At 32.7% G+C, this 72,089-nt stretch overlaps 3 protein-coding genes across 3 annotated transcripts; 2 read left to right on the top strand and 1 right to left on the bottom strand.

Moving 5' to 3' along the window:
- The first annotated feature begins 36,886 nt into the window (after positions 1-36,886).
- LOC139849775 (uncharacterized) lies at positions 36,887-38,711 on the top strand. The gene is made up of 4 exons (XM_071839399.1): positions 36,887-36,897; positions 36,981-37,056; positions 37,184-37,347; positions 37,718-38,711. Exons 1-4 carry the CDS (start codon positions 36,887-36,889, stop codon positions 38,709-38,711), a joined length of 1,245 nt encoding a protein of 414 aa, XP_071695500.1.
- Positions 38,712-40,922: 2,211 nt separating this feature from the next.
- LOC139849774 (uncharacterized) lies at positions 40,923-45,321 on the top strand. The gene is made up of 15 exons (XM_071839398.1): positions 40,923-41,028; positions 41,439-41,533; positions 41,630-41,743; positions 41,819-41,923; positions 42,204-42,275; positions 42,460-42,572; positions 42,705-42,851; positions 42,949-43,017; positions 43,094-43,181; positions 43,774-43,845; positions 43,992-44,092; positions 44,210-44,327; positions 44,840-44,899; positions 45,005-45,115; positions 45,214-45,321. Exons 1-15 carry the CDS (start codon positions 40,923-40,925, stop codon positions 45,319-45,321), a joined length of 1,479 nt encoding a protein of 492 aa, XP_071695499.1.
- A 1,099-nt stretch (positions 45,322-46,420) lies between these two features.
- On the bottom strand, positions 46,421-54,343 carry LOC139846971 (acetyl-coenzyme A synthetase, chloroplastic/glyoxysomal-like). The gene is made up of 18 exons (XM_071836558.1): positions 54,015-54,343; positions 52,824-52,967; positions 52,569-52,724; positions 52,352-52,474; positions 52,056-52,224; positions 50,959-51,041; positions 50,573-50,674; positions 50,258-50,346; positions 49,833-49,923; positions 49,593-49,706; positions 48,972-49,048; positions 48,798-48,876; positions 48,645-48,713; positions 48,370-48,545; positions 48,238-48,294; positions 47,646-47,736; positions 47,262-47,360; positions 46,421-46,643 (listed from the first exon to the last, which is right to left on the bottom strand). The coding sequence occupies exons 1-18, from the start codon at positions 54,210-54,212 to the stop codon at positions 46,458-46,460; spliced, it is 2,103 nt and encodes a 700-aa protein (XP_071692659.1). The 5' UTR covers positions 54,213-54,343; the 3' UTR covers positions 46,421-46,457.
- Positions 54,344-72,089: the final 17,746 nt, after the last annotated feature.

Genomic DNA, 72,089 nt, shown 5'->3' with positions numbered 1-72,089 from the left:
CATCAAACTTTTGAATGTTAAGGTCGTTTACAGTTTTTGCTGCTTCATCAGCATTGTTCCAATTTCAGAGAACTAGTTCATAGTTTGGGATGTTTTTCAGAAACTTCACATTCGAAGTATGTAAGTCTAGAAGATAATGTTATCTATATATAACTGTTGTCGTAGAAAATGCTGCGAGATTCAAAATACTGATTGCTAATTCCCGGTGGTTGGTATGGAAATTATTGTTACAAGATATGGATGAGTACATGATAGGGTTTCAATGAGTATAAGGATTTTTCGAAAGGTCAAGGATTAATAAAGTTGTTTGGTAAATTTACTGCTAATGTGGTGGAACATGAAAGGTTCTCCAGTAACAAAACGTATATATCAAGGTTACAATAAGGCTTAATCTGAAAAGTTGAAGTTAACTGGTTGGAAGTGTGATAAAACTGGATACTTTGAAAAGAAATTGCATGATTATTTTCGGTAATAACAATGCTAAAGGATCTTTCACCGTTTTGAAGTCAAAGTATAGCTTTGAAAGATGTAGAGATCTAAGAATGATGTCACTTGTTAAATCTTGACTTGGATTCTGCTCTGTCAATATCAAAATATGTAATTGAATTTGTATGGAAACGATTGTATATCGCTGTGAGCATAGTTAATAATTTTTGAATCAAAGTTGAAGAATGTACAATATAACATATTAATTGTGAACTTATATATTTTCCGGGTATTACCTACTCGTTAAAAATTTCACAATTAATACTTTGTACAAAAGAATTTTTATTACCGTCTTTATGAAAATATATGTATGTATATTTTCTTCAGATGTAACACAGATTTAATGAGTTAATATCATATTAAGCTCATTTAATTTTTGACTGGATTAGAAACTAATAATCTCTAAAACATTAAAGATTTCATAATCCTCGTGGAGTATTTTACTAATGTAATCAATACTTCATTTTTCATTCTTATTGATATTCCTTGGTGAAGGGTGTGGTGCTCGTGGAATTTTTGTGAACCTTACAAGGCACAGATGATGTTTTCTGGAAAGTTTCGAGTACATTGAAAATGAAAATGTAAAATCAATTATGTAATTGAATAATACACTTGGTTTATTATGAAATGGAATTCATTAAGTTGAAACAGAGATTGTAGTTAACAATGGTTAAGTTGTTAAGGAAGGATGTACATCATTGCATATTAGTAATATGAACTAACCGAGTAGTACCTACCAGTTAAGATTCACACGTAATAGCTTAGTACGAAAAGATTTATTTTGATTTCAAAATTCATATATATTAAATATACATAAAATTTCTTCGGGGAAAAATGAGTTAATACTTCATCGGTTATTGTTGCTGGTATTTCTTGGTAACTATGGTGCGTTTGACGTTGATGCTCGTAGAACAGATTGTGAAGTTGAGGTTTGCGATGCGGATGTTGTTGGTGGTGGTAATGGTACTGTTGGTGTTGTTGTCGGTGGTACTGTTGATGCCGGTGATGCTGTTGGTGCTTGTAACCTTTGCACCATATTCTCCAAAGCCACTACCCGAGCGCGAAGCTCGTTGACTTCTTCTACTACACCGGGATGATTGGCAGTTCAGACAAGTGGATGAATAAGATCCAGAATTTGAGATAATATATTATCGTGACGAGATACTCTGGAAATGAGAGAGAAAATGGTGTCTCAAACAGGTTCACCGGTAAGTGCTTCAGGTTCTTCGCCAAGAGGGAAATGTGGTGGATGGAAGGGATCACCTTCTTCTTGTCTCCAATGATTAAGTAGACTACGAACCTATCCCCAATTCATCCAGAATAGATGATGGCTAATTGATTGATCCATTCCGGTTACACTTTCTTCGGAATTTAGGTGAATATCCATATCGGAATAGCTGTCGGAGTTTATGGAATTTGAACTAGATACGGGATCCATCTTGTATAATTAGGGAGATGATTTTTGATATGAATTAGATTATAGAATTTAGTTTGGTATTCTTCAATACATATTTTACATTTGTATATATAATACCAAATTTCATAAATTACGGAGAAATTTTCGGAAGATGTCAGGAAAAGTTTACAGTAACAGATACGCTAAGATATAAATTTTTGTCTATACACTATTTATGCAATAAATGCAGGAAAACGTGTCTAGACTTAAGAATGATAAGCAGGTGATTTCCGACAAGAAATGATAAGCAAAACTTTTAACATGCAGACACGGTCGAAGTCCAGACTTACTAATGCATCCTAACAACTATCAGTTAGACACACTCATGCAAGACCTGGTTCACAAGGACCAATGCTCTGATACCAACTGTGACGATCGCTCCAAATCCATATGGACGAACACGTCATTCATTGATTTCATTGCGAGGTATTTGACCTCTATATGATACGTTTTGTAAACATTGAATTCTTTTCAAAAGATACACAATAAATGAATATCAATTTCTAAGGTTTTCAACGTTTGATGATTTCTACATATAGACAATCACCATAAATAATAGTTTACCATAATATATCCGTTGACAATAAAGTCAAAATAAGATACACGGTGATGATTTTGTGAATGCAAAGTTTTCTTGAATAAAGCATATATGACTCCATGCACATAGCTTGTATCACATATAAGCAAATAGCGGAAGACTTCTAGAAACCTGAGAATAAACATGCTTAAAAGTGTCAACACAAAGGTTGGTGAGTTCATAGTTTTAATGTATCGTATAATCTGTATATAAAGGTGGATCACAAGATTTCAGTTGTTTCATCCAGAAACGTTTATCAAAATTATTCTACAAGATTGAGCACCCTGGTAACTAAACTTAATGAATATATAATTTATACCCTTTGTATAATCATCTTAATAATACACGCAAACCAACGTGTACGCTTCTCAAATAGCATACGTCCGTTAAAAGGCTAGCGCTCTAGCTCGGACGGGGATATCAAGCCCTATGGATCCATATACTACTACTCGCGCCCACCAGTTCTTGTAACTGGCAGTTACTAGTTACCAAAGCTAAGGGATTTTCGGTTCAAACTCGGTGTAGAATATAGTATGTACTTGTATCAATTGCGTTTAAAATAAAGTGCATGTATTCTCAGCCCAAAAATATAGATTGCAAAAGCAATTAAAAAGAGAGCAAATGAAACTCACCTTAGCAGCATATAAAGTTGTTCACCAAAATGTGACCGAAACTCGGATTACCAATTAATCGTAGATCTCAACCTAGAGAACATATGTTGGTCAATAAATGTCTATCAAGCTAGGTCATATCATAGTGTATCACAATCCTAATGCTCGAGATCGACATATAATAGTTATCCAAAGTCGTTTCAAAAAGTCAATTTTGACAATAGTTCAACAAAACGAGACGTGCCTTATATAAGGATTCATTTACTCGGTTGGTAATATTTAAAAGTTCACTTTATCAATCTCGTAAACAAGTTGTTTAAATCTTAATTGCAGATTCAAAAGAAATTTCAATTAACGTCAATCATAATTCAGTTGATCATATCTTTTAATCCGTTCATTGAAACTATTCGATATCCAAATAAAAAGTTATTGATTTTTCGCCAGCTTTCCAAAAACATGTATATCATATACCTTTTACCAGTAATATATTTATTTAATTAGTGATTCATTATAAACTGTTTAACGACAAAATTTAGCATACAAGCATATATAAATATATATACTCGAGCACTAGACATGGATACATAATTAATATATAAAAGATAAGATATGAGTGCTTACGTATCAGTATTGAGATTCAATATTGTAGGAAAGTACGTAGACGTAACGGAGATGATAAACACTAGGTTTGATTCACAAATATACCCCCGAACATTATCCATAACCTCCTTGGCAATAACCCATAATTTCCTTAGCTCTATCCCGCTTGAAAACCATTTTGAAAGTGACACGCTCATAACCTCGTCGTAGTATTTTATGTATAATACTAATTAATAATATTAATAATAATAAGATTAATAATAATATTAATCTTAATAATAATAATAATAATAATAATAATAATAATAATAATAATAATAATAATAATAATAAATAAATAAATAAATAAATAAATACGGAGTAATATATGATTAGAGAAACTGAGCCAAAAGTTGAGCAATTTATAGAACCTTTTCTGAAAAAGTACCCCATGCAATCGCATGGGATTTGTGCTTCAAGGCCATGCGATCGCATGGCCCTCTGATCCAGCTCACAAAATTTTAACTTTTTGTTTGTCGACATAATTTTATATAATATATATAATATATTTAATTTATATAATTATTTATATATTATATTAAATTCACATGCATAGTTGACTTGTAATTTTTGTTCCGATAAGTCGTACGTCATCACTCGACTTATGTCCCGGTTCCGGTTTTTCAAATGTCCTTTCGTACGCTGAGAAAACTTGCATTTTACGTTTCGTGACACGTACCATTGTCAAAATATAGCCTTAAATTATCTCTAAACTATACCACTCAAAGTATATCTTAAACTTTCAAGTATTTTGGTCATTTACTTCTATAAATCATCGTCTCGTTATTTGTTAATATATATATATATATAATAACAATTTGTTTTTATGACCAAGTTAATATTATATTTTATCGTATTGTTAAATATATATTTTCAATATTAATAAACACGTTTTAAAATACATATCACAAGTTATTCATATATCTAATTCCAACTGTTAATATTCCTTATTATTGTATATGTCCAAATTACATTATTTAAACAAACACTTTACCATTTATTCCGAATACCGTTAAGAATGAATGATTTCCCAAATCAACGTGGACCTCACAACAGAGACCCGTAATAATATCATAATCCTTAAGGGACTCATTAAATATCTTTTAATTCAATCGTTTGGCATAATCTTTTAATTCCGTAGTTGAATATATCAATCAGATAATCAAACCAATAAGTTTAATGCACAGTATCATTTACTTAACATTTTGTTATGTTTTCAAATTATAGTATATGTACCTATTTACATATAATTGTTCGCGAATCTTTGAGAACAATCGAAGGGTAATTGAATAATTCAAAATTTTGAGATTCAACTTCATAGACTTTGCTTATCGTGTCGGAACCGTTAAATCATTTAAAGATAAAGTTTAAATTTGGTCAAAAATTTCCGGGTTGTCACAACTATGAACAACTTAAGAATCGATTTTGATTTTAAGGTCGTAATACAAGAAGATTTCTACATGAAATGGGTTTCAAATCAAACCTATAAACTTTCTGTAACCTTAATTGAATTTAAGACTTTGAATTGAAATCGAATTTCTTTCAAGAACACGACGTTGACCTTTGTAACATAATCTTTGACTCAAAAAATCCAGACTAGTTATTAGAATTTGGAAAACGAAACTTTCCAGATAGTTTGAAGGTTGGATTTACAACAGAACGGCATTAGTAGATTTTGAAATTAAAAAAAAATTCGAAGTTTTGGAAAAATGGAACCAAACATAGATATATCGTGCTGTTTAAAAAAAATTTGATTAATTCCTCATACAGCAGTGATCTATATTTGATAAGGTTGATATAGGAACGTCTAAATTTAGTCAATATAACAGACTTTAACAATTGTCATATAGGATTTAAAGTGTCGACAGGAAGATTTTCGAGTACAGAGAAATAAATTAAAAAAATAAAAAGGGATGGAGATGGCTAACAGACTTTGGATGTTATTGTGATCATATAGTCATGATTTTGTACTAACTTGAACAGAAAAGAATCATCCACTGGTTGATAGTGATTTATAACAGAATGCTTCTTTCTTTGTGAATCAATTTAGTATTCACAGTATTTATATATATATATATATATATATATATATATATATATATATATATATATATACCCGTATATAGTTATATAATTTATATATTTGTTTTATATAATTTGTATATATGAAGTCTGTATGTTCTTGTATGTCATATCTATATATTTGTTTAGTTAATTAAATCAGTATTTTACAGGAATTATATTATTATTTATAATACAAACTTTAATTTCTAATATTAATAATTAATAATAATAATAATAATAACAAAACTAGTAATAATAATAATTAATTAGAGAAAATAATAATATTAATGATATTAAGATCATAATAATACTAATAAGAATAATGACTATACTAAAATGACACTTTTAGTAATCAAGTTAAATAATACTTTTTATAACCTTAATAATAATCAAATTTATAATTATACTAGTAATGGTAACATTTATCTTTAATTATAATGAGAGTAATAATTTTAATAACTATATCGTTTCTTGTAACTACTTGTAATATGTTAATGTTACAATTTTATTATTTATGTAATGTTTACTAATTATATAATATATAATTGAATATTTACACACTTTATATATTACAATATATATTTACTTATATATATATAGAATCATATATATGTATATCTATGTATATATATATATGTGTATATATATATATATATATATATATATATTTCAACTACTACATATTTAATTGTGTTTTAAGTTTTCTTTCATAATATCTAATCACATAATAGTTTATTAATCTATTTTAATTTATTTCATAATTATTTACATGTATAGTTATTTATATATAAACATTTCTAATTACGATTAAAGGTTCGTGAATCGTTGGAAATAGTCAATGGGTAATTGATTACATGAATAAAATTCCAAAGTTTTTGAGATTCACATTACAGACTTTGCTTATTTTGTCGAAATCACTATAAGATTAAGTTTAAATTTAGTCGGAAATTCCCGGGTCATCACAGTACCTACCCATTAAAGAAATTTCGTCCCGAAATTTGAGTGAGGTGGTCATGGCTAACAATAAAAATGTTTTCATGACAAATATGAATTGATAAATATAGTTTTATCATCATTGAGTAATATGGATAAAACAATTCGATTATACGAAGAGTACGAATAAAGCTATCACAAAAGACTGAAATGAGAAAATAAAGATTCGCCTTAGCTTTTGACGTAGTCAGGTTGAATTCCGGAATTCAAGGGATATAAAGAAAATCTTAGAAATCTAAAAGATTTTATTTTTCGGCGAATAAGGAAATTAAGATCTCTATAATTAAATACGATGATCTGCCTCGTTTACTCTGTCTGGTATTTCCATTATAAATTAAACTCTTTCGTTCCATTATTCTCACCATTCCTATACTTTCTTTCTTAGTTCATACATCCGAAAGCTTGTGAAAATGCTTAATTCCGTTCTAATTCTTGATATTATTCTAATTATCATTTCTGTCATCCTTCTTTTCAATCTTCCACCAGAGAAATCTGTTTACTTCTACTATTACCTTAGGTGATACTATTCTTAATTATACCGTGTCTTTATATTGCTATTCGTATTAATATCCACGGTTTGTAACCTCTGTGTTATTATTGGGCTTTATATTTTCTCTTATATCTTGGAGTTCTTTGCCTTTTTATCCTCTTCTCGACCTCTATCAAAGCGAGTAACGGTCCAGAATTCGTAAGTATGGATTTTCGAATGAACTTAATGTTCTTAAACAAGAAAGAACGTAATAGCACGATTTGATTTGTCAAATTACCAGAGTCACTGAGAATAGAACTATCAAGAATATACTTTCTTGATATGTTCAAAAGTTAAGCAGAATGAAAGAGTTATGTAACATGGCACATGATGACGTTATGATCTTTGAATCACCACGTTCCATTTAAGAAAAAAAAAAAAAAACTCAGCATGACTTACTGTAGTATAATCACGTTGATCAAGTGTCATTATATTATACTAACTCATGCATCAGTTCCCAACATTACTTCAATACATTCATACTTTAAGTTTGAAAGTTTACAGAATATAGAAACTAACAGTTTCTATATGATGTAACACTGATAGCACTAAGAGATTAATGATTTCAGATAAGAATAGTTATAAAAATATCTTCAGAAATATGGAGGATATTTATAATGAAAGATACGATAATATCTTAGAATTTCTAAATCAAATTGTGATGAAGAAATTCATTCACGATGATTTAGAGCGATTAAGGAGCAAGGTATTCGTTAAAGATTTCATCAGAAACAGAATCATCAGGATTCTTTTATATACAAGTTTAGTCCTTGTTCAGGGTCTCTTTCATGATTTGCTCAATTCATTTTTCAGTATCAGAATCTTTGAGCTTTTCCAACACTTCATTCTTTATTATCAAACTTTTGACTGTTGAGGTCTTTCACAGTTTTTGTTGCTTCATTCAACTTTTCAAAATTCAGAGTATTAATTCGCAGACTGGGTGCATTTCAGAATTTTAGAATGGAAGATCATAGTTCTAAGAGATAAATGTTATATGGTTACATATAACTGTTGATGTGGAACGTTGCGAGACTCACAATACAGATTTGCTGATTCCCGGTAATTGGTATGGCAATTCTTGTTACAAGATGCGGATGAGTACATGATGAGACTTCAATAGATAAATATAGTGATTTGTCGGAGAGATTTAAACCAAGGAGAGACGAGGTTGCTGGTACATCTGCTGGTAATATGGTGGAATATAAAAGGTTCCCCGGCAACAATAAAAGAGCACGCATATATATCAAGGTTATAGTAAGGCTAGTCCGACTGAAAAATCTAAGTTGACTTGCTGGAGCTGTGACAAATTTGGCTAATTTGGAAAAGAATTGCAATGTTATTTTCGGTAATAACAACGCCAAAGGAGCTAACACAGGTATGTGTTAAATGTTTACTCAGGTTCTGAGAGTTTTTCAGGTGCATAACTATATGCATAAATCTTTCCTTTCGTAGATGAAGTGCGGTTGGTTCATCCTATCGATTGAGGTGTTTTCAAGAATCATGAAAGGTTTGAACGCAGATTGTAATCGTCAAGATACAAATGAAGTTTAGGATGAAATCAAGTGGCAAACTTGAAGAAATATTTAGTTTCATATGTTATAATCTATATTTTAATTCATTTTAATTATCCATTGTTATTAGTCCACAGTCGATAGTCCACAGTTAACAGTCCAATAGTTCATATATTGTTTAATATATAACATTCGAATTAATTAGTACGTATCGTGACCTGTGTACATGTCTCAGACTCGATCACAACTCAAACTATATATATTATTGTAGAATCAACCTCAACCCTGTATAGCTAACTCCAGCATTACTGCATATAGAGTGTCTATGGTTATTCCAAATAATATATATAGATGCGTCGATATGATATGTCAAAACCTTGTATACGTGTCCCGATATTTAAAGTGCGTAAAATAAATAACAGAAATTAAATGACGATAAATAAAATTGCGAGAATTTAAATTGCGATAAATAAATTGTGATAAATAAATTGCGATAAATAAAATGTAATACGGAATTAATTAGTTAGCTAGGAACAGTTAGCTAGGATTTTGTTAGCGTGGATTCTTAACAGAATTTCTCATAGTTAATTTGTTTGTTTCTAACAAATTTTATTTTGTCAAATGTTTTCTTCATTATGCCACTTGTTGGATTCCGATAGGCCAAAATCTAAATATAAAATTTGAATGAAAATGGTTATTCTGTGGTGAACGAATACGTATGTCTGTGGATGTAAGTAGGATAGTAAATGATCGTTGAATCAGATTCAAAGAATGTACAGTGTAACTTATTAATGTGGAATCTAAATATTCCTCAGGTATTACCTACCCGTTAAAATATTTTTACCATTAACAGTTTGTACAATAAAACTTTTAATTACAATCTTTATGAAAACATATATACATATATATTTTCTTCAGACGTAATCATGAATTTAATGAGTCAATGTGATATTAAACTCATCAGATTTATGGCTAGAACTAGAGTGCATAATCTCTAAAACATTAGAGATTACATAATCGCCATGAAGGATGACGATAGTTTATGTAGAACGATTCGTAGAACGATGATTATGCTTGAGGTATAGATTGCGAGGTTGAGACGTGTGATGATGTTGTTGTTGTTGTTGGTACTGGTTATGTTGCTGGTGCTGCTGATGGTGGTACTGTTGATGTCGGTGCTACAAGTGTTGTTGGTGCTGAGGTTGGTGATGATGTTGGTGTAGTAAGTATAGTTTGTAGATCACGCACCATTCTTATCAGGGTTTCTATCCTACCCTCTATCATTTCTATCCATCCACTCATCTGATTCGATAAATCTTGATTATCAATTCGAAGTTCCCTAACTTCTTCTAATATTCCCCTTCGATTGGTATTCGGAAGTAGAGCTTGAATATTTTCTGAGATTGCAGTAATGCGACCTTCGAGGTGGAAAACTTTAGCAAGAAGGGTGAATATAGTGTTGCGCATAGGTTCACCGGTGAGTACATCGTTTTTTCCGATGTTAGGAGGTAAGTTTGGTTCGCGGTAGGGCTCGCCTTCTTCATTTCTCCATCGAGTGAGTAAGTCTCGGACCCACCCCCATCTCCTCCAGAAAGAAAAATAGCTAAACGGTGGAGATACTTCAGGTTCATTGACTTCGGAGTCTACTTCAATACGCATCTCGAAATTGCTTCCGGAACTAATGGAATCCAAGCTAGGTGTAGGATCCATCTCTTATGATCAGTTAGAGGATTTTCGATATGAAATGATTTTCGGTTATCGAATAATATTCTAATTATATAGAATATCTAATATAGTACAGAAGATCCCGTAAATTACGGAGAAAATTAAGGAAAATGTGTCAGATAAAGTCTACAGTAACAGATACGCTAAGATATGAATTTATCTATACACTGTTTATGCAATAGAGGCAGTAAGACGTGTCTAGACTTTAAGGATGATAAACAAATAATTTTCGACACTAAATGATAAGCAAAACTTTTGACATGCTTACACGGTCGAAGTCCAGACTCACTAATGCATCCTAACGACTTATCAGTTAGACACACTAATGCAGATCTGGTTCGCTAAGACCACCGCTCTGATACCAACTGTAGAGACCCGCCCTAATCCATCTGGACGAAGTCCATACCGATTATAAATGATTCACAACAGTTGATTACATCGCGAGGTATTTGACCTCTATATGATACATTTTACAAACATTGCATTCGTTTTTAAAAGACAAACTTCCTTTACATTGAAAGTTGACAAGCATGCATGCTATCTCATAATATATCCAAACTTTTTGTTTTACTAGTGACAATAGGTTTAGTAATAACAATTCTAATATCCATTAATAATACTAATGTTAATAATACTTATACTTATCCTAATAATAATAAAATAGTAAAAATCATATTTGTTAAGGATGTTAATAATATTAATAATAATTTTAGTTATAATCATATTAGTAATAATGAATGATACTTAATACTCAACTTAGCATTAATTAATAATAATAATACTCATATAATACTTGTAATAATAATAATAACATAACAATAACTATATCAATAACAATAACAATGACAATAATAATAATAATAATAATAATAATAATAATAATAATAATAATAATAATAATAATAATAATAATAATAATAATAATAATAATAATAATAATAACAATAATAGTAATAATTTTATTAAATTATACCTTTGTAGCATTAAAAAGAATTAAACTGCCCGAGACGGGACTCGAACCCGCGACCTCCCGCTTATATGCAACACCCTAAACCACAACTCCCTTTCTGTTTTTCTGTGTTTATTACTAACTTATTTTTATTTAAACCGAATAGTTTTTGTTTCCCTCTTCCTCCTTTATCTTCAGATCGACAGGGCCAACCATACCCATACAACACAGCTTCGAATTGTTTTAGGATTTATGAACAAAATAAATTCGTCATTGAGGTGGTTTTATTAAATAGAGAAAAGGAATATATATATATATATATATATATATATATATATATATATATATATATATATATATATATATATATATATATATATATATATATAAACAGTCGCTGAACACTATGAACAACTTAAGAATCGATTTTGATTTTAAGGTCGTAATACAAGAAGATTTCTACACGAAATTGGTTTCAAATCAAACCTATAAACTTTCTGTAACCTTAATTGAATTCAAGACTTTGAATTGAAATCGAATTTCTTTCAAGAACACGACGTTGACCTTTGTAACATAATCTTTGACTCGGAAAATTCAGACTAGTTATTAGAATTTGGAAAGCGAAACTTTCCAGATAGTTTGAATGATGGATTTACAACAGAACGGCATTAGTAGATTTTGAAATTAAAAAAAATTCGAAGTTTTGGAAAAATGGAACAAAACAGAGATATATCGTGCTGTTTAAAAAATTTTTTTGATTAATTCCTCATACTGCAGTGATCTATATTTGATAAGGTTGATATAGGAACGTCTAAATTTAGTCAATATAACAGACTTTAACAATTGTCATATAGGATTTAAAGTGTCGACAGGAAGATTTTCGAGTACAGAGAAATAAATTAAAAAAATAAAAAGGGATGGAGATGGCTAACAGACTTTAGATGTTATTGTGATCATATAGTCATGATTTTGTACTAACTTGAACAGAAAAGAATCATCCACTGGTTGATAGTGATTTAAAACAGAATGCTTCTTTCTTTGTGCATCAATTTAGTATTCACAGTATTTATATATATATATATATATATATATATATATATATATATATATATATATATATATATATATATACCCGCATATAGTTATATAATTTATATATTTGTTTTATATAATTTGTATATATGAAGTCTGTATGTTCTTGTATGTCATATCTATATATTTGTTTAGTTAATTAAATCAGTATTTTACATTAATTATATTATTATTTATAATACAAATTTTAATTTCTAATATTAATAATTAATAATAATAATAATAACAAAACTAGTAATAATAATAATTAATTAGGGAAAATAATAATATTAATGATATTAAGATCATAATAATACTAATAAGAATAATGACTATACTAAAATGACACTTTTAGTAATCAAGTTAAATAATACTTTTTATAACCTTAATAATAATCAAATTTATAATGATACTAGTAATGGTAACATTTATCTTTAATTATAATGAGAGTAATAATTTTAATAACTATATTGTTTCTTGTAACTACTTGTAATATGTTAATGTTACAATTTTATTATTTATGTAATGTTTACTAATTATATAATATATAATTAAATATTTACACACTTTATATATTACAATATATATTTACTTATATATATAGAATCATATATATGTATATATGTGTGTGTATATATATATATATATATATATATATATATATATATATATATATATATATATATATTTCAACTACTACATATTTAATTGTGTTTTAAGTTTTCTTTCATAATATCTAATCACATAATAGTTTATTAATCTATTTTAATTTATTTCATAATTATTTACATGTATAGTTATTTATATATAAACATTTTTAATTACGATTAAAGGTTCGTGAATCGTTGGAAATAGTCAATGGATAATTGATTACATGAATAAAATTCCAAAGTTTTTGAGATTCACATTACAGACTTTGCTTATTGTGTCGAAATCACTATAAGATTAAGTTTAAATTTAGTCTGAAATTCCCGGGTCATCACAACGAGGTCGTGGATTGATTCAAGATAATATATATTGCTTTATTTTCTGTACATCTAACTGTGGACAACTAGTTGTAGGTTACTAACGAGGTCAGCTGAGTTAATAAACTTAAAACAGCAAAACGTATTAAAAATGTTGTAAAATATATTTTGAACATACTTTGATATATATGTACATATTTGTTATAGGTTCGTGAATCGACCAGTGGTCAAGTCTTACTTCCCGACGAAGTAAAAATTTGTGAAAGTGAGTTATAGTCCCACTTTTAAAATCTAATATTTTGGGATGAGAATACATGCACTTTTATAAATGTTTTACAAAATAGACACAAGTAAATGAAACTACATTCTATGGCTGGATTATTAAACCGAATATGCCCCTTTTTAGTCTGGTAATCTAAGAATTAGGGAACAGACACCTTAATCGACGCGAATCCTAAAGATAGATCTATTGGGCCCAACGAGCCCCATCCAAAGTACCGGATGCTTTAGTACTTCGAATTCATCATGTCCGAAGGGAGTCCCGGAATGATAGGGGATATTCTATATGCATCTTGTTAAGGTCAGTTACCAGATGTTCACCATATGAATGATTTTTATCTCTATGTATGGGATGTATATTGAAATATGAAATCTTGAGGTCTATTATTACGATTTGATAAATATATAGGTTAAACCTATAACTCACCAACATTTTTGTTGACGTTTAAAGCATGTTTATTCTCAGGTGATTATTAAGAGCTTTCGCTGTGGCATGCTAAAGTATGGACAAGATTTGGTGTCAGCATGCTTGTATAATATTGTTTAAAACTGCATTCGAGATTTACTTTGTTGTAACATATTAATATTGTAAACCAATATGTATTGGTAGTGTGTAAGTGTGATATTTTTAGATTATCATTTCTTGATAATCTAGGTGGTGACTTTTTAACCTTGTCGATAAAATAAAGGTTATGGTTTATTTTAAAAACGAATGCAGTCTTTGAAAAACGTCTCATATAGAGGTCAAAACCTCGCAACGAAATCAATTAATATGGAACGTTTATAATCAATATGAACGAGACATTTCAACAATGACATTATTTAAGTGAAGCGGTCAGTACGGGTTGGGTAACGAAGCATTGTCGGATGTAAGAACCGGTATAGTGGACCCATTACCAACAACAACTGATGAAATAATATTTTTATTAAAAGCAATATTTAGTCTACCTAAGTCCGAGGCTAAGTGGGCAGTTGCCCCGGTGTCCATGTACCATCCATCATCACTTGGATCCTGTAAAGTACAAGTACTGAATGCCTGGGGTAGGGACGTGGCAACACTGGAATTATGAGGAGCAAACCAAGTCCAAGGAGGCCCAATAGGTTGATCATGAAATGTCCCGTTCTTATTGATTAAAAACGTTCCATATTAATTGATTTCGTTGCGAGGTTTTGACCTCTATATGAGACGTTTTTCAAAGACTGCATTCATTTTTAAACAAACCATAACCTTTATTTCATCAATAAAGGTTTAAAAAGCTTTACGTAGATTATCAAATAATGATAATCTAAAATATCCTGTTTACACACGACCATTACATAATGGTTTACAATACAAATATGTTACAACAAAATAAGTTTCTTGAATGCAGTTTTTACACAATATCATACAAGCATGGACTCCAAATCTTGTCCTTATTTAAGTATGCGACAGCGGAAGCTCTTAATAATCACCTGAGAATAAACATGCTTAAAACGTCAACAAAAATGTTGGTGAGTTATAGGTTTAACCTATATATATCAAATCGTAACAATAGACCACAAGATTTCATATTTCAATACACATCCCATACATAGAGATAAAAATCATTCATATGGTGAACACCTGGTAACCGACAATAACAAGATGCATATATAAGAATATCCCCATCATTCCGGGACACCCTTCGGATATGATATAAATTTCGAAGTACTAAAGCATCCGGTACTTTGGATGGGGTTTGTTAGGCCCAATAGATCTATCTTTAGGATTCGCGTCAATTAGGGTGTCTGTTCCCTAATTCTTAGATTACCAGACTTAATAAAAAGGGGCATATTCGATTTCGATAATTCAACCATAGAATGTAGTTTCACGTACTTGTGTCTATTTTGTAAATCATTTATAAAACCTGCATGTATTCTCATCCCAAAAATATTAGATTTTAAAAGTGGGACTATAACTCACTTTCACAGATTTTTACTTCGTCGGGAAGTAAGACTTGGCCACTGGTTGATTCACGAACCTATAACAATATATACATATATATCAAAGTATGTTCAAAATATATTTACAACACTTTTAATATATTTTGATGTTTTAAGTTTATTAAGTCAGCTGTCCTCGTTAGTAACCTACAACTAGTTGTCCACAGTTAGATGTACAGAAATAAATCGATAAATATTATCTTGAATCAATCCACGACCCAGTGTATACGTATCTCAGTATTGATCACAACTCAAACTATATATATTTTGGAATCAACCTCAACCCTGTATAGCTAACTCCAACATTCACATATAGAGTGTCTATGGTTGTTCCGAAATATATATAGATGTGTCGACATGATAGGTCGAAACATTGTATACGTGTCTATGGTATCTCAAGATTACATAATATATAATACAAGTTGATTAAGTTATGGTTGGAATAGATTTGTTACCAATTTTCACGTAGCTAAAATGAGAAAAATTATCCAATCTTGTTTTACCCATAACTTCTTCATTTTAAATCCGTTTTGAGTGAATCAAATTGCTATGGTTTCATATTGAACTCTATTTTATGAATCTAAACAAAAAAAGTATAGGTTTCTAGTCGGAAAAATAAGTTACAAGTCGTTTTTGTAAAGGTAGTCATTTCAGTCGAAAGAACGACGTCTAGATGACCATTTTAGAAAACATACTTCCACTTTGAGTTTAACCATAATTTTTGGATATAGTTTCATGTTCATAATAAAAATCATTTTCTCAGAATAACAACTTTTAAATCAAAGTTTATCATAGTTTTTAATTAACTAATCCAAAACAGCCCGCGGTGTTACTACGACGGCGTAAATCCGGTTTTACGGTGTTTTTCGTGTTTCCAGGTTTTAAATCATTAAGTTAGCATATCATATAGATATAGAACATGTGTTTAGTTGATTTTAAAAGTCAAGTTAGAAGGATTAACTTTTGTTTGCGAACAAGTTTAGAATTAACTAAACTATGTTCTAGTGATTACAAGTTTAAACCTTCGAATAAGATAGCTTTATATGTATGAATCGAATGATGTTATGAACATCATTACTACCTTAAATTCCTTGGATGAACCTACTGAAAAAGAGAAAAATGGATCTAGCTTCAATGGATCCTTGGATGGCTCAAAGTTCTTGAAGCAAAATCATGACACGAAAACAAGTTCAAGTAAGATCATCACTTGAAATAAGATTGTTATAGTTATAGAAATTGAACCAAAGTTTGAATATGATTATTACCTTGTATTAGAATGATAACCTACTGTAAGAAACAAAGATTTCTTGAGGTTGGATGATCACCTTACAAGATTGGAAGTGAGCTAGCAAACTTGAAAGTATTCTTGATTTTATGAAACTAGAACTTTTGGAATTTATGAAGAACACTTAGAACTTGAAGATAGAACTTGAGAGAGTTCAATTAGATGAAGAAAATTGAAGAATGAAAGTGTTTGTAGGTGTTTTTGGTCGTTGATGTATGGATTAGATATAAAGGATATGTAATTTTGTTTTCATGTAAATAAGTCATGAATGATTACTCATATTTTTGTAATCTTATGAGATATTTCATGCTAGTTGCCAAATGATGGTTCCCACATGTGTTAGGTGACTCACATGGGCTGCTAAGAGCTGATCATTGGAGTGTATATACCAATAGTACATACATCTAAAAGTTGTGTATTGTACGAGTACGAATACGGGTGCATACGAGTAGAATTGTTGATGAAACTGAACGAGAATGTAATTGTAAGCATTTTTGTTAAGTAGAAGTATTTTGATAAGTGTATTGAAGTCTTTCAAAAGTGTATAAATACATATTAAAACACTACATGTATATACATTTTAACTGAGTCGTTAAGTCATCGTTAGTCGTTACATGTAAGTGTTGTTTTGAAACCTTTAGGTTAACGATCTTGTTAAATGTTGTTAACCCAATGTTTATAATATCAAAAGAGATTTTAAATTATTATATTATCATGATATTATGATGTACGAATATCTCTTAATATGATATATATACATTAAATGTCGTTACAACGATAAACGTTACATATATGTCTCGTTTCAAAATCATTAAGTTAGTAGTCTTGTTTTTACATATGTAGTTCATTGTTAATATAATTAATGATATGTTTACTTATCATAATATCATGTTAACTATATATATAACCATATATATGTCATCATATAGTTTTTTTTTACAAGTTTTAACGTTCGTGAATCACCGGTCAACTTGGGTGGTCAATTGTCTATATGAAACCTATTTCAATTAATCAAGTCTTAACAAGTTTGATTGCTTAACATGTTGGAAACATTTAATCATGTAAACATCAATCTCAATTAATATATATAAACATGGAAAAGTTCGGGTCACTACAGTACCTACCCGTTAAATAAATTTCGTCCCGAAATTTTAAGCTGTTGAAGGTGTTGACGAATCTTCTGGAAATAGATGCGGGTATTTCTTCTTCATCTGATCTTCACGCTCCCAGGTGAACTCGGGTCCTCTACGAGCATTCCATCGAACCTTAACAATTGGTATCTTGTTTTGCTTAAGTCTTTTAACCTCACGATCCATTATTTCGACGGGTTCTTCGATGAATTGGAGTTTTTCGTTGATTTGGATTTCATCTAACGGAATAGTGAGATCTTCTTTAGCAAAACATTTCTTCAAATTCGAGACGTGGAAAGTGTTATGTACAGCCGCGAGTTGTTGAGGTAACTCAAGTCGGTAAGCTACTGGTCCGACACGATCAATAATCTTGAATGGTCCAATATACCTTGGATTTAATTTCCCTCGTTTACCAAATCGAACAACGCCTTTCCAAGGTGAAACTTTAAGCATGACCATCTCTCCAATTTCAAATTCTATATCTTTTCTTTTAATGTCAGCGTAGCTCTTTTGTCGACTTTGGGCGGTTTTCAACCGTTGTTGAATTTGGATGATCTTCTCGGTAGTTTCTTGTATAATCTCCGGACCCGTAATCTGTCTATCCCCCACCTCACTCCAACAAATCGGAGACCTGCACTTTCTACCATAAAGTGCTTCAAACGGCGCCATCTCAATGCTTGAATGGTAGCTGTTGTTGTAGGAAAATTCTGCTAACGGTAGATGTCGATCCCAACTGTTTCCGAAATCAATAACACATGCTCGTAGCATGTCTTCAAGCGTTTGTATCGTCCTTTCGCTCTGCCCATCAGTTTGTGGATGATAGGCAGTACTCATGTCTAGACGAGTTCCTAATGCTTGCTGTAATGTCTGCCAGAATCTTGAAATAAATCTGCCATCCCTATCAGAGATAATAGAGATTGGTATTCCATGTCTGGAGACGACTTCCTTCAAATACAGTCGTGCTAACTTCTCCATCTTGTCATCTTCTCTTATTGGTAGGAAGTGTGCTGATTTGGTGAGACGATCAACTATTACCCAAATAGTATCAAAAACCACTTGCAGTCCTTGGCAATTTAGTGATGAAATCCATGGTAATGTTTTCCCATTTCCATTCCGGGATTTCGGGTTGTTGAAGTAGACCTGATGGTTTCTGATGCTCAGCTTTGACCTTAGAACACGTCAAACATTCTCCTACGTATTTAGCAACATCGGCTTTCATACCCGGCCACCAAAAATGTTTCTTGAGATCCTTGTACATCTTCCCCGTTCCAGGATGTATTGAGTATCTGGTTTTATGAGCTTCTCTAAGTACCATTTCTCTCATATCTCCAAATTTTGGTACCCAAATCCTTTCAGCCCTATACCGGGTTCCGTCTTCCCGAATATTAAGATGCTTCTCCGATCCTTTGGGTATTTCATCCTTTAAATTTCCCTCTTTTAAAACTCCTTGTTGCGCCTCCTTTATTTGAGTAGTAATGTTATTATGAATCATTATATTCATAGATTTTACTCGAATGGGTTCTCTATCCTTCCTGCTCAAGGCATCGGCTACCACATTTGCCTTCCCCGGGTGGTAACGAATCTCAAAATCGTAATCATTCAATAATTCAATCCACCTACGCTGCCTCATATTCAGTTGTTTCTGATTAAATATGTGTTGAAGACTTTTGTGGTCGGTATATATAATACTTTTGACCCCATATAAGTAGTGCCTCCAAGTCTTTAATGCAAAAACAACCACGCCTAATTCCAAATCATGCGTCGTATAATTTTGTTCGTGAATCTTCAATTGTCTAGACGCATAAGCAATCACCTTCGTTCGTTGCATTAATACACAACCGAGACCTTGCTTTGATGCGTCACAATAAATCACAAAATCATCATTCCCTTCATGCAATGACAATATAGGTGCCGTAGTTAGCTTTTTCTTCAATAACTGAAACGCTTTCTCTTGTTCATCATTCCATTCAAATTTCTTCCCTTTATGCGTTAATGCAGTCAAGGGTTTTGCTATTCTGGAAAAGTCTTGGATGAACCTTCTGTAGTAACCAGCTAGTCCTAAAAACTGGCGTATGTGTTTCGGAGTTTTCGGGGTTTCCCACTTTTCAACAGTTTCTATCTTTGCCGGATCCACCTTAATACCTTCTTTGTTCACTATGTGACCGAGGAATTGAACTTCTTCCAACCAAAATGCACACTTTGAAAACTTAGCGTACAATTCTTCCTTCCTCAATACTTCTAACACCTTTCTCAAATGTTCACCGTGTTCTTGGTCATTCTTTGAGTAAATAAGTATGTCATCAATGAAAACAATGACAAACTTGTCAAGGTATGGTCCACACACTCGGTTCATAAGGTCCATGAACACAGCTGGTGCATTAGTTAAACCAAACGGCATGACCATAAACTCGTAATGACCGTAACGTGTTCTGAAAGCAGTCTTTGGAATATCATCTTCTTTCACACGCATTTGATGATACCCGGAACGTAAGTCAATCTTTGAATAAACAGACGAGCCTTGTAGTTGATCAAATAAGTCGTCGATTCTTGGTAGTGGGTAGCGGTTCTTGATGGTAAGTTTGTTCAACTCTCGGTAGTCGATACACAACCTGAATGTACCATCTTTCTTCTTGACAAACAAAACAGGAGCTCCCCACGGTGATGTGCTTGGTAGAATGAAACCACGCTCTAAAAGTTCTTGTAATTGGCTTTGCAGTTCTTTCATCTGGGTGCGAGTCTGTAAGGAGCACGAGCTATTGGTGCAGCTCCTGGTACAAGATCTATTTGAAATTCAACGGATCGATGTGGGGGTAATCCCGGTAATTCTTTCGGAAATACATCGGGAAATTCTTTTGCAATGGGAACATCATTGATGCTCTTTTCTTCAGTTTGTACTTTCTCGACGTGTGCTAGAACAGCATAGCAACCTTTTCTTATTAGTTTTTGTGCCTTCAAATTACTAATAAGATGTAGCTTCGTGTTGCCCTTTTCTCCGTACACCATTAAGGGTTTTCCTTTTTCTCGTATAATGCGAATTGCATTTTTGTAACAAACGATCTCCGCTTTCACTTCTTTCAACCAGTCCATACCGATTATCACATCAAAACTCCCTAACTCTACTGGTATCAAATCAATCTTAAATGTTTCGCTAACCAGTTTAATTTCTCGATTCCGACATATATTATCTGCTGAAATTAATTTACCATTTGCTAATTCGAGTAAAAATTTACTATCCAAAGGCGTCAATGGACAACTTAATTTAGCACAAAAATCTCTACTCATATAGCTTCTATCCGCACCCGAATCAAATAAAACGTAAGCAGATTTATTGTCAATAAGAAACGTACCCGTAACAAGCTCCGGGTCTTCCTGTGCCTCTACCGCATTAATATTGAAAACTCTTCCACGGCCTTGTCCATTCGTGTTCTCCTGGTTCGGGCAATTTCTAATAATGTGGCCTGGTTTTCCACATTTATAACAAACTACATTGGCATAACTTGCTCCGACACTACTTGCTCCGCCATTACTCGTTCCGACACCATTTGTTCTTTTCGTTCTATTAACCCCTGGTCCGTAGACCTCACACTTCGCCGCGCTATGACCATTTCTTTTACACTTGTTGCAAAATTTGGTGCAGAACCCCGAGTGATTCTTTTCACACCTTTGGCATAGTTGCTTCTGATTGTTGTTGTTGTTGCGGTTATTATTGTTGTTGGGATGATTGTTGTAGTTGCTGTTGTTGTTGTTGTTGTTGTTGTTGTTGGGCCGTTTGTTGTAGTTGCGATTGATGTTGCGATTGTTGGGATAATTGTTGCGATTATTGTTGTAATTGCTGTTGTTGTTGTATTGGTGATTCTTATCACCGTTTTCCTCCCACTTTCTTTTGACTTGCTTCACATTGGCCTCTTCAGTAGTCTGTTCTTTAATTCTTTCTTCAATCTGGTTCACTAGTTTGTGAGCCATTCTACATGCCTGTTGTATGGAGGCGGGCTCGTGTGAACTTATATCTTCTTGGATTCTTTCAGGTAATCCTTTCACAAACGCGTCGATCTTCTCTTCCTCATCTTCGAATGCTCCCGGACACAATAGGCACAATTCTGTGAATCGTCTTTCGTACGTGGTAATATCAAATCCTTGGGTTCGTAACCCTCTAAGTTCTGTCTTGAGCTTATTGACCTCGGTTCTGGGACGGTACTTCTCGTTCATCAAGTGCTTGAATGCTGACCACGGTAGTGCGTACGCATCATCTTGTCCCACTTGCTCTAGATAGGTATTCCACCATGTTAACGCAGAACCTGTGAAGGTATTCGTAGCGTACTTCACTTTGTCCTCTTCAGTACACTTACTTATGGCAAACACCGATTCAACCTTCTCGGTCCACCGTTTCAATCCGATCGGTCCTTCGGTTCCATCAAATTCCAAAGGTTTGCAGGCAGTGAATTCTTTGTAGGTGCATCCTACACGATTTCCTGTACTGCTAGATCCAAGGTTATTGTTGGTATGTAGCGCAGCCTGTACTGCGGCTATGTTTGAAGCTAGAAAAGTACGGAATTCCTCTTCATTCATATTCACGGTGTGTCGAGTAGTCGGTGCCATTTCCTTCAAAATAGTTAAATGGAACAAGTTAATCATACAGAATATTAAGAGTAGTTAATAGTATTTCGTAGCATAATATGAACTCATTTATAAAAGCTTTTTCTTCATATTAGCGTTTTATAAGTTTAAATTCGGGTAGTACCTACCCGTTAAGTTCATACTTAGTAGCTAATATACAATTCAACTACTACAATTCTATATGAAAAACTGATTATAATAATATTTCGCGTTCAAACTTTTATACAATATTTTACAAACTTACAATACCGCTTATTTTACATAAAGCATGAAATATAGCACACAATAACTTGGATACAAGATAGTTGTGAAGACAATTCTAGCTAGTACACAAGTCGTTCAGCAAAAGCAATAAAGACACGTAATTCATACGTCCAGAAACAAGTCATGCATTCTGGTTTTACTAGGACTACTTCCCATCCTTGGTCTTGTGCAACATAACCGTTATGGCCGTTGATAAGACAGCGTGTTGTAACGTCATCAAAGGGACGAGGGTTACGTAATGTCCAACAGTCCCGTAATAATCTAAAAACCTCATTTCTTACCCCAATTACCGACTCCGTCACTTGTGGAAATGTTTTGTTTAATAGTTGTAGCCCGATGTTCTTGTTCTCACTTTGGTGAGAAGCGAACATTACTAATCCGTAAGCATAACATGCTTCTTTATGTTGCATGTTAGCCGCTTTTTCTAAATCACGAAGTCCAATATTCGGATATATTGAGTCAAAATAATTTCTTAACCCGTTGCGTAAAATAGCATTTGGGTTCCCCGCAATATATGCGTCAAAGTAAACACATCGTAACTTATGGGTTTCCCAATGTGATATCCCCCATCTTTCAAACGAAAGTCTCTTATAAACCAAGACATTCTTGGAACGTTCTTCGAATGTCTTACAAACTGATCTCGCCTTAAATAGTTGTGCCGAAGAATTCTGGCCGACTCTAGACAAGATTTCATCAATCATGTCTCCGGGTAGGTCTCTTAAAATATTGGGTTGTCTATCCATTTTGTGTTTTTAAACTGTAAAATAGACAAGAGTTAGATTCATAAAAAAAATACTTATTAATACAAGCAATTTTTACATATATCATAAAGCATAAGAACACTATATTCCATATATTACACCACACGAATACAACTATCTTATTCCGACTCGCTCGTTTCTTCTTCTTCGGTTTTGGTTCGTTTTGCCAAGTTTCTAGGGATATATGATGTTCCCCTAATACGAGCTGTCGTTGTCCACATTGGTTTAGAAAAACCTGGTGGTTTAGAGGTTCCCGGGTCATTGTTACAACTTAAGGACTTCGGGGGTTGACGATACATATAAAGTTCATCGGGGTTGGAATTAGATTTCTCTATTTTTATGCCCTTTCCCTTATTATTTTCTTTTGCCTTTTTAAATTCAGTTGGGGTAATTTCTATAACATCATCGGAATTCTCGTCGGAATCCGATTCATCGGAGAATTGGTAATCCTCCCAATATTTTGCTTCCTTGGCGGAAACACCATTGACCATAATTAACTTTGGTCGGTTGGTTGAGGATTTTCTTTTACTTAACCGTTTTATTATTTCCCCCACCGGGTCTATTTCTTCATCCGGTTCCGATTCTTCTTCCGGTTCCGATTCTTCTTCCGGTTCCGACTCTTCTTCCGGTTCCTCTTCGGGAACTTGTGAATCAGTCCACAAATCATTCCAATTTACATTTGACTCTTCATTATTATTAGGTGAGTCAATGGGACTTGTTCTAGAGGTAGACATCTATCACATAATATCAAACACGTTAAGAGATTAATATATCACATAATATTCATATGTTAAAAATATATAGTTTCCAACAAAAATGTTAAGCAATCATTTTTAAAGAAAACACGGTCGAAGTCCAGACTCACTAATGCATCCTAACAAACTCGATAAGACACACTAATGCAAATTTTCTGGTTCTCTAAGACCAACGCTCGGATACCAACTGAAATGTCCCGTTCTTATTGATTAAAAACGTTCCATATTAATTGATTTCGTTGCGAGGTTTTGACCTCTATATGAGACGTTTTTCAAAGACTGCATTCATTTTTAAACAAACCATAACCTTTATTTCATCAATAAAGGTTTAAAAAGCTTTACGTAGATTATCAAATAATGATAATCTAAAATATCCTGTTTACACACGACCATTACATAATGGTTTACAATACAAATATGTTACAACAAAATAAGTTTCTTGAATGCAGTTTTTACACAATATCATACAAGCATGGACTCCAAATCTTGTCCTTATTTAAGTATGCGACAGCGGAAGCTCTTAATAATCACCTGAGAATAAACATGCTTAAAACGTCAACAAAAATGTTGGTGAGTTATAGGTTTAACCTATATATATCAAATCGTAACAATAGACCACAAGATTTCATATTTCAATACACATCCCATACATAGAGATAAAAATCATTCATATGGTGAACACCTGGTAACCGACAATAACAAGATGCATATATAAGAATATCCCCATCATTCCGGGACACCCTTCGGATATGATATAAATTTCGAAGTACTAAAGCATCCGGTACTTTGGATGGGGTTTGTTAGGCCCAATAGATCTATCTTTAGGATTCGCGTCAATTAGGGTGTCTGTTCCCTAATTCTTAGATTACCAGACTTAATAAAAAGGGGCATATTCGATTTCGATAATTCAACCATAGAATGTAGTTTCACGTACTTGTGTCTATTTTGTAAATCATTTATAAAACCTGCATGTATTCTCATCCCAAAAATATTAGATTTTAAAAGTGGGACTATAACTCACTTTCACAGATTTTTACTTCGTCGGGAAGTAAGACTTGGCCACTGGTTGATTCACGAACCTATAACAATATATACATATATATCAAAGTATGTTCAAAATATATTTACAACACTTTTAATATATTTTGATGTTTTAAGTTTATTAAGTCAGCTGTCCTCGTTAGTAACCTACAACTAGTTGTCCACAGTTAGATGTACAGAAATAAATCGATAAATATTATCTTGAATAAATCCACGACCCAGTGTATACGTATCTCAGTATTGATCACAACTCAAACTATATATATTTTGGAATCAACCTCAACCCTGTATAGCTAACTCCAACATTCACATATAGAGTGTCTATGGTTGTTCCGAAATATATATAGATGTGTCGACATGATAGGTCGAAACATTGTATACGTGTCTATGGTATCTCAAGATTACATAATATATAATACAAGTTGATTAAGTTATGGTTGGAATAGATTTGTTACCAATTTTCACGTAGCTAAAATGAGAAAAATTATCCAATCTTGTTTTACCCATAACTTCTTCATTTTAAATCCGTTTTGAGTGAATCAAATTGCTATGGTTTCATATTGAACTCTATTTTATGAATCTAAACAAAAAAAGTATAGGTTTCTAGTCGGAAAAATAAGTTACAAGTTGTTTTTGTAAAGGTAGTCATTTCAGTCGAAAGAACGACGTCTAGATGACCATTTTAGAAAACATACTTCCACTTTGAGTTTAACCATAATTTTTGGATATAGTTTCATGTTCATAATAAAAATCATTTTCTCAGAATAACAACTTTTAAATCAAAGTTTATCATAGTTTTTAATTAACTAATCCAAAACAGCCCGCGGTGTTACTACGACGGCGTAAATCCGGTTTTACGGTGTTTTTCGTGTTTCCAGGTTTTAAATCATTAAGTTAGCATATCATATAGATATAGAACATGTGTTTAGTTGATTTTAAAAGTCAAGTTAGAAGGATTAACTTTTGTTTGTGAACAAGTTTAGAATTAACTAAACTATGTTCTAGTGATTACAAGTTTAAACCTTCGAATAAGATAGCTTTATATGTATGAATCGAATGATGTTATGAACATCATTACTACCTTAAGTTCCTTGGATGAACCTACTGAAAAAGAGAAAAATGGATCTAGCTTCAATGGATCCTTGGATGGCTCAAAGTTCTTGAAGCAAAATCATGACACGAAAACAAGTTCAAGTAAGATCATCACTTGAAATAAGATTGTTATAGTTATAGAAATTGAACCAAAGTTTGAATATGATTATTACCTTGTATTAGAATGATAACCTACTGTAAGAAACAAAGATTTCTTGAGGTTGGATGATCACCTTACAAGATTGGAAGTGAGCTAGCAAACTTGAAAGTATTCTTGATTTTATGAAACTAGAACTTTTGGAATTTATGAAGAACACTTAGAACTTGAAGATAGAACTTGAGAGAGTTCAATTAGATGAAGAAAATTGAAGAATGAAAGTGTTTGTAGGTGTTTTTGGTCGTTGATGTATGGATTAGATATAAAGGATATGTAATTTTGTTTTCATGTAAATAAGTCATGAATGATTACTCATATTTTTGTAATCTTATGAGATATTTCATGCTAGTTGCCAAATGATGGTTCCCACATGTGTTAGGTGACTCACATGGGCTGCTAAGAGCTGATCATTGGAGTGTATATACCAATAGTACATACATCTAAAAGCTGTGTATTGTACGAGTACGAATACGGGTGCATACGAGTAGAATTGTTGATGAAACTGAACGAGAATGTAATTGTAAGCATTTTTGTTAAGTAGAAGTATTTTGATAAGTGTATTGAAGTCTTTCAAAAGTGTATAAATACATATTAAAACACTACATGTATATACATTTTAACTGAGTCGTTAAGTCATCGTTAGTCGTTACATGTAAGTGTTGTTTTGAAACCTTTAGGTTAACGATCTTGTTAAATGTTGTTAACCCAATGTTTATAATATCAAAAGAGATTTTAAATTATTATATTATCATGATATTATGATGTACGAATATCTCTTAATATGATATATATACATTAAATGTCGTTACAACGATAAACGTTACATATATGTCTCGTTTCAAAATCATTAAGTTAGTAGTCTTGTTTTTACATATGTAGTTCATTGTTAATATAATTAATGATATGTTTACTTATCATAATATCATGTTAACTATATATATAACCATATATATGTCATCATATAGTTTTTTTTTACAAGTTTTAACGTTCGTGAATCACCGGTCAACTTGGGTGGTCAATTGTCTATATGAAACCTATTTCAATTAATCAAGTCTTAACAAGTTTGATTGCTTAACATGTTGGAAACATTTAATCATGTAAACATCAATCTCAATTAATATATATAAACATGGAAAAGTTCGGGTCACTACAGATCAGGTCCAGACTGAAATGCTTGTGGATAAGAGGTCTGTGGGCCGGGTCCTAATAAACTTGAGCTGTTGGGCCGAGAGCTGCTACCAGAATTATTAAGTGGGCTGTTGTTGTTGTTGTTTCTGACCCGCTGCTGTTGTGGCATCCAGTAGGGAGGATAAGGACTGGGCTGCCAGGCCCAAGGTGGACAGGCCCAAGAGGGATTACCTTGGGTCCAGTTTTGCGAATACCCACAGACTGAATTTTTTTGCCCAGGTCCACTTCTATTCCAGTTTACATGACCCGTTTGCTGTTTTCCTGTACCACTGTTATTTCCTCTATTTCCACCAGATTGTTTGCCATGATTCCGACGATTCTTGCCACCACTAGTGCCACGAGTGCCATCTGTGTAGAGGATGGTGGGGCTCGAGATGTTGTCGGTGTGTGATGGAGTTGGTGGTTGTCTGCGATTGTTCATGCGTTTTTTGGCCAAGAGTAACATCGATCGAGCTTCAAGAAAAGTGGGAAACAGAACCTTGTATGTGATGATTTAGGTGGTGTTATCATATTTCTCAGGTAACCCATTTAACATGTAGGTTACAAGGTTTTTATCAGACACGTGCGAATCAATGTTTTCAAGAAGATCCGAGATGGTTTGTATCCGGCGGCAGTATTCGGTGATTGAAGAATCTCCGAGAGTGATGTTGCGAAGTTCATTTTCCAGTTCCATTGCCTGACTATCTTTATTATTTCAGAATAGATTTTCGATGTACTCCCAAAGTTGATGGGCGGTGTACTTGCGTTTAACCATGGATTGTAAGAGTGGTTTCGAGAGGGTCCCGTAGATTCAAAGCTTGATTAGAGAATCAGTTTTCTTTCAATATTTATCATCATCGGCAGAGGGTTTAGTGGTGCCATCGAGATGACCGATGAGGTCGAAACTCATGCAGTGTGTTTCAAACAGTTCTCGCCATGAATCATAATTTAGTTCGTCCAGATCAAGATTGAGTGGAACGAACGTGCGGATATTAGTAACTCCAAAGTTGTTGGAGGCATTGAGGGGAGTATCTTTAGCCATTGATATGAAGAGAAGAAGAAGGTTTGGAGGTGGCTAGGGTTATAGCCTGATTGTAGAAGACGATAGAAAAAAAATTGCAGGATACCAGATTGAACGTGATTGAAGGAGAAAAAGAAGGAAAGATATGATTTGGCTCGATACCATATTATGAGATAAATCTTTGATGGTCATTCCATTACATATCCACACTATAAATACAAGTATGTACTAGGGTTGTACAATACAACATGGGCTTATACTATAAACAAAATGGGCAAGCCCAATAAATATAATACATATAATACGTATAGACTAATAAAAAGTTCACTAACACTAAGGTTTGAAACGGGCCCTTACTTCCACCAAGGCATTGCCCCCGACAATTAATCTTTTTTCATATATTTCTCCTATTTAGAATTAGATTTTGTCTATATTAAGATATTAAAATTTTAAAATGAGAATTCATATTATTTTCTCTAACTTATTGGCTTTATATTTAAAATTGAAATAAGATTGTACTCTAATTTGAAGTTAAAATCAAATTGCAGAAAATACGCTTAGATAAAAACAATTTTATATCATAATAATGATATCAATCCTAATCTTTTGTGCATTAATTTAAATTTAAATTTAAATTTAATTATGAGTATATTATTTATCTCTTAGACTATTGTTAGATACATAGAAATAAAATAAAAATAGTCGATATAACGACATAGCTACTGATGCTCGGGTTGTCAATCATAGATTTTACTCACTAGTGAATCTCCATTGTAGTTGTCGCTAGAAAGATTTACTTGCGAATCCAAATAAAAAAAGTCATAGTTGTTAATTAAAAAATGATAATAATTTAATTTTATCATCCTTTTTTAGTTGTGATTAATTATTTTATGAAAAGTTATGATTTTAAGATGGTTTTATGAATACATGTGTCGCTCGACTTCCTTTCTCAACCGGATAACCCGAAAACAAATACAATTGCAATTAACCCGAAAACAAATACAATTGCAATTTACAAACCCTCCAATATTTTTTTTTCTTTTGAAAGGCAAGAAAATTTTATTGATAAAAGAACAATACACGAAATACTAACTAGCCATGAGCTAGACAAAACACACAACAACACTCAAACGCATAAATAAGACGCACACGCACACACTAAGCTCGACACTATATAAGACACACAAGGACAATAGAGGTGACACGACACGACAAATAAGTAAAAAGCAAAACTATGTTTCCGAGTCCGATGACGCGCACGAAGAGCAGCATGAGTAGCAACCAATATCCTCATCCAAGTCATTCATCACATTCTCGATAAAGTATCTTTCGTGCCACTGAAAATTGTCTCGACGACGGTTACGTTTCATATTACACCTACTCCACACATATTTAATAAAACGACTTTTGATCAAAGGAGGGGCTTTTTTCTTTTTAACACGAAAACGAGCAACTGCGGTATGTGCTAGACAATCACTTTTTTCTGGGCTAGGGTCACCCACATCTCTTTCGTCTGAGCCCAAGTCCAGCCCGATTGGGGCCTGATTGTCCATATCAAACACACAAGAATGGTCTGGCCCGATAAGAGTTTCTGGCCCATTTTGATTTTGGGCACATCTCGATTGGGCTGAGAACAAGTCCGGTCCATTAGGGGAAAAAGAGGCAACTATCGGTCCAATAGCCTGATCAGGCCGAACAGGATTTTGAAATATCCTTAGGGATTCCAGGCTGTCACTTTTATCGAAAATTGAAACCTCCTCGACATTGATGTTTCTGTCACGCGTGCAACCTTCCTCGAGACCTGGATTGTCGACATTGGAATTCACATCTACCCTCGACCCTTTTGCTTCACCTTCCATCTGACCATCGCCTGAATTAGGATCCGGCGAGGAGGTAATAGCCGGAGAATCATCAAGCTGAACCGACGATTCAAAGCTTTCATCCGGGATAAACTCACCATCTTCAACATCATCTAACGCCTCTTCTGATTCACAGATCGATCTGACACCAGACCTAACTTTGGTATCTTCAGTACAGGATCTATTAATCACGATCTCACTAGGTAAATCCTTATCTCCCACACTGGTATCAATTGCAGTTTCTGATTTAGAATTGATTTTATTGGGATTCGACTCAACACCACCCTCATCAGCAAGCCAGATTTTAGAGCTTTTTGACTCGTCACCACCATCATCAGCAACACGGATATTATTGATTTCGATCAGAGACCAATACATCTGATCGTTGCTAAAACTGAACACGAGATTGTGGTTGCTTATCGACACACAAAGGTTAAAATCGAAGCATTTACCTCCGACCTTAATCTCAATACGTCCGGACATAGGAAGCTGAAAATTTTTGGGTTCAAGTTTTACTCCTCCAATCAAATCAGCGTACTTTTTGCCTTCCCAAGTAATGGGATTATCCTTGCCATGGCTCCAAGGAGCAGGAGGAAAGTCCTCGTCATTCAGGAAGTTTACACGATCTTTACTCGATGGACGATTGACTCGATTCCTCTCCAACGCCTTGTAAGCACGAATCCATTAACTTGTATGGTGTTCAAAACCTTTGTGAAGGAATCTACATCGTTAATGTCCTCAAATCGAACATATTCGAAGCGTTGCCCGCTCGACAATCTCTTACGTGCAAAATACACGTCTCTAAGAGTTCCATAGTTCTCGAAAACATTCCGGCAATCAACTCGAGACCATGTCTCCGGAAAGTTGAAAATTAAAAACGATATAACTCGATTATCACACGACTTTGAGGGCGAGTAGCCATTTGGCTTCGACATGGATGTTAGCTCATCGTCAGCCAGAATCTGGCCGAAGAAGAGAAGGTGCAACAATTGGGCGGAGTGTTGAAAGTTGATACCGGAAAATGTTTAGAAAGGTAGCCGGAAAATTGAGAGAATGAGAGGAAAAAAATTGAGAGAATTTTTTGTTCTCACTTAGTCACTTTACTAGTTTACTTTGTCTTTAGTTTTTGTAAAGGCCTATGTCATTTTTAACTTGGTACATTGTATTTTTCTTCAATATTTTTATTTGAATGGTTCGAATACTGTCAATTGTCACCCATACACATTAGAAGGAAACTCAATTCACGACGATGTTGGCAGTACCATCGAAGATTGAAAAAACCCAAGTTACCAAATCACATTAATGTTGGCACTAAGTAAACTATCAAGTCAAGCTTCGCTCAAACCTTCCAATATTTCTTCTTTGCTGTTCAACTCTTATCTTTTTTTTGTTTTGTTTTTTTAATCTTGTTTCATCTTAATTTTAATTGTTGAAACACACAAACACACCCTAATATATTAATCAAACAATCAATATCAATCAATTTAATACAAATATATATACGAAAAAAAGTTGTTAAATTCTGTTGCTCACCACTACTAGCATTTACTCTTTATCCTTCTGTTATCCTTTCAACTTAATCCTCATTAACTCCATTTCCGTTTCTAGGGTTCTTGTTTTCCGAATCAATTTCGTTTTACCGTTTTTATTAATTACTACTCCAACTTATATCGTTTTTCGGCGTTCTATTCCCCAATGAGGTTGAAGTTTATTGCATTCGATTATTATTAGGTACATCTATATATATCTGTATATTTTATTATACCGTTCTTATTATTATATTATTATTGTAATCGTTGTTATTTTAATTCTTTATGTCTTTATTTTGTTTCCGGGGTATGATTATAACACACCATTTTTAGATCCTCACACACCTATTTTAACATTTTACTCTTCTAATAATACTCCATTTCTTTAAATTGGTGTGTGGGGATCAAAAAAGGGTGTGTTAGAATCATCCCCCTTTGTTTCCGCTTATACAGTTAATCAATATTAATAATGATGAGTTTAAGGGCTAAATGATTTGAAGTGTTCTCTGCTATGCTAGTTAGACCAATTTTAACGCGACGAGGGGTCCCGTCAGACATGCTGGCGACGGGTGACGCTCCCTTACACCCCTAGTGGGGCGTCACCGGCGTTAGTCACATTTCTCACGGAAAAATCAAAACGCGTCAGTTGATCTGATTGGTCCACGTATTTTGATGATTTTTATTTTGTTTTTGTTTTTTTTATTTATTTAAATTATTTATATTCTTTTCTACATAAACCCATCAAAACCCATCATTTTTAACCCATCAAACTCAATATTTTCTCTCATTTTAACACTTTCATTCAATTATTTCTGTTTTGTTTTGTTTTTGTTTTTATTTATTTATTTAAATTATTTATTTTCTTTTATATATAACCCATCAAAACCTATCATTTTTAACACATCAAACTCAATATTTTCTCTCATTTTAACACTTTCATTCAAATGATTTTTGTTTTGTTTTGTTTTGTTTTGTTTTTTTTATTTGAATTATTTATATTCTTTTCTATATAAACTCATCAAAACCTATCATTTTTAACCCATCAAATTCAATAATTTATGTAATGGTTGAATTTTATGAAATATTAATTTGTGATGTTTTTTATATTTGATATGCATTATATTTTATAAAAAATACTTTGTATTCATATTTAATATAAAATAAAAAAATAAAAAAATTGGTGGGACCTACATTCAGGTGACACAGAACTGGGGCGTCAGAGTTATTTTGGGTCAGAAACTGACATCTGCCATGTTAGAGGCAGATTGTACTTTTTGGTCAAAAGGTGTATAATCCGCCTGTGACGTCACAGTCAGTGTTATATATGGTGTTTGGATATAAGGTACTTACTGTCATCTACTTGTGTACTTGTTGTGCTAATTTGATAATTTGAATGTCACCCAATGATAAGGTACTTGTGTACTTGTTGTGCTAATTTGATAATTTGAATGTCACCCAATGATAAGGAAGGTGATTTGTACATCACATTTTTTTTTTTTTTTTCATACACTACTAAAATATACTCATTTGGACCATTTTACCCTTGATAAAATATCTCACTTGATGAAAATATTTTACTTGAGAAAGGGTAAATTGGTCTCATTATTTTGTATTTTCTATTTTGATCGCATCATAGATTCATAGGAATGACTACTCATATAGACAAGTACCGAAATTTGTTTTTGCAGTGTGTTCATGGAAGAAAAATATAGCAAACGAGGGATTGATACAATAACTTTCCATAAACTTGTGCAGAGGCGGAGCTAGTAGGGTGGCTTGAGGGTGCTCAGCCACCCCCAACTGTAGTGGATTAATCGATACATGTATGTGTTTTAATTGTAAAAGTTTTGAGTTGTTGATAAAGAAGATGGAGTTTTTAAAGTTGAAGGCGAGTTTCAGATGTAAGTTTGGAAATCTCTGTTAGAAGAGATGATAACTCTTTGTCTTTTTCTCATTTTATGTTTTTGACCCCTCAACTAGTACAATATATGTAAGTATTAGCCCATCAAGTTTCATAAATGTCATTTAATCTTCATTTTAAAGTTAAATACTCCGTAATATAATATAAAATATAAATAAAATATAAATAGGAGATAGATGTATGTTTTATTATCATAAACTAGAATTTTATTTTATTTATTTCACATATATTGCATTCAAACTTTAAGTAATAAAAGATGTACGTATTAATAATGTTTTTGGGTAAAACTGTTCATAAAGTAAGTTGAAAATACTACTCAGTAGCATAAGTTTGAATAAGAAAATTTGTAATTTGTTATTGGGTGATGATAAATCTGTTTTTCATAGATCCACTTGTTTATGCAACACTTATTTATACAGTACAACTATTAATGCATAAAAATAAGTAGATTTATCAAAACCTTAGTGGAAATATCAACCCATTTGTCATTTGTACGTAAATTTTGTACCGTTCTAAATAATAATTTTATTTACTTTTTGATAGTCATAAAAAATCGGTCGTTGTAAAGACTTGAGCCACCCTTAACAATAATTTCTGGCTCCGCTTGTGCTAATTTTGGGATTTTATACTTAAATGGCGGTGGATCAACTATGCAAGTGTTCTAAAGTAAGCAATTAAAGTAAAAAAGACGAAATTTTCTCATCACGATTTAAATACGAGATCAAGTATATCTCTCGAGTGGGATCGAAAGAATGAACAAGTTGTATCTAAAAAGGATCAGATTAGCATTGCACCGCGAGATTTGACTACGTTTCTTCCTTCTGCTTCAAATTACCGAAATGTCCTTGGTGATGTCTTTGCAGCTCCTCTTGAATTGTTTGAACTGGAAAACTTGACTGGTTTGCTATCATATGAGGTGGGTGTAAGGGGTAATATAGTCTTTTGACATGTTTTTTTTTTTTTTTTTTTTTTAATCTGGATGTATTGTTTACGTTTTGGTGCTTCTTGTAGGTTTGGGAAACTAATTTGTCCTTTCAAGAAAAAGAGTTTTTGACCCAGTTTCTACCTGAAGGTTCTGACCCGAATAAAGCTGTTTATGAGTTGTTATCCGGGAATAATTTATGTTTCGGAAATTCATTTTTAAAATGGTAAATTTTACATGCTCAACTTTCAAGAGTAATAAATTTCACTATGTATTTTCAGTTGGTGAGCTCATTTATAGAATTCGTGTGTAGGGGTGCTTCAGTTTGTTCAGGTTGGTGTCACCCTGATGTCATTCTCATTGAAGAACAGCGTAACAAGGCTAATAAAATATCGTATTATTCAGAACTGCATCATTATCATACTAAGTATGCCGGCTTATATTATTCCTCTTGTCAATATTTTTACGTTAGCACTTTTAATGTTTGTATCTTGTTAGCGTTAATTTCTTTTGTTTGGTAGAATGATAGGGACTGCAATTTTGGAAGGAAAGATGGGCAAATTGCGTGGATCCCGAAAATGATTTTATGCAGAAGTTACTAAGGTAAATAGTTTGTTTTGCATCTATCATATCGGAAGGTTAATTAATAGAATCGCCGGCCTAATGGTTGGCGTCCTGATATCCTCACAAAGGTCTCTGGTTTAAACCTCACTAGCAGCAGTATGTTGCGAAAGTCGGTTGCGACGGCTAGGAGACTTCCCCGACTAGTTTTGTCCTAGGTTGGTCAAAATTAGTTTTGTTAATATTCTTTTTGTATTTTGGGCTATAAAACATTAGTTTTGTTTATTAATATGTATTTTTGTACTTGTTAATCACTTAATCCTTAGTAAAATTTTTACCACAACTTGTTTCACCTGTTGGTATTATTGTTTAATATATTTAGGTTTAAATGTATATATTTAAAAATTTATCTACGTTTAAAAGTCAACGATGGTCACCGCGGGTCTCGACCGACTAGGACCTTGAGTTCTAGGTCCTTACCGACTTCTTTCCGTCTCACGAATATTTCAACCTTGACTAGCAGCAGATCTTGGGATAAAGGTCAGAAGCGGTCATGGAACAACCCGGTTAGGACGCATATATTTTGAGTAAAGATATTCACCCTTACCGGTAACTTGAACAGGAAAACCTTCTCCGTTCATATAAGAAGCTTTTGTTACCACTAAATTTTGCCCCATTTGTTTTTTGGCTCGATATTCGATAGTCTCATACCATAGTACGCCTACCATTCTATAATGTTTATTGTTCATCAATGGATATGGGATGCATGTCTTGAACAGTTCGAGAGAGGGTTGTACCAAAAGGGGGCTTTTACACGAGAACGGGGTGCAATATGGTCTAGAAGAAGTGGATGCAACATCGGGTTCTTGTTCATGGGATGCTGATAATACGTTATATAGTAGTGATAGCCCAATTCTAGCAATCGCAAACGGAGAAACGTTAACGAGGTAACCTGAAACTTGCTGGTTGTGGAATTCAGATCTAGGTATTATGTTTAGTTTGTTTAGCAATTTATATTTAGCCTGTTTTGATTGAGAACAAATTTTTTTTTTTATTTTTTTTTTATTTTTTTTTTTTTTGTTAGGCCTAAAAATGTAGATAAATCGCGCGGGATTAATGCAGAATGTGGCGATGGCGCCAAATACATGTCGTATATTAAGGTTTTATTTCTTTTTAATCATATGTAATACTAGTTTAGAGTACTATGGATCGTAATGGATTTATGGCTCTTTTTCCTATCTGTACACTGAATTCGGGTTTCAGAAACAAAATTTCATTGATTTTTAGGTTAGCAAGGAACAGCATGAACGAGTTAAAAGCAGTATGCGACACTTTAAGACCGGCATCCAATCAAGGTCTCTTAACCATGTTTTAGGCGTTCTTGACGGCTTTCGTGTTCAGCCATATGAGATGTTTGAGGAAGAAGAGAAACAGAAGTTGTGTGACCACTGGTTTGTGCCTTACGTTGCAGATTAAAGTTATTTTTATATTGTGGATTCGGGAATGGGCTGGTTGTGTAGTGGGTCAAAATGGGTCATTATAATTACACGCCTTAAAGCTGGGTTGATCAACTAATATTTTCTGTTATTTTCTATATTTTCGTACCAAAATATGAATATCTGTCGATTATGATTATTGTCATTTAAAATAAACTTCGGGCAACGTTTGATCCATTTGACCTGCTCTTTTTTTAGCTAAATTTCTTCCTCTAAAATGATGATAACAGCTAGAGTTGATAAGTATATGGGTCGAAATTACCACATCTAGTTGACTAGCTAACATTCACATGTAATTATTTAAATCATGTTGTTTACTCACCAGGTTGCATTTGGCAAAGAAGGATCTTTATATAGGCTTCGAGAATTGGAAAAGTTGGCGTTCTGCTAAGTGTCAACTCACAAAATCGTTATCGAAAGAACTTGAAGATAAATGGAAGTTACATGATCAGCCAGATTCAAATTTGAATGATCAGTACGAAGAGAATTCAAGGTTTATTCGGTTGGAACTAAATGATGATTCAGTATTCGATTCAGTAAATAATCATAATGCAGAAAATCAAGAAACCAGCATGCAAATCGAACCTATAAAACAGTTTAATCAAACGTTTGTCGTTGAATATACCGAAAATACCGTTGATGAACCGCAGTTTCGTCCTTCCTCTGCTTCGAGTGAACTATGGCAAGCGCAATCAAGTTTTATGCACAGACGATCCAACGGTGGAGATTCATTTTATAATCCTTATGTTAATCAAGATCATAACGAATTACTACTGAATCCATTTTTGAAAGATCCCTTGAGTAGGCCCGCTTTTGACCCAACCGGAAGCGATGCGTTGCTGGGACCTGGTCGATTTAAAAGAAATGTATGCTCACCGTTGCCTTTGGTTACAAGTAATCATAGCGTTGAAGAAATGATATCTTCGATTCCTAGGCTAGAACACTTGTTACAGTCTAATAATGGTTTAGATTGGTCTGTAAACGGTGTTAACGTGCCAATGCCCGCATCATCATTGCATCATCAATCAAGTCACAATTGGTTTTCTTGTGATGAGGTGGCGGACGAGAGTTTATTTGGTGTTTTGTCTCGGTGTAATGGGCGGCTGCGTTCAGGGGTTCATGTTAGTTCGAGTGGTGCAATGGAACAGTTTGTTCAGCCTGGGAACTATGTCAGGGTGGGGCGTGGGCCCATCTTACCTGCAACCACCAATGTTGTGTCGTGTGGGCCCACTAGAGTGTTGGGCCTAAACTACATGAGTTGGAATGAAGGTGGATTAGGATGGATGAACTTGCCTTGTACGATGCAGGAGACGGGGTGAAATCGTTATCGAGGTTATGGAATGATAAAGATTCAGGGCAATAGCGTAGTTAGGTTTAGAAGATGGAAATAGACTAGATCGATAGATACAGTTGGATATATCGTAGGCTTTTGCACGTTCAATAACGCTGGAATAATTTTGGTTTTAATTTCGGTTATTGTTTTTGATTTCTTGATTTTGTTCTTCAGTTTTGGTTAAGGCAAAGTGTTATGTGGAAATGGATGAACAATCACTTTGCAGATGAACAGTCATCTTAGGTTATTAATCAACATTCATTTCATTGCCATTATTAAAATTCAAGTAAATAATCCCCCAAACTGGGTTGTCTATGGACAAAACTAACAATAGTTATATTGTTCGAACATAGTTTAAAATTTGTGTTAGAATTCAGGAAACTGTAGAACGAGAAAATGTAGAACATAAAATAAAATTGTTAAAATTGGTTGGTTTTTATTCGACTTCAGAATTTTGTAGAACGAAACGTAGTTTTATATGCATCTCAAATTTAAATTTATTAGACTAGACTATAATAAAATTATTCCCCCATGTATCTTTGTTGTTTGACTTCAAGTCCTCAGAGTTCTCATTCATAATTGAGTTTTCACTAGATCTCTTTGGTATATAAATCCAATCTAATTCACTAATAAATTGTGTTTAAACTCTTACAAAACGACACAATTCTCTCATATACATTATGGCATACTTATACAATGAAATTCAACGCTAGTATATATATAGTTGATAACTAAGCAAATTTTCAATTATCATATTTGACAACAGTTTACTCGTATTTAGATGCCTATACAAAATTCAAACTAAAACAGAGTTACACAGATTCGTACATAGATCAACATTTATGTTAGACCTCCCAAGACCAATAAATAAAATCATGGCCGTCTCATTAATTTATAATCATTAATTTATAATCATTAATTAATAAGTCCGTGTTCGAGATATAAAAAGAGCTTATAAATGTTAAATTTTTCATTTTTCAAAACATAAAAGAAATATAATACTACTAAATAGTTATCATTAAAAATATTAAAACAAGGTATCATTGTTTTCGAGATCTCTCAATCTAAATGACTTCCGACTAGATGTAATTTGTGTTGAAAGAAGGGGGAAAAAAACTTTTTTTATGTTGTAAAGCAAAACAAGTATATATTAAGTGTTGCTTAAATTTTCATTTCGAACCCTTTTAAAATTTTGAGCCATGTTCGATGACCTATCTTACACACCCTTTTAAGACGCCCTGAGTAAAAAGGTATGCCAAGGTTTTCCCCTAAGTAAGAGCGTAAGATCCGGTAACTTTCACACAAACTTGTCTTCAAAACTAACAGTCTACTAGATCATAATATTTGTTGCCCTAAAACAGCTCAACAACCAGGGGCGGTATGTTATTCGTGGTTGCACGAATAGCGATGTACAGTGGCGACTCCAGGATGGAAACTCAATGGGGTCCCAAAAAAAATTTCAAATAAAATTATATTTGAAGAGTATTTTAGTGGTTATTTACCTCTAAAAAACCTTAAATTTTTAAAAAATATGGGGTCCTGTACTTAAATTTAGTGGTGTCCTGTACAATTTGAAGACTACGTAGTGTAAAAATTTTCCAAAGTAGTGGGGTCCTTTGACCCCACACCCATTAACATAGAATCGCCTCTGGCGATGTAGTGAATTTTTTTTGGGTTTTTAGCTAGTGATATCAGTGGATAGTGTAATATTTTTTTTTTTTTTTTGTGACACCATTGAAATAAGCCATCTAGTAGAAATTTTTTTGAGGTTTTAACCGGTGACACCAGTGACCACCAATCATAGATCCGCCACCTTCAACAATCATACACAACATTAATAAACATACTTACATACGTTTTAACATAGCTTCGATACGTAACTAATTACAACATGGTTTTTTAATATATTAGCAATAGCAATATTACATGATAAACTTCAAAAAATACTAAAGGGTACGTTTCAATTGCATGCATATATTTATGCCAGAGTGGCAACATTTGCAATAAAAACTCAAAACTCGCCATTAATTAAGCCAAGCATTCATTAAATTCAATTCATGTATAAAAATTACTTCAGATCCTTTGCGTTTCTTATATCAGCTTCATTCAATTTAATTTATTTCAAGTTGAAATAACAAATAAATTTCAAAGTCCTGATCAATCAGTCTGCAGATCATACATGCATACATACACACAAATGGCTAATGATAACAAACACAAAAAGGAAGTAATTCGATTGGAACGTGAAGCCGTAATTCCTGTTTTGAAACCTAGACTCATCATGAATTTGGCTAACCTAATCGGTAAATTAATTCATCGATTCCTAGATACATAATTCTTAACATGATCTATTATTAGAAATGTTTTCAATATCATGTTATATGTACATTATTATAATCATCTGTTGTAATGATGTATATCTGCATATATGTTGTTAGGATTACGTGTTCTAATCATCAAACGAATTTGATGTTCGATATCAAATCTATCATTGCTTTAAGTATATGTTATACAAAGCTTACTAAAAAATTACTGTAACATATTACTTGTATCAATTTTAGAATTAGTATATTCAACTTCAAAGATCAATGTCTACTTTTTTACTAGAATGAAATGCTCTTTTTTATGTGTTTTTATTGTGACATATTAGTTTCCAAAAAGAGAGTTCAATCATTATATGTTCATTGTTATTTAAATTATATTTTTGGTGCAGAACAAAGTGCTGACAGGGCAGAGTTCTTAAAGCTCTGCAAGAGAGTTGAGTACATGATTCGAGCGTGGTATTTTCTTCAGTTTGAAGATCTTATGGTACTACTATTTTCTTTACCAGCTACTTTTATTTGTCTAATAATCATTTTTTCATCTACTTTTTTTTTTGTTTTTATTTAAAATCATTATTTGCAGCAACTATATGCACTTTTTGATCCAGTCTACGGGGCTCAGAAATTACAACAGCAGAATTTATCCTCAGAAGAAATCGATAATCTTGAACAGAATTTTCTTACATATATGTTCAAGGTATAAATAAATATATGTTCTTATCATGACATGTTATAATGAACATATTGAAAATAGTACTTCATATAAATGCAGGTACTCGAAAAAAGTAACTTTAAGATTGCAACAAATGAGGAGATTGCGGTTGCACAATCAGGACAGTATCTTTTGAACCTTCCCATTTCAGTTGATGACTCCAAGGTTTGCTAAAGATTATGCACAAGTTAAATCTGCTAGTTTACTTTGTATATAAAGTTATGAGGTTTTTCCAGTTCGGGTCACTCGAGAGGCGAGTATTTTTAACTCTGATGTACACGGCCTATCCGGAACATTCCTTGACCGTTTCCCAAACCTTTCCTGGCTACACCAGGATTTGAACCTGCGACCTCTCGCAATGAGTTCAGGGCCCCAACAAATGGAATATTTCGTGTGTATAAATATACTTTAATCATTCTCGCATTTTATTCTTGTTTTAATGTAGCTTGATAAGAACTTACTCAAGAGGTACTTTAAGGAGCATCCTCACGAAAACCTTCCTGACTTTGCAGATAAGGTATACATTTTAAGGTCAATTTACATTCATTTTGTTGGTTGATGCTTTTTTATTTACAGTTTTGTGTACACCCATTGTGTATACTTTCTAGAATACATCTCACCATGATGATAAACATGCCTTTAAATTCTTAATTTTTACTGTTTATTGTATGACCATATCCAACTTTTTTTTTTTTTTGCAGTATATAATCTTTCGACGTGGAATTGGGATTGATCGCACGACTGATTATTTCATTATGGAAAAGGTGGACATACTCATCGCACGTATTTGGGCATGGATCATGAGAGTAACTAAGCAAGTTCCACTATTTTCATACCTACATTTACTGATAATTTTTTTTTTAAATTTTGAACCATTCAGCGCTTAATCATTCTGTTTTATCAAACGCACCCTAAGAGAGCTTGTATATGTGCATTTTCCTTGCAGGCTAGATATTTTTTTCCCGAAAAAATCAAATGCATCACTCAAAAAAGATATGAATAAAAATATGAAGACAGATGATGAAATTACAAATGAAGAACCTCAAGATGACTTGTACGTTGAGCGGATCCGTATAGAAAATTTGGATTTCAGGTTGTTAATAAAATTCTGCATTATCGTTATTGGTTGCTGCTGTTAACTACTTGTTAAAAAAATGCTAATTTACACATGAATGCACTCATTTCATCAGTTTGCAGAATTTGAGTAGTAAGATTACGATCCAAGAACCTACATTTGATAGGATAATCGTTGTCTATAGGTACGATTCATAGTTATTGGGTATATTTTTCGTATCTCTTAATTTCATATGTCAAATTTAATAAAATTATATGTAGGTTAGCAAGCACCAAGACAAAAAAGGAACGAGGAATATATGTCAAGCATTTAAAACAAATCCCGATGGCAGATATGGAAATAGTCTTGGTGAGTTTTCCTTCGTAAGAGCCCGTCTCTTTTGTTTATACCTGGCAATTGAGACCCATACTCTCAAATTTGAGTCAATTGGGTCAAGCTGTCAGGTCAATTGGGTCTTGAGAGAAATCAATTAGGCATGACAATATAAACCAAAACTTAAAAAAGGTCCAATGGGTATCAATTTCTAAAGTTCAATAAATAGAGATAATAAGTCTAATGGTTATGGTTCTTGTGAATGGGTCAAATGGGTCGAGCATAGCAAGTTTCATTGGTCAAACAATTATGAAAGCAATTATGGTTGTATCATTTATTATGTATATTAATATTTTCTTATGTATATATAAAACGTAAATATAAACGTAAAAGGTAAACATAAATGTAAAAGCATATCGTTTGGACCATTTGACCCATGACCCGTTTCTACCCGTTACCCAACCCGACCCATTTGGACCCGTTTAAAAATCTTGTCTGTTTGACCCATGATCAACCCAAAACCGTTTTGACCCGTTACCCAAACCGATCCAACCTGACCCGTTTGCCAGGTATATTTTTATTTAACCTTTTTGTAATTTTAGTTCGACCGGTGCGATGTTTTGTGCAGCCAGAGAAGAAAAATCCAAGTTTAACACCTATGGATTGGGTCAAATTTCTTATTACTGCCGTACTTGGGCTGGTTAGTGATTTATAATAGTCAGAGAAATTCATTTTCCTAATTGTTATTTTTTTATTGCTTATATTATTATTATTATATATTATATATTATATATTATATATTATATATTATATATAATAAAAATAGATATCCTTTATTTTTTGCAGGTAGCTGCCAGTGGTTCATTTGACACGCATCAAGCTGACTTTTGGGTCGTTGTTGCTATTGTCTCTACAGTAGTTGGTTACTGTGCCAAAATATACTTCACGTGAGTCGTATGTTTTGATAAAGTACATTTTGTTTACCACTCGTGGCTGACTGGTTCAATGTTTCAACGTTAAAATCTGGAATTTTGGTTACGATTTGTTGAAACAACTGAATGTAGGTTTCAGGCAAATATGGAAACATATCAGAATTTAATCACACAGTTCATGTATAACAAACAACTTGATAGTGGAAAAGGCACCCTTCTTCATTTATGTGATGATGTCATTCAACAAGAAGTAAGTGTCATGATTATATCTTCCCTTTTCCCAATCTTTCGATAATATACGGCGATAAAGTTGCAAAATATGTTGACTTATTTAAGTACACATTTTCTCTTATATCATGCAATAATAATTTTATACAAGGTTGCAGAAATCGCTACTCGGGGAGTACTCGGTTGAGACTTTTTAACGAGTACTCGGCAACTCAAGGAGTACTCGGATTTGACCAAGTTTGAGTTTGATCTTTTATGACCGAGCTTTGACCAATTTTGACTGATTATCCAAGTAATAACTAGTTTTGGCCGGTGTTGCAAGTAATCCCGGTTCTTGGCCGAGTTTGACTAAGTTTTGACTGAGTTTGACCGAGTACTCCGCTAGTTGCAAACACCGAGTACTCCCCAAGTTGCAAAACCCGAGTACTCGCCGAGTAATTTCGAGTTCCGCAACACTGATTTTCTCCTATGTTAATCTTCAATAACGTTGTTACTTATACAAGCTACCTGACGTAATCAAATGCCGGTTTTCAGGTAAAAGAGGTGATCATTTCTTTCTTTATATTAATGGAACAGGGTAAAGCAACTTTAAAGGTATTTATTTCTTTGTGTATGATATGTAGCCAGATTACCAAATTTATTACCATATTTGTGTACATTATAGCCGTAAATTAACTCCTTTGAGACGATAAACTTTAGGAACTCGACCAAAAATGTGAGGAACTGCTAAAGGAAGAGTTTGGTGAGAGATGCAACTTTGACGTAGTTGATGCAGTAAATAAATTAGAAAATCTGGGCATTATTTCTAAGGTAAGATTCGATGTCATCTTATGCGGAGTTTGTATACATTAACTGAATATGATATCTAATTAGTACATGTAATTATACATGTTTTTGAATTAATTTAGGATCCAATAGGAAGGTATTACTGTGCTGGTCTTAAACGTGCGAATGAGATCATTGGCACCACCACTGAAGAGCTGGTACTTAAGGCAAGGCAGGAGGGCGGTCCTTAAACGTTTTGCCCTGTCGATGTATTGGGTTGTGGCAAGCGTAGATTTTTTGTATTTGATTTTTCAATTTTGCGAAATTTAGTAACTTAAAATGAACTGTAATAATCTTTACGAGTTTATACAGAATGGTTATTGATGTGATAAGGATTTTTTTGTGAAAATAAAACCTTGCATGAATCTGTGTTACAAATTATGGCATGGGGTAAGTAAGGGGTTGGCAGTTCAGAACTAATCGACCCAAACCGGACCTTTTCTAATCAGGTCGAGAATTTCAACACAAACCACAACCTGTCAACCTAGACTCGACCCATGTAACCCGTTTATATGATCATGGTAGAAAGTTTTCAGGTTAGTTTCAGCCTAGAAGTCAACTTCGGGTCACATGGGTTAAAAAACTAAGAATATGGTGATATTAGTATGTATGTTAGTATGTATGTATGTATGATAGTTATGCACAGTTGGTGGGCTATTGTGAAGTTTTTCTGCATGGTTGTTTTGTGTGTAACAAAATTATATTGAATATACATGAGAAGTATAAGTATGTGAGAGTAGTGGTGCAAATGTGGATGAAATTGGTTTGATTGAATTAAACATCAATTAAGAATAGGTAAATGCTCGTTGTGGGGAATTTGATTTGATAAATTGTTACAATGGGCTATTGGATTAGTATGTTTTATTAACATTAGCATTATAATGGTAAGTAGTGGTCAATAGTCGGTTAAATGGTTTGATGCATCGGTAACTATTGAGTTACAATGATACATGATATGACAGATAAACTGATATGAATTATGTTGTTGAAACATCTATGAAATTGGGTAAAAATTACTACAAGTATATATAAATGGGTAGAAATTAGGATACAAGTTGTTTGTGATCAAAGAATCGGGGCAATGATGTTTGAAATCATACGAGATCGAAGTGGCGTATATATAAATGGGTATTAAAGATCTAATAATATTATTTTCTTTAAAAGAGCTGAAAGCCTGTAACCATACATTAGACAAATAATCCATGTGAAATTTTTATTCACCACTCATTGATACACATTTTCTAAAAAACTTTAGATCACATAATATGGGTAAAATTCTTTTGGTTTATATTTAGAACGAAATATCAAGCGAACAGACCATGCAGCTTTAGGAATCGGCAAGCGCAATAAGTTGATCAACAACACTTGGATCTGCCAGCGTGCTTATATCCCCGAGTTCATCGAGCTGTCTAGATGCAATTTTCCTCAAAATTCTCCTCATTATCTTTCCACTTCTCGTCTTTGGAAGACTCGGTGCCCAATGAATTCGGTCCGGAGCTGCAAATGCTCCAATCTGATATTATGCAAATAATACAGTTTCAGAACAAGGTTGTTTATGGATATTTAATCCAATATAATCTAACTGAATCTATCTAACTTTTAATCTAATCTAAGTTCTAATTCTAACTTTCTAATCTAACCTCCAACTTTATTATATATAAAACGAAAGTGGTAATTAGCTAAGCGTAATCAGTTACAGCTGTTATAAACTACTACGAGTAATAACTAGTAATTATGGGTCCCATTTCACTGGGAAAAAGCAAGCAAGACTTACAATACAAATGAAAAAAATATAAGATTCAAATTACCAAAATTCCCTGAGTGTATAACTATGAACGGGGGTGTTACGGTAATTTGACGTGGTTCACAATTAGTATAATGGATAATGTGTTCCAACACAATTTACGCTTGATCTTGCATGAAAGTTAAAGATTCAAAATATTTAGCTTCTAATTTAATTTCAAATCAAGTTCTAGAACAGAAACTATGTAGGAAGTTTCCCATTTTGCAATATTTAGGACACTCAAAAGTATAATAAGGACACAAATTTGTTGCAGGGTAACGTTCATTGTAGGCATTAATATCTTTAAAAAGACCCCGTCAAGTCAGAAAGGTAAAACAAATAACTTACTTGGTTTCGAACCACAAGCACAAGGCTTTTGCGGAGATCTTCACTGTACGAAACACCCTCCACTAGAGTAACAAATGCATATATGCCTTGCCCTTTGACCTAACAGCAAACAGATGATATATTACATGCTATGCAGGCAGGTTGGGTAACGGGTCAATTTGGGTAATCCCTAAAACACTTTTTGTCCTTTGTTATTAAAACATAAGAAAGAATTTATGATTACTGACTCTAGAACAGTATTTGGCAACTTTAAACACATCAGACATGTTCCTCTTTTAACTAATATTGTTATTTAACTCCTTTGAGATTCCACAAAACCCAGATTGACCCATTCATAACTAAATGGTTTGAAATTGTCACAATATAATGCAGATACAAAGGTACCTCATGTTCAACAGCAACAACGGCTGCTTCAGCACACTGGGGATGTGAAACTAGAGCAGATTCAACTTCTGCAGTACCAATCCGGTGTCCGCTGTTTATGTTACAAAGTGTGAATTAGAGTAATTAAAGCAGACACCAGCATATATAAAGTTAATGATAAAGAGGATGCTACTTTGAGGGTCACAACTCACTAATTACCTTATATGTGACAAGTTGCACACACTACACACACACACACACACACACACACACACATATTCTCGAACTTAAAGAATACTCAACTGTGTGAAGGTTGTTTAAAATATGGTACCTTTATTTACTATTTAGCCCCTGTCATTGTCTTAAACATGGCCCACAGCGTACTCTTAAGAATTTCTTGGGCAACAAGACATATGACCCATTTTATAAGAATTTCTTTATTTTTAAAGGAAAAATTAACAGATGACTCATTGTATGCATCCAGATTTCAGTCAAAATTCATCATTTTGAGTGTGCCAACAGTTATCTAACAAAACTTGGTAATAGTTTATAGAAGGATTGCTACTTGAATGGAGGGATATAGATGCATGGGTGATTATGTTAATGAAAATACCTGACATTAATTACATCATCAACTCTTCCTGTGAGCCAATGATATCCATCCTTATCCCTGTAACAAAAAACTATCAGATAACAAAAACTAACAAATTAATGAAAACTTTAAGATATGTACACATCTTATTACCTACTACAGCCATCTCCACTAAAATAATAGCCAGGGAAAGCTCTAAAATACGTTGTTTCATATCTCTCGTGATCACCATAAAGGGTCCTGAATGCCCCTGGCCATGAGTTTTTAACACATAAATAACCGCTGCACTCGCCATCAATTTCTTTTCCCTTCTCATCCACTATAACAGGCTGTATTCAATATTTTTTGGAGACGTAGCAATAAAAATGTTAGAGGCGATCAATAAAAACGATGTAACAGATACAGTTTCCATATTTTATGTAAGATACCTTAACCCCAAAAAAGGGGAGGGTGGCAGAACCAGGTTTTTGAGGCCACGCACCAGGTATAGGAGTAATCTGGAGACAATTATGGTGAACACAAATCATTAGTTGGATTTAGTGACACACACACACACACATATAAATGATATGAGTGTGTACCATGAAGCCTCCTGTCTCTGTTTGCCACCAGGTATCTGATATAGGGCACCTTGAATCTCCAACTACATTGAAAAACCACCTGTCAAGTGAATAAATAACTTTTCATGAAGTACATACTATACATAAATACATAATGCTCTAAAAAAACAACTGAAGTCAGATTTGGGAAAGAACCTCCATGCACTTGGGTTGATTGGCTCGCCTACACTACCAAGGACACGTAAAGACTTACGAGAATAACGAGTAACATACTGCATCGTCAACACCACACAAGATTAATATTTGATTTATGAGTAACAATGAATTCAGTACTAGTTTTAACAAGATAACAAATGTATATAAAATGATGCTCCCAAATAGAAGAACTAAATATTGTAGAGATTAAAATTGGGTAATAGATAACTATGGGAGGGTCAGAAATGATCACGGGATATCCCAGTTAGGCCGCTTACCAAGTTTTAGATAGCTATGGAATGGGTAAATGTTGTGTATTTTGAAATGGATCCAAACGGGTCATGAATCGGATGTTTGAGTAACAAGTAGAAAGGGTGTATGCATGTACATATACGTGTATATGCATATATACATACATATACATAAACAAAACATATAACAGAAAAGCAGATACTAGCTGAAAAAAATTTTTTGATTTGTGGCATCAATCTATACTATTGATACATAGGAAGTAGGATTTCAATTTTTTAAGTTCATACAATGCAATTAAACAATTCAAAGGTGATTAAGGACAGCCAAAATGTATCAAATACAAGAAGATATATAGTTGAAGAGACTTGCCTCACTGCCATCGCGCATGAGAGACCGTACCAGTGTAGGAGCAGTGTAGAATATTGTCACCTTATACTTGTCAACAATGTCCCAACAACGTCCAGAATCTGGATAGTTAGGAACCTGAACATAGCATTTATCTAACGTGCTTAAATATGTTACTGTGATATCAATATCAATTTTTTATAAAATGATAGGCAAGTAGATATGGAAGTACTTTCTATAAATAGCACAAGGAAAATGGATTACCCCTTCATAAAGTACAACCGTCGCTCCATTGAGCAATGGTCCATAGGTAACGTAGCTGTGTCCGGTAATCCAACCACAGTCAGCTGTACACCTGTAAATTCAGTCGATACAAGTTTAATAACTACACCCACAAACAAAAAGATTTAACTTTGTTGTCTTCTAATATTCAAAAAATTGACCAACATAGATCATTTCCAGACTGGAGAAAGAAATGACAATTTGACTGAAAAAATATAAATATTAACAGTGACTAATGTGATATGGAACTTTTGTTATCTGATATCTGATATGATTATTAAAATAGACACGAATTGATAAGAACTTAATTAAGACACTGGAAACATAATTAAAATATATTGACATGCTGTGATGTCACTTACATACTTAAAAAAGAAACGGAAATTTCAGAAATTTAGATGCTCTACCAGTATATATCAGATTCCTTGTAGTCGAATGCATATTTGAAAGTCGTTGCGGTGTATATCATATATCCTCCTGTAGTGTGCAGAACACCCTATCAAAGTAACAGCACAGTCAAAGCGGGTAGTCGCCCCGGGATTAGTCGGTTCGCGAAGGAATCGGATACCCAGGTATACCAGAAAAAGGTAGAGTTTATATAAAAATTATATCCTCCTACAAATTAAGGCAAAATACTACTTATAGATTTTTTTTTTTTTTTTTTTTTTGAAAGGCAAGCTTGCATCACTACTTAGAGATTTAGATGACATTATTTCATATACCTTAGGTTTTCCGGTGCTCCCACTAGTATAAAGAAGAAACAGAGGATCCTCTGCATCAACCCACTCAACATCACAGGTAGTTGGGTATTTAGGAACAGTATCCTGGAAAAATGTTAAGTCAATTAAACTACTTGCGCTACAATAATATATATAAAAAAAAAAGTGTAGATGACCCTTTAAAGTATAATAACTTGGGGAAGCAAATAGTTTTGAGATATGTATAAAGAATCCATAAAGCAAATAAACAAAATTTAAGATCAGAAGTCAATAGAAAATAGATAACTAGTGGCTATTGATCTAGAAAATAGGGGATTTGTTGTTCTTTACACCATGCAAAAAGAAGTCAACAGAAAAAAAGTCAAAACAGCACCACTTAGGTTTACTACCTGCCACCAAATATCTCTTTCCTTTTGCCAGTTAGTAGCTTCTTTCGTCATGGCTGATTTGTTTTCGTATGTCAAACAAGAACCTGTTTATGACGTCATGCTGAGGTTATTATGTAATTTGAAAACATTAACAATAATATGACCACAAACTAAAGAGAGATGAGAGGTCCATGTAGGAACAAAAATAGTCCAGTACATGCTGTTTAGATGTCCTCTCATACGTCTGGACCTATTGTTGATCAACTACTTTACCAGTAGCTATCTGGACAACTTATTTTAAAAGCAATTCAGATTTTTTTCTTTATAATTTATGTTCAATAATTTAAATATTGTGCTGAATTTAACTTGTATATAATATATGTGAAGGGCAAATGAGATAGATGGAAGCAAGATTGAAAAAGTTGTGGATTTAAGCAAGCAATGATAGGAAGTAGTGATTTATATGATTAAGTATTGTTTTTATTATGATTTTTTATATCACAATGTTCATGCCCCCAATAAACTTCTGTTAAGAAAGACAAATAAGTAGAAAGGAAACCTTTAAACTTCAACAAAAGGTTATACAATTGTTTTTTTTTTTTTTTTTTCAAACGATTGGAAATAATGATTGAAGTTTGTTTTTCCATGATTAAATCCATGTAAACTCAAGAGCCCATTTTATCTCCTAGAATGGCATGTGTTAACTATAGTGCAGTTAAGTAGTTTACAATGAGGATATAGACCTATCACAACTTTTTACAAATGAATGAACCTTATAGATGAGAATTTTGGTGTTTTAAGCTGACAAAATAATAATTTATAGCTTAATTCTGTCCTCATAACGTAAAAATTGTAACTTTACGAACTATAGTAACGAAATGGAACCCTTGGTAAGCTTTTATACGTGACATAGATAATAAAATAATTACTCAAATCTAGTTAGAGTTCAATAATCTTTAATTCACTAATTATTTCAGTTGGTAGATGTCTCAAACTTTGCAGCATAAGATTCTTTATTCTAATCTATAGTCATGTATTAACGCAACCAATGATACCGAAACCTATATCACTATATGTATAGGTCATTTGTATAATAATTACATGAAAGAAATTCCCACCTACAGAAAATCCACTTTGAGATGATTCTAACAGTGCAGCGTCAACAATGTCTTTAAGATTGATTACTTTCTTCCCTCTCATTACTGCATTGCAAGTTATCACAATCTTTGGTTTGCAGTCCATAACCCTTTGAAAAAGTGATTCTGATGAGTACCCAGCAAACACAACCTGAAAACAAAAAAAAACAAAAAAAAAAAAAAAAAAAAAAAAAAAACATTATCAAAACTTTCAATCTATTCATGTTTTAGATAAAGAACATAAATAATAGGATGTGAAGGGTATTTCTGAACAGTACCGAGTGGACGGCACCAATACGGGCGCATGCCAGCATAGTGATTGGCAGTTCCATAATCATAGGTAAGTAAACAATTACAGTATCGCCCTTTTTAACACCGTTGGCTTTCAAAAAATTTGCAAGCTGTCAAAAGAACAGATTAATGTAACAATGAAAGCACAAAAAACAATTATAAAAAATACAAGAGTATGATAACGAAGTTGTTAAAGCATAAAACCTGACAAACTCTTTCAAGAAGTTGTTTGTAAGTCAATGAGCCATCAATGTTAAGCTCGTTTCCTTCCCAATGAAGAGCAATTTTATCGCCGTTACCAGACTCTAAGTTTTTATCCAAGCAGTTATAACATATATTGGTGATACCACCCTTGAACCACTGATTTTAAAGACATGAATAATGGCCAATGGAGTGTTATTTAAGATATCAGATCAAATATAAAAAATAAGAACGAACAAAAAAAAGATAGTAAATTACCTCGATGTTGATGTTCCCTTTAGTGATATCTAGATTCTCTGTGCAAACCTGTTTACCCCATTTCTGTTTCCAATAAAATTCCGATGCAATATCGGACCAAAAGCCAGCTGGATCTTCAGTTGATCTCTTGTACATCTCCAGGTACTGAAATAATGTCGCAGATAATCAGATAACGAATGCAAATACTTATTGAATAGTTGTGAAAATGTGACAAGGTTTAGAAGCCCAACAAGATGAGATTCAGATTACCAGAGTCATCATGCTAAGTAATACTAATAAATATTGTATATTGTATACCTAACAAGATTACTCTTATATAGACATTTAGATCGTTATTGTGAGAAGTAATAAAAAATTAAAAAGAGTATATTTGATCTGGGTTGTTGAAGTCAAACCCAAATAATCCAAATAAGGTTCCGATTATTTGAAGCTGGTAATGAGGGTTCAGTTTTAATACTTATATGCTCAAATCTGGTTTGCTAACTGGTCATGAGTGTTTGGAATATGCATAATCTGAAAGCACTGAGTGAACCACTAACATGAAAGAAAAGGTGCTTTTTCCCTCTAAAAGTAAGCTTCAAATAAGTCACACACACTTCAAATAAACAATCCCATAAAGTTACAGAATCAGAACTATTCAAATTGAAGTTAAAATTCACTCTCCTCTTTACTTGTACACTCAACACACCAACAATTCACTCTCCATACATAAAAAATTCAGTTCAGAACTTACAGTATTACTCAAATTTTCAGACGGATAAAACAATACATACATATACATATCTATATGGCTTAAGCGCATGTAAATGTAATGATTTATGCCCTGACATTCACAGTACGCAGCAAACTACTCGGTTTACATAATGTGTAATGAACTTTCAATTTATACATATTGTACGTATTTTAGCGTCATGGCAACTTATAATGACGTCACTTCACACAGAGAAAAGTAAAAAATACCAAAAATTACTAGCAATAAATAAAAAACAAGTTCACTGCACTTCACATATAGTTACATTTCCTATTGGAAAACGAACTCGTTTCTATATCGTTTCTATATGAGTATTTATTTTTTCGCAAAAAAAGAAAAATAATAAATAATTAAATAGTTACATTTCCGTCAACTTAAAGGTAGACTATACAGGATCTGTAATTATAGATATTGAAGATTGAGATAAATCGGTATGATACCGTTTGATGAGAAGGAACAAGTGCTTGTTTAGAGAAATCAATACTAGGAAATATGAGATCGTGTTCTTCTGAAGCAAGCGATTCGCCGAGTATCACCGCATTTAGCTCCGATATATTTCCGGCGAACGACGGCAGCGTCGCCATGGATTCCACATGATGAAGATGATTATCGGTCGTTATAATTTTTTTATTTTCCATGATCGGCGGCTGATGGATTTCAAAGTCAACTGTATTTTGTGTTGTTATTCAGATGAACAACAGAAAAAATGAGGAAATTGAGGAGGAGTAGTTGACCTAAATAAGGATTGAAAGGGAATTAGGAGATTTGAAGTTGGTGCAGCAGTAAGACGAATTGATCAAATCAAGTCAACATCAACATCAATATTAAATACTATCAATGTTAATATTAATATTCTTTTGGCAGCAGATCTTGTTTGAGTAAAAATGTTAATCAACTTTTGCTGTGCTGGCTTTTCGAAGGAGGTTGGGAGTTGGGACCAATTATTCACATAAATATAAATAAATAAATAAATGTTATAATTCATTAGTAGGTTTATAACTACCTTTATTAGCGTGTTATAATTCAGTAGGCTTATAACTACCTTTAGTGACGTATTTTTTGACTGTGGACTATTGATAATTATTAGAAGATATAAAGAGAGAGAGAGAGTATATATGAAATATATATATCATTCAAGCAAGTTACATGATTACATTTGATGGAGTATTTATAATACATGATTTACGATTTACTGTGCATTATTTGACTTATAATTAGGAGTAGCTGTCATCCATATTTACTTTATCACAACACCCCCTTGTATGACAATTTTATTAGCTCGGATATTGACTATAAATTACTGCCTCGTTAAAAACCTTGCTAAAGAAAATCCATTGGAAAAAAACTTTAGCTAAGGAAAAAAGAGTGCAGCATAGAGTTGACTCCCCCTCAAGTAGACATCGTTGATCTTTTACATCTTTTGAACATGCCTCATGCCAATATTGTGAACATGCGTTCTAAAAATAGCAGTTGGAAGTGCTTTGGTGAAAAGATCGGCAGAGTTTTTGCTGGATTGAACATATCTCATTTCAATCTGGTTGTCTTTGATGAGATTTTGAGTATATGAGAAGAATCTAGGAGGTATGTGTTTTGTTCGGTCACTTTTGATATACCATTCTTTCATCTGTGCTATGCAAGCTGCATTATCTTCATAGATAGTTGTTGGACTTTTATCGCGTTCTAGTCCACAAGAATCAGTAATGAGTTGTGTCATTGATCTCAACCAAAAACATTCTCGAGTAGCTTTATGTAATGCAATCACTTCGACATGATTTGATGATGTTGCAACAAGTGTTTGTTTTTGAGAACGCCATGATATTGCAGTACCTCCATTTAGGAATACATATCCATTTTGAGATTTAGCTTTATGTGGATCAGATAAATAACCTGCATCTGCATAACCAACCAAATCTTGTTTTGATTTATTAGAATAAAATAATTCTAAATCAGTAGTTCCTCGAAGGTATCTAAATATGTGTTTGATCCCATTCCGGTGTCTTTTGATAGGAGCTGAGCTGAACCTTGCCAACAAATTAACTGCAAAAGAAATGTCAGGTCTTGTACAATTTGTAAGATACATAAGAGCTCCAATTGCACTAAGATATGGTACTTCTGGTCCCAGGATACCTTCATGATCTTCACAGGGACGAAATGGATCAGTGTCAATATTAAGTGATCTAACAACCATATGAGTACTTAATGATTTTGCCTTGTCCATATTGAAACGTTTTAAAATCTTTTCCGTATAAGTTGTTTGATGTACAAGTAAACCATTAGGCATATGCTCAATCTGCAAACCAAGGCAATACTTGGTTTTTCCGAGATCTTTCATTTCAAATTCTTTCTTTAGAAGTTGAATGGCTTCATGAATCACTTTATTTGTACCTATGATGTTAAGATCATCGACATAAACGGCTATGATCACATATCCGGATGTTGTTTTCTTAATAAATACACATGGGCAAATAAGATTATTGGTATACCCTTTGCATATCAATTAATCACTTAATCGTTTATACCACATGCGACCCGATTGTTTCAACCCATATAAAGACCTTTGTAACTTGATTGAGTACATTTCTTTGGATTTTGCATTGGTTGCTTCTGATACCTTAGATCCTTCAGGTATCTTCATATATATATATATATATATATATATATATATATATATATATATATATATATATATATATATATCACTATCAAGTGATCCATATAGATAAGCAGTCACAACATCCATGAGATGCATTTCTAAATTTTTAGAAACTGCCAGACTGATTATCTATCTAAAAGTAATTGCATCCATAACAGGGGAATAAGTTTCATCATAATCAATTCCCGGTCTTTGAGAAAAACCTTGAGCTACAAGTCTAGCTTTATACCTTGTAACTTCATTTTTTTTCGCACAAAAACCCATCTATATCCCACTGGTTTCACATCTTTAGGTGTGAGAACGATAGATCCGAAAACTTTTCTTTTATTGAGCGATTCAAATTCAGCTCGTATTGCTCCTTTTCAATGATCCCAAACATGTCTATTTTGACATTCCATGACAGATTTTGGTTCTGGATCATCATCATCATTCGTGATGTCATATGCAACATTATATGAAAATATCTCATCAAGATTTTTCATTTCATTTCGGTTCCATAATATTTTTGAATGTGCATAATTAATTGAAAATTCTGTATTGACATCATCAATCTCCTCTGCAGAAGGAGTATTGATTTGTGGTTCTTCTTGAACACTTTCTTTTACCTCATTATCAGCTGATTTTCTTTTTCGAGGATTTTTATCTTTGGAACCAATTGGTCTCCCACGTTTCTGGCGTGGCAAAGACTCAATAGTGACACTATTGCCAGCTTTTGGAATTTCAATTCGAGCTGGAACATTTGCTGCTGGTATATATGATTTAGTCACTCTTTTTGTATCTGTAAATGCATCAGGCAATTTATTCGCAAGTTCTTGCATATGCATTATTTTTTGAACTTCGATCTCGCATTCTTTTGTGCGAGGATCAAGATACATTAATTGAGGTTCACACCATAAAACATCATTTTTTTTATTTTTTATTTCTCCCCCTAATCTAGGGAATAATGTTTCATTAAAGTGACAATTAGCAAAACGTGCTGTAAAAACATCACCCGTCATGAGTTCAATATATCTTATGATTGAAGATGTTTCATATCCAACATATATTCCCATCCTTATTTGAGGACCCATTTTAGTGCGTTGTGGTGGCGCGTTAGGAACATAAACCGCACAACCAAATGTTCTAAGGCGGGAAATATTTGGCTGATGGCCAAAAGCAAGTTGCAAGGGAGAATATGTATGACTTGCACTTTGTCTAATACGAATTAATGATGCAGCATGTAAAATTGCATGACCCCATACAGATATTAGGAGTTTTGTTCTCATTATCAATGGTCTAGCTATTAATTGCAATCGTTTGATTAATGATTCGGCTAAACCATTTTGTGTATGCACATGGGCAATAGCATGTTCAACAACAATCCTAATAGACATGCAAAAATCATTAAATGCTTGAGATGTAAACTCACCAGCATTATCCAATCTCACCCTTTTAATAGTATAATCAGGAAAATGTGCTCTCAATTTAATAATTTGAGCAAGAAATTTTGCAAATGCCACATTTCGACTTGATAATAGACAAACATGAGACCATCTACTAGATGCGTCTATTAGGACCATGAAATATCTAAATGGTCCACATGGTGGATGAATTGGTCCACATATATCACCTTGAATTCTTTCAAGAAACATTGGTGATTCTTTTTCAACCTTAAGAGGTGATGGTCTTATTATCAATTTTCCAAGTGAGCATGATGTACATGGGATAAGTGCACCATGAGGGATATTTTGATCCGTCAATGGATGTCCATGTGTATTTTGAATTATTCGTTTCATCATTGTTGATCCTAGGTGGCCTAATCTTTCATGCCACAGATTGATCATTACAGGATCACATGCCTTTTCATTAACTACCATGTGTGCTTCTGGTACATTTATATATGTATAATGTAAACCAAAACTAAGTCTTGGTAGTTTTTCAATCACATACTTCTTGTCAGTGATACTTAAGTATTTATCATTTTCTGTAGTCACTGACTGATAATCATATCCATTTTGGTATATGTCAGAGAAGCTTAACAAATTTCTCTTTGACGTGGGAGAAAATAAGGCATTTTTTATCAGAAAATTTGTACCATTTGGTAACATGAATTTTGCCTTTCTCATTCCTTTTATTAAATCCACAGGACCTGATATAGTATGTACCGTTACTTCTGTTGCTTTAAAATCAGTGAAATATTTTTTAGATTTGAGTATAGTGTGTGTGGTACCATTGTCTGCAATACAAAGATCCCCACCATTTGACTGATTTTGCACTCCAGTAGTGTACATCATGAACTTCAAAAATATGAGAAACAAATAATGAGTACATAATTCATCAATATATTACATTCAAAATATGTTATAAACGAAAGTACATAATAAGGAAAGATATAGTAAAGTAGATATGGTATAGATCGTAAATCTATATCCATATATTTGATATGGACATATAATAGAAAATTTATTCATTAAAGTAGTCACTTGTTGGCTCAGTGATTTTTGTATCAAGGTCATCCACAAGGTTTGCCTCTTTTCCTTTTCCCTTTAGGGATTCTTGATATTGATTAACAGGATATTGATTTGTTCGACAGTTCTTAGACCAATGTCCAATTTTACCACATCGATAACAAGAATCTTCAATATTCTTTGAAGAGCTTCCTTCAACATTATGATTTGTGGGATTGTATGGTAGTTGAAATTTATAATTTTGTGTATTATTATTTCTTTGTCCACGACCACGACCACCGTAAACATTACGACCACGACCACCACCACGACCATTACCATAAGGGTGATTTCGAACATAGTTATGATTTTTATTATTGTTATGGTAATTTCCATGATGATGGTTTTGGCCAATATGACCACGACCTCGCCCACATTCTCGTCCATGTGCATTTCTTTTATTATTATTATTATTATTGTTAATAGCATTAGCTTCAGGGAATGCTAGCGCACCCGTAGGACAAGATTCTTGATTCTTCATCAGTAATTCTTTATTCACTTCTACAACTAAGAGATAAATTTGAAGTTTGGAAAAAGTTTTGTAATTCTGCAATCTTAAATTTTCTTGTATAGTTATGTTTGCAGAATACATTGTGGAGAAAGTTTTCTCCATCATATCAGCATCACTTATTTCTTGACCACAGAATTGAAGCTTTGAACGGATCTTGAACATAGCCGAGCTGTATTCACTTACCTTTTTAAAATCTTGGAACCTTAGATTTCTCCATTCTTCCCTCGCAGCTGGGAGTAATATTTCCTTTTGATTATCGAATCTACTCTTGATACTTTCCCATAAAACATGTGGATCTTTGATAGTGAGATACATATGTTTTAAGGTGATATCAATATGTTTGCGAATAATAGCAATTGATTTTAATTTATCTTGATTAGAACAAGTATTGTTTTCTTTTAAAGTTTCTAGAATACCCAATGATCCAAGATTTATTTTTACATCCATGACCCATGATGTGTAGTTTGTTCCCGATACGTCTAGGACATCAAACTCAAGCTTTGATAAGTTTGACATTTTCTATTTTCATAAAGATGGACAACATAAATTATAATCATAATCACTTTCTAACAACATGAAATTAGAATTATTTTAAATTCATAAGTAGCAAACAACAGAATAATGGTATGATTACAAATAATAAAACCACAAGGGCAGGATAGAATATAGGTTCACCCGGTGGTATATTAGCAAAAATGATGATAGTTAATATGACCAATACAATAGAAAAAATATCCTTGTGTGAATCATCTTTACAAAAACTTTTTGAGAGTGGTAATATGAGAAAATGAAGATTGATTTATGAAAATGTGAAAAACATAGATGTTTATTTTATATTTGAAAAATATAGTCGTCGTAACATCGTCAGTTGACGTTAACAACCGTTATGTATTCGTTATATTAATAATAATTTTAATAAAAGAATTTTATTAGTATAAATATGATTACTATAAAATACATTTAGTATAAATACGTTTAGTATAAATACGAAGATTAAGAGAATAAACATATTATGCATAAATAATAAATTTAAGAATAAACATTAGTATGCATGAAATAAATAATGATTAATTGCATATAAATGTTAGATAACATGAATATAAATGTTAGTGAAGTTAATAAGAGTTAGATTACAGAAATATAATTCAGGCGGTATAACCGACCATATATAACTTAAATAACATAAATATAAATGTTAGTGAAGTTAATAAAAGTTAGACTACAGAAATATAATTCAGGCGGTATAACCGACCATATATAACTTAAATAACATAAATATAAATGTTAGTTATGATGATAATAATATTTACCTTACTAATAAATAATAGAAGATATCGTTAAAGATTTTTTTTTTTTACCATGATTATACGGAGCACTTCGTGCTGATAACGTGTTATAATTCAGTAGGCTTATAACTACCTTTAGTGACGTGTTATAATTCAGTAACCTTATAACTACCTTTAGTGTTGTGTTATAATTCAGTAGGCTTATAACTACCTTTAGTGACGTGGTTTTTGAATGTGGACTATTGATAATTATTAAAAGAGATATATATATATATATATATATATATATATATATATATATATATATATAGAGAGAGAGAGAGAGAGAGTATATATGAAATATATATATCATTCAAGCAAGTTACATGATTACATTTGATGGGATATTTATAATACATGATTTACTGTGCATTATTTGACTTATAATTAGGAGTAGCTATCATCCATATTTACTTTATCACAACAATAAATAGATAATAATAATAATAGATAAATTATATTACTATTACTATTACTATTACTATACTATCGATTAGACAAAAATGATAAATAGTATCAGGTGCGTTTTCGTTTTTCACCTTTTTTTCCTTTCTTTTAACTAAAACCACAAATGCCCCTACACTTTGTTCAAAAATTAAAATCGGCCCTCCAAAATAGGGGGTTAAAGTGTAAAATCAAAATTTTCATAAAATATCTTAAATAAACTCCACTCAAATATTCAACGGGTCATATCTTCTCGCTCGCAACGAGTTAAATTTTTCTGACACCATCGTTAAACTCGAAATAATTTTACGAACACAATGTCACTAACTATACGCAAAACGGACAATTTTTAAAAAATGCTAAATAATTAGGGTACTTTTCATATACGTTGATTTTTCACTCGCAGGCTCCGTAACTAAACATAATTAAATACTTTAAAAACCGAACCCCTGGCGCGAAGCGAGGGTTCGAAAACTAGTTAAATCAATTTACATATATTTATATTTTATATAGTAATAGTAAATAATATGATAATAATATTATAATTACTAATTAGTAATACTCTCTTGTCGCATCTTTGATAGTCCAGTATTTCTTTTAAGTAGTCCCAAATTATTAATTAATCTACTCTAATAAATAGATAAAAAAATATTGACTTTATACTGTTAACTTTTACATATAAAACAAAAAGATATGTAACAAGTAACGAGTAAAACTGTAAAGTAGTACATGCATGAGAGTAGTAGATAAATATAAATATTATATTATTAAATATAAATATAAATATTAAATTACTAAAAAGATGAATAATAACAATCATGTACTATATATTGAAAAATATTCATTTACATCTTTAAATTTGTTTGAAAACCAAAGGGTAAATCTCAGGATCAATATATTCAATGACTAGGATTAAAAATGGGGGACAATCACATGTGATTGTCCTGAAAATAATCACATGTAATTTTAAGATCCAATCACATGCGACTGTAAGATATCGAACAAAATTAAGGATTCAAATGAATATTTTACACTATATATTTATGCTTTTAAAGATAGTTTTAAAGTATGGCATTTGAAAAATTCAAAAAATATCGAGATGATGAAATTGGTTATTTTATCGGAGAACATGAATTTTGAAGTTTTGATATAGTTTATAAAAGATTGGGGGTTTAATATATTTAACTAGATGGAGGTTCGAAGTGTCCACTTCGTTGGGTGGGGAAAAAAAGTTTCTCAACAAAAATTTTCAAAAAGAAAAAATTGTTGACGTCATGCTAACGTTAGTATGACGTCATAGTTGGTTAGTTAATTCACCTTTTTTATGATAGGTAAATAACAATTCAAGACATTTGAAATTAATTTATTACTTCAGTCATCAAATTTAATTTTATAAAAGTTATGATTCATTTTAGCAACATAAGGTACTTTAGAGGTGGTCATGTATATTTAATATTATGATATATAAATTTGTATGTTAATAAATAATGTACGGATCAAAAATGTAACTGTAATATACTTTCATGTTTATTACTTAAAAGCAAATCTCCGTTGGTAGTACGTGAAAGTTCCATTTAGAATATAATCTGTTGCTTTTAGTTCGTAAATTATTTCGAGTTTACCAGTTATGACGGTGAAACCTAACTCGCGCCGAACAAAGAGTTAAGTCCCTTCAAAAATATAGGTGGTTTTTATTTGTTGAATTTTATATTAAATAGAAAAGTTACAGTTTACCCCCTGAATTTACCATTTACACGCATAAAAAGTTACTACATTTTTGCCTCCTAAAAAATGATATTTTTTTACCCTCGAAAAAGTTACACTTTTTACCGCTACACCAGCCCGATATGCGACCACCATTTACTCTCTACGACCCCAACCAAGCCTATCAGTACACCTACAACTAACCGTGGAACCCAACCGATGACATGAACTGGAACCCCTATCCAGATTGATACAGTTCCCGTTGGTGATTTTTATCTTTTATTATTTTTATTTACTTATGTTTAAAAGATATAATATTGTGATACTTTTATGTAATTTTTAACATTTTTTTTTATTTTGTTACTAATATTTAGTATTTATAATTTGAAAGTGGGATGTTAAGTCCCATTTCAAATTACCATGCATGTTATTATTTGTATGTATGTATATTGTCAATTGTACACAATAGGGTAAAACAACGAACTTTCAAAGACTGGCATTAAGTTCAGCAAAAGCTACTAATTTTTACGACAAAACAAAAAACAAATGTGATGTAACAACAAGACGGAATGAACAAATGATGTGCACCATTTATCATTCAACAAAAACACGCTAATATGTTCGGAAACTTTGGTAAAATTTAATCATTTTTCTACGCTAATCACCCTCAATAATTTAAATTGTACTGATTTCTTGCAAATGAGGGCATTGCAAGATCTTAAGTGTGGAAAGGGGTTAAATTCTTTCGAATTTTTAAAATTTTAAATTTAAACACTTGGTTACCATTAAAAATACTAGTAACGCAGTAATAAAGAACAGCCATAGTCTTATATACTGACTACCCAATTCTAGTAAAAAAATTCAAAATTTTTAACTAAATGAACTCAAAATTATGTTTATACATATTTATGAACGATAAAACTAGGTGTTAACACCGAAATTATTTTTACCTCGAAAAGGACATAAATTGAGAAACAACCCAAAATGTTAGAATTCATTTAAAATGGAATAGAAGAAAATAAAAAGGCAAAGAAAGGAAAATAAAAGCCAAGTGTGGAAAAATTTACCAAGTTATTTAGAACATATATCACATATGTTTGTACAAATAATTAAAGATACTTTTGTTTTGGACAATATTAATCAGTTTTACCCAGTTTATTGTAATATAAATGAAATTTAAAAGGAAGTAAAGTCTTCTGAGAGAAAAAGATACGCGCTTCTTGATTTAGGTCAGGAAGTTGTCGTCCAGACCAGTTGTAGAGTCTACGAAAAACCTTGAAAACTGTTCTCGAAAATCAGCTGGAAATCCACGGACCTCAGCATCAAACAGGGTCGCCAAGTGGTCAGACTTATCCTAACCATGAGAGGATCTGTCTCGTACAATGGGGGCACCGTGCAAATTAGCTTATAAGACTAATGAATCAGATTCCCATAAAGGATAATCTCCTTAAAGATCAAAAATCAGGTTTTAAGACTGATATTACTCAATCCTTGAGATTGACTTTTAAAAATTGAGAATTACAAACTCATGGAATTCAATGATATCTAAACTCGAGCTTGAACGAGAAAATATTTTGATCAAATTACAAACCGATTTGTTTTCTGAAAACCCTATTTTTAATGCGTTCATTACCATTGAATGTAAAATCTTAGGAATTCACCTGGAATTCATTAGGTCACCTGAACCAAATCGGGTGTCAACCGTAAGAACGGTGGTTGCATAGCATGGTCGAAGACAGGACCTTGTGCCAGACCGAAAAAACTATAGGGTGATCTTTACTATTGCTCCTACAAAGGATAGTAATTGCATCCGACACGTTATAGACCATAATCAAAAGCATGTCACGGGACATTGCCTCAACAGTTGCTTGTTCAACGCTTTCCTTTACAACCGGACGGTAGTTTACCGAAAGGTAATATACGGAGCAAGTATACTGGACGTATTGTTTTCCTAATACAAGGTTAGCAAATGGGTGACACAAAACCATAAGTTTTGAGCTAAAATTTTCAAATCTGAAACCCACGAAACCCACAAAAATAATTTGCAAACACCGGTGAAGGGTTATTCCGGAAAACTTATCTAGGGTAAAAGCTAGATTGAATTTTCAAAAAGATCAAATGTTTTCATAAAGATCCAATTTCCTAAAGGATCTAAATTTTCATAGTCATGTGGGACTGTAAACCACAACGTTACTATCATTATTCATACTGCCGTATTAAAATCACTGATGTACAAAGTGTGAAGAATAAAGAAGTGATTCAAGTATGTTTATATTCAAGTTCTATATTGCTTGAGGACAAGTAACGCTCAAGTGTGGGAATATTTGATAATGCTAAAAACAAACATATATTTCATAGCATTATCCCTCAAGAAAGACAAGCTTTTAGTTGCAATTGTTCTATTTACAAGTGATATTCGTTTAAATAATTAAAGGTGAAGACAAAAGACAGATTCGACGATTTGAAGATGCAAACGACCAAAAAGCTAAAGAGTACAAAGTACAATCAAAGTGGTTCAATTTATTGATGAGAAACGTCTAAAAGTTACAAGAGTACAAGCCGCAAAACGCAAAGTACAAGATATTAAATAGTACGCAAGGACGTTCGAAAATCCGAAACCGGGGCATGAACCAACTATCAATGCGCGACGCAACGGAGCTAAAATTACAAGTCAACTATGCACATAAATATAATATAATATATAAATAATTCTTAAAATTATATATATATATTATATTATATATTAAAAATCGTCGGCAAACTAGAAAACAAAGTTATGTAAGCTGGATCAGAGGGCCATACGATCGCATGGCCTGGAAGCTTTAAATCCATGTGATCGCATGGTGCCCTGTAGCAGGCCACATTCTATAAATTGCAACGTTTTTGGCCGATTTATTTACAGAATATTCAATCTCTATCACTCTCTACGATATATATATATATATATATATATATATATATATATATATATATATATATATATATATATATATATATATATATATATATTTTAATTTTAATTTTAATTTAAGATTAATAATAATAAGGTTATGTTAGCAAATGTTGTAAGTGTGTAAGTCGAAATTCTGTCCGTGTAACGCTACGCTATTATTACTCATTGTAAGTTATGTTCAACCTTTTTAAATTAATGTCTCGTAGCTAAGTTATTATTATGCTTATTTAAGCCGAAATAATCGTGATGTTGGGCTAAATATTAAAGACAGGGTTATTGGGCTTTGTACCATAATTGGGGTTTGGACAAAAGAATGACACTTGTGGAAATTGGACTATGAGCTATTAATGGGCTTTATATTAACTAAATGATACCTCATTAATTTAATATAAAGATTACAATTTGACGTATCTATATATAACCACATACGCTTAATCGGGTACGGTGGGCGGGATATCTATAAATACTAATTATCGTTCATTTTACCGGACACGGGAATGGATTAATGGTTAATGGACTCATTAAAACAGGGGTGGATTACATTCAAGGGTAATTGGTGTAATTGTTAACAAAGTAGTAAAACCTTGGATTACACGCAGTCGATAACCTGGTGTATTCATTAAACAATGTATTAAGACCTTGTTACAGTTCGAATCCCCAATTAGTTGGAATATTTGACTTCGGGTATAAGGATAATTTGACGAAGACTCTCGCACTTTATATTTATGACTGATAAACTATTATGGACAAAACCGTATGGACATATCGAATAATCCAGGACAAAGGACAATTAACCCATGGTAATAAACTAAAATCAACACATCGAACATCATGATTACGGAAGTTTAAATAAGCATAATTCCTTTATTTTATATCTTATCGCACTTTTAATTATCGTACTTTTTAATTATCGCAATTTTATTTATCGTCATTTTATTTATCGCACCTTTAATTATCGCAATTTTATTATCGTTATTTATTTTACGCTTTAAATTAAGTTATATTTATTTTTAATATTTTACATTAAGTTTTAATTGTGACTAAAGCTTTAAAATTGACAAACCGGTCATTAAATGATAAAAAACCCCCTTTTTATAATAATAATAATAATAATAATAATAATACGACTTATATATATATATATGTGTGTATATATATATATATATATATATATATATATATATATATATATATATATATATATATATATATATATATATATATATATATATATCATTATACAAATATAGTTTAAAAATATAGCGTTAAACTTGGATAGCTCCCTGTGGAACGAACCGGACTTACTAAAAACTACACTACTGTACGATTAGGTACACTTCCTATAAGTGTTGTAGCAAGGTTTATGTATATCCACTCTATAAATAAATAAAAACTTGTGTAAAATTGTATCGTATTTAATAGTATTTTGCAATAAAAATATAACTATTTCGTATACACCTAGCATAACATCAAGTATTTTTGGCGCCGCTGCCGGGGAACTCTTAAACGCCGAAGCGAAACGCTATTTTCTAAAAAATATATATATTTATTTTTAATCTATTTTTGTAAAAATATAGTAAGTTTTAAATATAAAAACATAAAAAAAAGAAAAGAAAAATATATATATATATATATATATATATATATATATATATATATATATATATTACTATATTTTTACATTTTAAAATTAAAAAGTTTATATTTTTTTAGTTACAAAAACTAATAGGTAATTTTTTTAAAATATAAGTTTTTATAAATATTTTATAAGTTAAAAACAGCATAAAAAAAGTAAAAAAATTAATTAAAAAAATAAAAATAGAAACTGAGCCTGCATTTTTTCAACCTGCATTTAAATTGAATCTACAGCCCATGCGATCGCATGGCTGCAGTGTAAAAAATCCATGCGACCGCATGGCTCTATCTGACACGCCAGATTTCAACATCGTACAACATTAATTACGGAGTATTATTAATCAACCCTAATTAGGGTTTAATTATTTAATTAGTTTTTAATATTAGTTTTTGTTTTATTATTTAATTTATAATATTAAGTTTTAATTATTTTTATTAATTTATAAAATTAATACTTTTATAAAATAATAATATAAAAATAATATTTTTATAAAATTGTAATTTTATTACTTTTTATTTCTTTTTATAAATTGTATATTTTAATCATTTATTCGTATATTGTATATTTTTCGTTCGTAATTAGTTTTAAGACTAGTATTTTGCTGTAGTTAATTTATATTTCTAGATTTTTAAGCATTGCCGTAAAATCCCTTAAGTGCTTTTTCTTTAGACTAAGATTTAGGTGCTTTAGAATTTTACGACGTCACTTATCGCTTTAGTTCAATAAACTTTAGTGCCTTTTTTTAAGTAATTGTCGTTTTGGATATAGAAATCCTTTAAGCTTTAATACCTTTGGACACAACTTTTAATATTTAGTTTTTAATACTAAGTTTCAACGCTTATTTTCTTATTTTTATTTTTCGACTGTTTGTTTTTCGACATTTGTTTTTCGACCTTTTATTTTTCTACGTTTTTCGATGCGCTCTTTTTCTTTCTTATTTCTCGATGCTCTAGTTTTTAGGACATAGAATTTTCTATTTCTTCTCTACAATTTCAAGACGGAAAAATTATTTTAAGCGGTTAAATTGATATACATCCAAAATTTTCTGGTTCGTAGTAATAGTTGGATTTGTTAGTGGCGAGTTGTGGGCTTCCGATTTAAAGGGTCCTGGCTACCTGCTGCATCTATTGGCTATTCGAAACGTGAGCAAAATCAGAAAAGTCTATTAATTTGATAACTTATATAATTTTTATCTTTTATAACTAATAGGATATTCAGTGAATGCACCGAGCAAAACGTTCACCACCTTTTATACGTTCACCACCTGTAACTCGATCAAGACATCAAGCCAGCATTGTCGCCGTTGATTTTTCTTTAGAATCGTCATCTAGTCGACCAAGTACTCCAATTCAAATTTCCGATAATCCATTTTTTAACCCGACCTCACAATTGAGAATCCGGAGGATATTCAGGGACAATTCAGAGATCCTGAACCACTAATCATTCCTCCTGAATCACAAATCACTCATCCAGAGATTGTCGAGGAAGAAACCATTAAATCAGAATCCTCTAGTGATTCAGATTCAACAAATTCAATCATGGAAAATCTGGAACCTCTAAGTATGGAAGACCGAATGAGGGTTAAACGCACTGGCCAAGGTCATGCAATTACTCAACCAGACATTAATGCGCCAGATTATGAAATAAAAGGACAAATCCTACACATGGTAACTAATCAATGCCAATTTAGTGGTGCGCCGATGGAAGATCCAAATGAACATCTTCGAACCTTTAATAGGATCTGTACTCTATTTAAAATCCGAGAAGTGGAGGATGTAACACCCTAGGCAAATCCCACATCGCCCACGAACATGAGTGATCATGGGATTATAAGGTAATACTCACGCTTAAATGACACAACGCGTTTTGGGATCACAAGCTGAGTAGAAGTGCGAGTACGTTGTGGTTAAGCGTGCTCAGGCGAGAGCACTACCAGGATGGGTGACCTCCTGGGAAAGTGCTTCTCGTGTGTGGTCGCCAAGAAAAAGCCGTGCGCCTGCGGGCAAAGCGGACAATATTGTGGTCATGTTAAGCTGGGGTGTTACAGAATGGTATCAGAGCCACTCATGTGCCGTTGGGGGTGGTGGGGCAAACCTCATCGAGGACGATGAGTCCCTAAGGGGGGGTGAATGTAACACCCTAGGCAAATCCCACATCGCCCACGAACATGAGTGATCATGGGATTATAAGGTAATACTCACGCTTAAATGACACAACGCGTTTTGGGATCACAAGCTGAGTAGAAGTGCGAGTACGTTGTGGTTAAGCGTGCTCAGGCGAGAGCACTACCAGGATGGGTGACCTCCTGGGAAAGTGCTTCTCGTGTGTGGTCGCCAAGAAAAAGCCGTGCGCCTGCGGGCAAAGCGGACAATATTGTGGTCATGTTAAGCTGGGGTGTTACAGAGGATGAACAGATATATCTCATGTTATTTCCCTGGACTTTAAAGGGAGAAGCCAAAGATTGGTTATAATCATTACTGAAGGGGCGATTGATACATGGGATGTTTTGGTTGAAAAATTTCTTAAACAATTATTTCCGGCATCTAAAGCCGTGAGACTTCAAGGAGAAATAGTTACGTTCACACAAAAGCCAAATGAAACATTATATGAGGCGTGGACAATATTTAGAAAGTTATTGAGAGGATGTCCGCAACATGGTTTAGACACTTATCAAATAGTACAAATATTCTATCAAGGATGCAACATCACTACAAGAAAAGACATCGACATAGCAGCTGGTGGTTCCATTATGAAGAAAACCGCAACTGAAGCTTATAAAATTATTGATAACACTGCTTCCCACTCACATGAGTGACATCAAGAAAAAGATATAGTTAGATCATCTAAAGCAGCTAGAGCCGATTATAGCCATGACTTTGATTCCATTTCCGCAAAGATAGACGCTGTCGAGAGACGAATGGAAAAGATGACTAAAGATATTCATGCTATACGAATTAGTTGTGAGCAGTGTGGAGGACCACATATGACAAAAGATTGTCTCAGTATTGAACAAACAATGGAACAAAGAGAGAATGTTTCATACATGAACCAAAGGCCTGGAAATAATTATGAAAATAATTATCAACCGCCAAGACCAAACTACAATCAAAACCAGAATTATAACCGAAATGTTTCATACAACAACCAACAAGGTCCTAGCAATCAACAAGTATCCAACAATACTTACAATCGGTAAAGACCTATTTTTCCAATTAAACCACCACAAACCGATGATAAAAAGCCAAATTTAGAAGATATGATGTCGAAGCTAGTTGAATCTCAAACTTAATTTTTCACATCTCAGAAACAAACCAATGAACAAAATGCCCAAGCATTTAGAAATCAACAAGCTTCTATTCAAAATCTGGAACAAGAAGTAAGTAACCTAGCAAGGTTGACAGGTGAAAGAAAACCAGGGAGTCTACCTAGCGATACAAATGCTAACCTCCGGAATGAAATAGCTAAAGCCATTACCACAAGAAGTGGTATTACACTTAAACAACCTGAAATACCTGTAATTTCCGATGATTCTACTCCTACTACACAAGAACCACAGCCTGAGCAAGGGAAGGAAACAGAACCGGTAGTTGAAAAGGTTAATGAAGATAACACAGTTAAGGCTAAACCTTATGTTAAACCATACCAACCACCACTTCCTTACCCGAGTAAAATGAGAAAAGAAAGACTTGAAGCCGAGCAATCCAAATTCTTGGATATGTTTAAACAAATAAATGTAAATCTTCCTTTCATTGATGTAATTTCAAGAATGCCTAGATATGCTAAATTCCTGAAAGATCTAATCACAAATAGAAAGAAAATGGAGGAATCTCGGCTGTTACTATGAATGCTAATTGTTCTGCAGTGTTGTTGAATAAGATACCAGAAAAACTCTCTGATCCAGGAAGTTTCACAATACTAGTATCTCTGATAATAAAGAACAGCCCTTGTCTTATATACTGACTACCCAATTCTAGTAAAAATTTTCAAAATTTTCAACTAAATGAACTCAAAATTATGTTTATACATATTTATGAACGATAAAACTAGGTGTTAACACCGAAATTATTTTTACCTCGGAAAGGACATAAATTGAGAAACAACCCAAAATGTTAGAATTCATTTAAAATGGAATAGAGGAAAATAAAAAGGCAAAGAAAGAAAAATAAAAGCCAAGTGTGAAAAAATTTACCAAGTTATTTAGAACATATATCACATATATTTGTACAAATAATTAAAGATACTTTTGTTTTGGACAATATTAATCAGTTTTACCCAGTTTATTGTAATATAAATGAAACTTAAAAGGAAGTAAAGTCTTCGGAGAGAAAAAGATATGCGCTTCTTAATTTAGGTCAGGAAGTTGTCGTCCAGACTAGTTGTAGTGTCTACGAAAAACCTTGAAAAGTGTTCTCGAAAATCAGTTGGAAATCCACGAACCTCAGCATCAAACAGGGTCGCCAAGTGGTCAGACTTATCCTAACCATGAGAGGATCTATCTCGTACAATGGGGGGCACCGTGCAAATTAGCTTATAAGACTAATGAATCAGATCCCCAGAAAGGATAATCTCCTTAAAGATCAAAAATCAGCTTTTAAGACTGATATTACTCAATCCTTGAGATTGACTTTTAAAGATTGAGAATTACAAACTCATGGAATTCAATGATATCTAAACTCGAGCTTGAACGAGAAAATATTTTGATCAAATTACAAACCGATTTGTTTTCTGAAAATGCGTTCATTACCATCATCGGAATCCTTGTCGGGATCCGATTCATCGGAGAATTGGTAATCCTCCCAATAC

This window comes from Rutidosis leptorrhynchoides, chromosome 5 (genome assembly GCF_046630445.1).
Source record: "Rutidosis leptorrhynchoides isolate AG116_Rl617_1_P2 chromosome 5, CSIRO_AGI_Rlap_v1, whole genome shotgun sequence".
NCBI lineage: Eukaryota > Viridiplantae > Streptophyta > Magnoliopsida > Asterales > Asteraceae > Rutidosis > Rutidosis leptorrhynchoides.
Note: the sequence above shows the minus strand (reverse complement) of the source record. Positions and strands in the feature narration are given on the sequence as shown.

Bases quoted from the DNA above. Each gene is read 5' to 3' on its own strand.
- LOC139846971 (XM_071836558.1), bottom strand. From the start codon at position 54,212: ATGGAAAATAAAAAAATTATAACGACCGATAATCATCTTCATCATGTG. The intron at 49,707-49,832 runs GTAATCCATTTT...TGCTATGTTCAG, and splicing joins CGGTTGTACTTTATGAAGGG to GTTCCTAACTATCCAGATTC. The intron at 48,546-48,644 runs GTATCTTACATA...TATTGAATACAG, and splicing joins TCCCCTTTTTTGGGGTTAAG to CCTGTTATAGTGGATGAGAA.
- LOC139849775 (XM_071839399.1), top strand. The intron at 37,057-37,183 runs GTTTTATTTCTT...ATTGATTTTTAG, and splicing joins AATACATGTCGTATATTAAG to GTTAGCAAGGAACAGCATGA. The intron at 37,348-37,717 runs GTTTGTGCCTTA...TTTACTCACCAG, and splicing joins CAGAAGTTGTGTGACCACTG to GTTGCATTTGGCAAAGAAGG.
- LOC139849774 (XM_071839398.1), top strand. From the start codon at position 40,923: ATGGCTAATGATAACAAACACAAAAAGGAAGTAATTCGATTGGAACGT. The intron at 41,534-41,629 runs GTACTACTATTT...CATTATTTGCAG, and splicing joins TTCAGTTTGAAGATCTTATG to CAACTATATGCACTTTTTGA. The intron at 43,018-43,093 runs GTACGATTCATA...AATTATATGTAG, and splicing joins AGGATAATCGTTGTCTATAG to GTTAGCAAGCACCAAGACAA.